The 72,089-nt window shown below is 41.5% G+C and overlaps 2 protein-coding genes and 1 long non-coding RNA gene across 9 annotated transcripts; 1 reads left to right on the top strand and 2 right to left on the bottom strand.

The window, feature by feature from the left end:
- Positions 1-32,471: 32,471 nt before the first annotated feature.
- On the bottom strand, positions 32,472-39,343 carry LOC310915514 (lipopolysaccharide-induced tumor necrosis factor-alpha factor homolog). Of its 4 annotated transcripts, none has more exons than XM_083872451.1 (4): positions 39,260-39,343; positions 35,936-36,112; positions 35,389-35,545; positions 32,472-35,091 (listed from the first exon to the last, which is right to left on the bottom strand). In XM_083872451.1, exons 2-4 carry the CDS (start codon positions 36,105-36,107, stop codon positions 34,983-34,985), a joined length of 438 nt encoding a protein of 145 aa, XP_083728577.1. In that variant the 5' UTR covers positions 36,108-36,112; positions 39,260-39,343; the 3' UTR covers positions 32,472-34,982. The 4 variants fall into 4 exon arrangements, with proteins under 4 accessions (XP_083728577.1, XP_083728575.1, XP_083728576.1 ...); XM_083872449.1 differs by having other exon boundaries at positions 39,176-39,291; XM_083872450.1 differs by having other exon boundaries at positions 39,195-39,270.
- LOC310915516 lies at positions 36,432-64,320 on the top strand. The gene is made up of 3 exons (XR_014591175.1): positions 36,432-37,536; positions 40,201-40,404; positions 63,931-64,320. It is a non-coding gene; the product is annotated as an uncharacterized lncRNA (long non-coding RNA).
- Positions 56,138-60,816, bottom strand: LOC310915515 (lipopolysaccharide-induced tumor necrosis factor-alpha factor homolog). Of its 4 annotated transcripts, none has more exons than XM_083872455.1 (4): positions 60,722-60,816; positions 58,583-58,759; positions 58,036-58,192; positions 56,138-57,739 (listed from the first exon to the last, which is right to left on the bottom strand). In XM_083872455.1, the coding sequence occupies exons 2-4, from the start codon at positions 58,752-58,754 to the stop codon at positions 57,631-57,633; spliced, it is 438 nt and encodes a 145-aa protein (XP_083728581.1). In that variant the 5' UTR covers positions 58,755-58,759; positions 60,722-60,816; the 3' UTR covers positions 56,138-57,630. The 4 variants fall into 4 exon arrangements, with proteins under 4 accessions (XP_083728581.1, XP_083728579.1, XP_083728580.1 ...); XM_083872453.1 differs by having other exon boundaries at positions 60,638-60,753; XM_083872454.1 differs by having other exon boundaries at positions 60,657-60,732.
- Positions 64,321-72,089: the final 7,769 nt, after the last annotated feature.

The following is a 72,089-nucleotide window of genomic DNA, read 5'->3' as shown; positions in this document are numbered from 1 at the left end:
AGTCAGAGCAAGGCTCTGGCTTTGCAGCAGCACAACTGGTGCAGCCAACTTCTCAGGTGCTGGGAGTCTGAAATCAGACCAGAACTGGCTTGGATGCAGTCACTGGCAATCCATGTGAAAGCTAAGGATGAAAACTTCACCAAAAGATCATGTCCCAAAAAACAAACTGCCCTTCTGCATTCATTAAAGGTTAGTTCTGTTTGAAAGTACTGTGCAACCTTGTGACATTTCAGTCAAAAATGAGAGCCTTAGACATAAATTACTGGTTTATTTCACTATATTATTTTAATTTTAATGTATTGATATTTTACAAATATTAAGGCTCTCTTTCTGATACTTTCTCTTGTCTTCTCCTAGCTTATTTGTGAGAAAAGAAGTCTTCAAGATTTTTAGAGCAGCAGGTCTTGAGAGACATTAGCTACAAATATGTGTCTCTGCATTGTTTTATACTAATGAAAGTGAAAAACAGCTGGTTTTTTTGGCATGTTTTTGTTAAGTAATTCCTTATATTTTATTCCCTCCACCCTTTCCAACAATAATTCAAAACAGACTTTTATTTTAAATTTTCTTGTATTCTGAAATATATATATTTGTATTAATTTATGCAGGATAGTAATTTTAAAAAGCAGCCTTATGGATTTGAAAGGAATTTTAAAATTCCAAAACCAGGCAACTCTAACAAATAACAGCTCCAGAACTTGCATTTATATGGCAAATACTTACTGTCCTCTAACCTGAAAGAAATGCAGCATCCTTCAACAAATTATTCAGAGATACTGAAAAAGCTATCTTCTTGCCAAGCTGTTTAGTGATGTTTCCTGACAGAATGATAGGACTGCTTTGCTTTATCAGCTTTACCTCCAGCTGGGTCACGTATCTCTGCTCCCCACTCAGCATCTGCAAATCTGCCATTCCCTAGAACAAACAAACAAATCAAAAACCAAATTCCAAGCCGCTCAACAACATAAGTTTTAAGAAACAATAGTATAGACTTGGGTGTTTCAGAAATGAGATGAGAGGAGGAAGAAAAGACATGGTTTTTAATATGTATCTAATAATGAACCTTCCACACTCCACAAAGCCTAAAACTTGCCATTGATAAATAATGGGAAGGAAGGATGGATTTGTTTTTCCAGTTACACAGAGGTCACAGTGGTGCAAAATGCTACTTCCTTCAGCTTCTGCTGGTTTTAGGATTGAAATCACTACCAATGTTGCAATACAAGGCCAGAACTTATAGGATGTTACTGAAAATACTGGCAGTCTCACAGAGATTTAGGTTGGAATTTAGCGCTGAGTCTATCTCCAAACTATGTAACAAGGAGAACTGGTAATTGAGGGATTGGTCACAAAACTGTTTCTCAATATGTGTATTTTCACTGTCTTTCTTTTCTGTGCTCTAATATAAGTTTTCATCCTAGAATGAGAGCTCATGAAACACAAACATACCTTAATGTAATACACATCTCTGTCATCCACTATCAGCTCCAGGTGTCCAACTCGGGAATTTTTAGAAAACTCAATCCTCCCTTGAAGAAAAAGTCAACTCTTTACTTTTGCTTTACTAATCAGTCATGCTTCATAAGACTGTACTTGAAATGATAGTTGTTCTTGTTATAAACAATAGATTTAGAAAGATTAAAAACATTAAAAAAAAAAATCAGCTCAAAGGAAATAAGTTAGGATCCAAATTTGCAAAGGTATTTTGCAAAGTATCTTCAGAATAAACTAGTAATTTTGAAAGGATATTGTGAGGAGAATAATTGAGAAGAGGCAATGAAGCTGTCTGCAATGAAAACAGCTTAGTTCTGGAATTGATTTATGCACTTCCTTTAGGCCTGTGCTAAAACTTGTAAGTTGTGTTGTTATGTGGAGACATTTCAGGAGCTCAGAATGTTGTGCACACAAAGATTTACACGGTTTTGGTAAAGCTTCCTTGCAATCCATTTGGAAATAACCAGGATAAAAATAAAATAAAATAAAATAAAATAAAATAAAATAAAATAAAATAAAATAAAATAAAATAAAATAAAATAAAATAAAATAAAATAAAATAGACTGGAAAATTCTAAATACATTATATGGTCAACACAGAACATCACTTGACCAGCACACCATATGAAAGATGTTGTCTATATTATTACCATTAATTTATCAGTTTATATTTCCTCAATGGGTTTGTAGATTCTGTGTTCTATGTTACAGTGGGTTTAAAATGTTATTTTTTATTATAATGGATGGCAATATCACAGTCAGTACTTCACTGATATAGCAACACATAACTTCATCTCATAACTAACAGAACACAGCAAATTGAAACAGTGAGGCAAGTTCAGCATATGTAAAAGATGTAAGAACAATCCACCATGTTCTTTAGCCCTCATTTCATCAATCCCGGTAACAGCTTTCTTCTCTAACACGACTTTATGAACCAGGTACTGAACCTCTGACTGTGCAAAATACAATCTTAATCAAGATGCAAACCCTATTGGGAACGGGTGCTACCCAAAGCAGTAAACTGAACAGTTATCACATAATAATGTAGCTTCAGCATGAGATTAGTGAGTGAAATATACTGATATTTCTCAGTTATTTCTAATGAAGTTCTCCTAACTGATATTAGCTGATAATCAAGCTCTGAGTTGAAAAACCTACCATCAATCTCAATTTTTTTCTTAGGTTGTATAAATTGGATTCTGAATTTCTTCTGTGGGATACTAAAACTTAGGTCAAAACCAACATCTCTTTTCAAGTCTGATTTTGGAGTCCCAATGAAAAAATGAAAGACGGCTTCATTTGGGATCCATGAATTCTCCTAAAAGAAAGAAAGGATAACCACATTATTCATTGGCACACCATTTACAAAACCATCTCTCACAGTGAGACAACAGATTGTTTGTGTGTGCTGTTTTGTAGATAAAAAGAGTACATACCTCCTATCAGCATCAGTAATTTGTGTTCAACAGATCTTCCCACTATATTGGGAATGGAATGAATAATAACATAGAACTTGGAATTCATACACCACTCTGTGACCAGAACAGCAAACTGAAACTAAAGCAGAGTCCAGCATCCCAGTGGTACCTGAGCTATGTAGTTATAGGCAGCTTCCACCACATACTGCTGCAGGCCTCTGTCTTGCTTAGTTAATGTCACAGCCACTCTCAAAGGTCCAGGGAAGGGGAAAACCAAACCACTGGCTGGGTCAGGATAGGACATTTCAGAACAAAACTGCCAGCCAATAATCTCAGACACTGGTGGAAGACAACAGTTGAATGTTCAGTTAGAACAGCAAACAAAGCAAACATGAAAATGAACATTGCACTGTAGATCATATTGTTTTAGAAATAATATGTGAAAAAAGAAACTATACTGAATAAAATGACCTGTAACAGATATTTCAGAATGCCTTTCTAAGACGAACATAATAGCTGGACTCACCTTCCTCCCTAGTGCAAGATCTGGTTTCTGTGTGGTCTTGGAAGACATCTATATCTTCTGTCCCATCCACCATTCTGAAGTAGAGTTTAGAGCTACAACCAAGATTTTGAACAATAACTTAAAACCAATTATGCTAAAGTTACAGCAATATTTAAACAAAATTCTCAGTTATATTCAAGAAAGTTAACAGTTATTGTTTTTGAAGATGCCCTTGCTTAATCTTACCTAAAATTAATTATCTCCATAGATTCTTCTGGAGTGTTCAAGAAAAGTTTGAGCTCTTTCCCTTTCTTCACCTGGATTCCCCCATCAAGACTAGTAGATGTCCTCACTCCTGTTAACCACTTCAGGCCAGCCTGTCCCAGAGTCCCCATAATTCCCATTTGGGCAGAAAGCTGGACAAACGCACTGTTGAAAGATTCATGTACATCTCCTGTGAAATGCAGTTTCTTTTTAAAGCACTTAATTTAAACCTTTTCAATAAATACACAGCATTTGATGCTGTAACACAATATATTCTATAATTAAATCATGAACTACTTTGTTTCAGGAAATAACTGAAAAGATTGCATGTACACCAATACACACATTTTAATAGGAATTATAGTTTTACTTTATCTTCTAAGGAGGGGATTTGAATGCAGAAGAAATATTAAGAAAGGGAAAGCAAACAGAACTGAGTATCACAGGGCAAGTTTTTCTCTGTCTGTACAGCACTTAATGAAGTTTAGTAAGGTATTCAGTATGTACAAAAGCTAAAATAGCCAGGTAAGGAAACACAGGGTTAAATCCTCCCCTGGTTTGTACATCCATAACCTGTAACAGCATGTTTGATCCTGAGAAAAATCCCCTTGTCACAGGTGAAGCATTCAAAAAATCATCTGCATGCAAGAATTCAGGGTTTGATTTAGAGACAGAGAGGAATAGTCAGCTTAAACCAGTACTGGAATAACACAGCAAGAGTTCAAAATTAGACAGGCAGGACAGGAAAGCACTGCTGCCCTTACACCATGGCAACCATTCAGCAACAGAAGGCTGATGACTGCTTCTGTTCTTCAGGAATCTCTTAAATAATTAATAGCCATTCACACAAAACTTTCACATCAGGAATTGCTACTTTACATTAGGGACCTGTGAAAGGGAGACAGTTGCAGTTAATACCTTGGCTTGATATATCCGTTTAGAAAGAAATTGGACTGTTGTTTGAAATCTGCATTCCCTTTGATTTTTATGTTGATTGCTGCTGAGGCATTGACTGCCAGTTGAACAGGAAAACCTGAAATTGCTGGAAATTGCAGTTCTTCAGTGGCCAAACTCATCCTTTTATTAAACTGGACCTCCTGCCCCTGTAGTGAACAAAACACAAACACAACCCAGCATTTTATTTTGCATAATAGAGTTAGCATTCAAAATTTTTTCCAGATATAACTTTCGACTTCATCTATTACAACTGTCTATTGTAAAAGTGTTTCTACCTGAACTGATCTAGGACATAAAGAAGAAAGCAGCCCAAAGCCTGCCTATGGCCATGGCATGAGTCAGACACCAGTCCTACTCTAGTTAAAGAAAGAATTTGCATTTCAGTATGGATGGATTTGAATGAGAGAAGCAAGAGGTAAGAATGATTAGACAGCAGAACAAGACTTCGCCTAATGTACTGAATGCTGTTTAAGCCAAATATACACTGGTGTCTTTTAGGGTTCAATTTTAGAGAAACAACAAGTAATATTTTGTATCTTTTACATATCTGTCAGAAAGCAGTTTCTCAAGATATTAATTTCAAATAGAAAAAGGTTCCTTTTACCTTCAGAAGTTTGACAGCCAACTCAGCCAGATTTAAGGAATAATGTTTCATTTGTTTTCTTAAATCTTCACAATCTAAAAAGCTAAGTTCATTTCCAAAGATTTTCATGCTTAGCTCACATTTCAGTGCTTCCTTTCTTACTGTTCTCTCAGTGAACTGTCATGATAAAAAAAAGAAATCAAAGGGAATGGTGTTATAATTTTCTTTCAAACTCACAATAAACAATTCCTCAATGCAGGCTATCCTATTAATAAAGAAACATAAGGCTCCCTTTTACAAGTACTTTGGAGACCATTTAAGACCCTGGATTAGTAGCTGTTCTTTCCAGCTACACTTCAGCTCCACAGCACACAAGCTGGCTGTCACTATGAACACTGGTCATATCCAGTCAAGATGACAGGCAAAGGAGAAGTATTGCAATACATACCCACAAACAGATGAAGCTTTGAAAAATACCATCTCAAAACAACATTAGGGATGCCTTGATTGCTAAATAAACTGCTAGGAAGTAAAAATTTTAAATTTTCTGTCCTTAAAATACTATGACACCACAGCAACATGAGCTGACTCTCTAAGAAATCCTAAGATGAGTCCAAGAAGAGAGCTGATCTAAGACAAACTAAATGAATCACACTCCCTGAATTTTCCAGCTAATACATCAACAATTGAAGTAATTCTCAGAGCTTTCCTGTTGTGTACATAACATAGCTCTCTCCAGAAATGAGTAAATTCACAAAGCATCAATGTAACATCTGCCATCAAACTGGGAAGTCAGATTGCAAACAACAGGACTCAGGAACTCAACATCAAGCAGCTGTTTACAGTGGCACAGCAGTCAATAGACAAAAGGACATCAGCATAAAGGGACCAGAGCCCAAAATAATGAGAGGAAGCAGAAAACAAAGGCAACGTAATCCCAAGGCTGTGTCATTGTTTTGAGACAATAAAACAATCTGAAAAAAACCCTAAAGATCTGGCTCTTTGCTGCTCTGTATTTTCTGTAGCAGTTAAATTCCCTGCAAGTGAGCAGAACGAGTCACAGGTGCTTTATGCAAAGGAGCCACAGTAATCCAGAGCACTTGTCCAATGTGAGATGGAGCCCTGTGTTTCACTGGGAAATATTAATTTTTCCAAGATCTACAGATTCAGTTACCTTTTTGACTAATTCATTCATCTTACTGTATTTTCTACTGAGACAATTTTGGTTTGTTTTTCTCAGCTTTGCCTTGCCAGACTTGCTCACAAGATGATCAGTGGGGCTATATTGCTTCAAAGTTGGGTTCATCTGCTTGACTTTCTCTGCTGTTTCCACTGGGGTTTCTGACTTGTGGTTTCCTTCATTAGCATTTCCAAAAAAATAGTCACTTAAAGTAGAAGATTTCGGCCCAAACCCCTTCTCGATGAGAGCTTCAGCATTCTCCAATCGTACACCAACCTAGTGAAAAGCACGCAGCAGTCAAAAGCCTAACAGTGACACATACAGGCCATGGCCAGTTCTAAAGTAGAAAATCAAATATACAATCAGATGTAACAAAAGATTTGCCAAGCAAGATCACAGTAGTCTACCAAGTTTAGCATTCTACTTCCTTCAGTATTCAATACTGGATATTTCACTACTAAATCTTCCCATAAAAAGTAGATACGTAAAACTCAGTCCAAAATAAAAATCCTTTTTCATTCAAGTACTGCAGTTCATTTACACCATGATGAGCCAGAAGGGGATACTATTATTTTGGCATGTTAAAAACAGTATTTTGGCTAAAAAACACTAACACACCCTTTTCATGCTCTGAAATAAGATTCTGTTTGGAAGTTTGCTTAAAACAGAATTACTGACACACATAAAGCCAGGGTATGTGGCACTGAAAAACAAATTTGTTCCCTTGCAAGCTTAAACTTGAGTTCTGAAGGCTACATTAAATACTTTCTTTCTTTCATGTGCACGTTGTTACCTGGCACAGCAGGTGAAGATGATGAGGTCACAGGCAGGTCATTGAAGTGTCCCAAGCACAGGATGCTCAATGACACTAGAACAGTGACTTCAGCTAAACACAAATGAGTCTATCTCTGTATTAAAGGAATGGTGCACTCAAGCCAATCCATTTTCCACTGTACATCAAGAAAAGGAATCTTACTATCCTAAACAGGAGCTAGAGCTATGTCTCAGGAATCACTGATTTTAATGTTTCATTTGAATCAACAAGAGCTGAGTATAAGTCACTTTCCTAGTGCATGGCACTAGCAGAGTGACAGTGCTTTTATTTTGATTAAGCCCATAACACAAAGGACTCACCAGTCTGAGGAAACTGTGCTACAGCAGTGAAAAGCACATTTTACTAAAGGAACTGCAACAGGAAAACAGAAAATGCTTTATACTTCAATATACCAAGCGTCACTTGAAAAGGGGGATAAAAACCTCCCCCAATTAAAAAATCCATAAACTTGCCTCCAGGAGATTTATAGCCTGTCCCATAAAGTGAACAGTCAAATTTGTCATGACTGATCGTGGTAGAAAAGACGTAGGAGAAAAGACCACTGATGCTTCCATATTTGCACCTGCACCAGCTGCAATGGAAAATAGATGTCTGTCAGCTGGAGATCAGCTTTCTCATATATTTTTCAAAATTCATTATTCTTTGGAAAACTGTTACTCCACCCAATAAGAAGATGGTGAATGAAACCTTGTCAATAAGTGAAACTATTTAACTTTTTAATACAGCAAAGACATTACTGTAAGTAACTTCCATTTACTGGATTTCCATATTTACTGGGTATTACTGGGTTTTGTTTCACTAACATCAAAAGGAAAGTATTTATAATACATAAGATACATAAATGTACTGGAGGAAATGGACAGAAAATCAAAATGTAACTCTGAAAAACATCATCTAGCATTTTCACTGAAAACAAATGAACAGATAATAAGCCAGGAAGGAACTAATTTGACTCTTTCCTTATACCAAGGACAGCACATGAATCAGGTGAAGAAAAAACATCCCAGTCCTCTGTTGCTGCAAAGGAAGTTAACTAAGGAAGGAATTAAAAGCTGATGTTCACAAAAATAATCTTAAATTTTCATTGGTTCTTAGCCTCCTCTCTCAGAAGAGGCAAAGGTGCCCAGTATCTGGTTTGCTGGAAATACATTCCATTGGCTCCAGTTAAGGTCAAAGCAGAATCAAGCTTTGCATATTTGGGTAGTATTTGATCATAAAAATCAAAGTTCTCTGGACTTTACAATATGTAAAGGGTCAGAAAAGCCATGCGGGATGTTAATAATCCATATACTACAAAGTATTAAGTTCTAAAACTCCACATACCTGAGTGAAAGGTGACATCAGAGTATGAGGAGTATTTCCATGTCTCCCAGTCAAAATCTTTGCTAAGGATTTCATCAGGAATAGAATCTCGAAGGTGCTCCTTCAAGGGATCATCTGTCTCCAGGAGCTGAGAGAGATGGCTCCAAACAAAGGAGCCCACTAAAATTCAACAAAGAAAAGCATGTGGAAATCAGAGAAAAATTACAAGAGTCTTAAAAACAGATACAGGAAATTTTTTTTATTATTTTTAAATTATTTTATTTTCATGAGTACTGCATTAAATTGTTTGAAAGATACAACATTTTAGATAGACTTGTAGAGCTCCTTCATAAATATGACAAATTAAATGTTCTTAATGGAGTCACTGGGAGGAGTCACTGAGGGTACATCTTGACAGGATTTTGGACGTGGATGTAATTTCTCTCTGTCTGAACTCTGAACAGAGAGGAATGAGTGCTCTCCAAACCACAAGCCACATCAGCAGGTGAACACAACACTGAGCCTGAACTCACAATCACTGCAGGACATAACATCCTGGGAAAATGGATACCAAGGCAGAGCTGGCCAGGATCCAGACACAGTGCACACAGAGCCTGCTTTCATTTCCCTGCAAACAATCATACAGATACCCTTCTCATGTTTGCTTCTTTTGACAGATGTAAATGCAAGGGATCAGTCTAGAGGTATCCTTCACTGAACGTGGTGAAATGATGAAACCATTTTAGAATATTGCAACATTTCTTCTGCCACTTGTTTCTTTCTCAACAAAATGTAATTTGCCATCATCCATTTGTATTTCTAATGCACTGAACATCAAAGCTCTTCCATATATCCTTCTCAGGAGCCTTCAGTGAATGAAGTGCTGCCAGGAGAAGGGATTAATTCTATGAAAAGTCAGTCCTTACTGACTATTACTAAACTAATAGTATCACAATTTCAATATAAAATGTCACAATCATACAAACAATCATTCAGAAACAATCTACAAAGCATTAAGATTAAATAAAAATTGACATAGATTGGTACCATTACACCTGCAAAGTAAATGCCACATTGAAGTATCAATTAGGAACATGTAAGACTTCAGAAGATGCTTGGCTGACCTTGGCTGGATGTTTCTTTCAGCAAAGTCTTTTGTACTTGTTTAAATAACTCTTCATGTGGACACTTCATTGCTATATAATAAGCAGCAATTCTTATTTCCACATCTTCGCTGGTTGCTTGATACAACTGAACTAATATATCATTCTAAGAGAAAAACACAAAAAGATAAAGACAATTACAATTCATTCCCCTGGAGCACCTCCTGTGCACTTTCAGTCCTGGTGGGGTTTTTGTTCTCAAAGAGCTATTGCAATATTTATAGCTACTGACTTATACCTGACAAAGTCACTTTATGTAACATGGATGCAAACGTATGTACATGTTATCTATACTACCTTATCCATAAATTTCCTGAGCAAACTGTCATTATGGCCTTAAATCTGTACAAGATTCTGCAACACAGAGCCTCCCTTGTCAGCACAACTGTTAAGGATGGTTTTATTCCACCACAGGGGAGACCTGTCTGTTGTATGTCTCATGTGCCACAGCCAATACACAGACAACAATGGTTGTACACAGGTTCTGTTCAAAGGCTATTAAGGTCATTACTTTTGGTCTCAATCAAAGAGCAGTCCAGCAACAAATTTATTCTGTTCAATATTTCCCCAGGATCAACCAAGACAGTTTTTTTTGTGAAGTGCCAGGAATTAAGAAACTGGTGACTGATACTACTAATATTTTTATTAGCATTTAACAGCCCCAGTCCACTCAGTTCAGTAGTTCATTTGCTAGACAACAATGGGGTATATGACTCTCAGCTTTGCCCAGGCCAACACTCCTGGCTTTGCATTCTTCTAAGCATCAAGGTATTAGAGGTAAACAAGTTTTGACCTTTCTTCCATTAAACCACTTAAGAAAGTGTTCTAACTATGGCAGTGTATTGCAAATCATGACAGGCTTCTCACATTAATACTTTATGCCTCAGAGAGTGAAACAGACTGTGGGAAAAATCAAGTCCTGTGGGTTTTCAGCCATAACCCCCCACAGACATAAGGCACCCCCAACTGAAGTGCCTAACAAAGAAGTCCCAAACACTGCCTCAGTCACTGGATGTGTTACCCCAACTGCAGCAAAGCTTATTACAGGTTGCTCATCTGGGTGGTTCTACCCTCTCCTCCAACAGCAGAAGGGCTCTGCTGGAACATGTCTACACCTGTTCCTCATCTGTTCCAGTGTTTTGTAACCATTCCACCAAGTCCCAAACGCGTGGCATGGCAGGAAGGCAGTGCATCACTCACCCCGACAGGGCAGGGAATGCGGCGGAAGGCCTGGATGGCGGCGAGGCGGATTTCCATGGGACGGCCCCTCAGGGCAGCACAGGAGGCCAGGCCAGGAGCCAGTGGAGCTGCTGCCAGCCCCGCATTCCCGATGGCTTTCAACACCAGCTGCAGCTGTGGATGCAAAGGTAGCGCTGAAAGCTCTCCAAGTGCTGGCAGCTGTGCATTGAATTTCATGGCAGTAACATTTTCTGTGCAGAACTCTGTTTGAAATGATTACTAGTGATTTGGGGAGTTTACTGCAGCCCCTACTGTACCACCTATACCTTGGCTTTACTGGGAGGACAAGACACATATGGACCACTGTTCTATTCTAATGCCACGTGGCACTTGTAAGTAGAACCTGCCTTAGACCTGGGGGAATACAAAAATATTTTTAAAAGCCTGCATTGCAACAGAAGATAAAAAATCACAAATTTTATGTACTGGAAAAGTTTTTCAAGTACTTCGATATTTTGTCCCTTTTGATCACAGATATTCTGACATTTTAGCAATTCAACAGAGAGTTCTGGATACAATAACTAAAGTAAAATAATAATTTGTCAACAGATAGGTGTTCCTCATACTGCTCAATGGTATGAAGTTTGCCTCATCAGGAAACCCAAGGCTTTTCCCCACACAACACCACCTATACTGATAGTTTCTATCTGTTGGATTACAAAATTTTATCAGTGCATTCTAGCAAGGAATATTCATTTTCAAAGCTTGTATTCATGGCTGTCTGAAAATCCAATTAATACCATTTTTATCAAACAAGTTCTAGATCATAAAGGGAACAGAAAAGTAAAGCACTATATCATGTGCCTCTGTATAACCAATACCTTGCTGAGATCTTCTGAATCTTGAACAGTACAGTTTCCTCCCAGAAATTTCCCAAGAGTCCTCATCACACTCTGCACAGCAGGTACAGTATCACAGGAGCTGTGAACTGAACAAAACCTGTGTACAAGAGCAGTTACTCCCAAGAAGCAGCTCTGGCTTGCTCTAGGTGACTTCAGCAAAGGCTGTAAACAACCACAAAAAGAATGAGGTGCTCTGGAAAAGTCATGAGAATGACTATTGTAACATAACACAGATTATAAATGTATCAAAATATTTACATACTAAAACTCAATCTTAACAAGATTACCTGGACAGAGCTTTGTATAAAACTCTGAAAAAGACTGTTACTGTAAAACACAAAAATTATGAGCCGCCTAGATCTATTACAAATTAAAAAATTAAAAACAACATCCACTCACAGCAAGAGATTCAATCATGCCCGAAGTGGGATTAGGAATGAATGCAAATGACCAGAAGAAATATTCTACTTTGTCTTCCTCAACTTCTCCAGAAGCTATGAGGTCTTTCATTAGGACAACACATGCCTCTGTGGCACAAGATGGGAGAGCATCTATTAATGGTTGCCTGTAACACAAGAAAAAAGTACAGGAAATCTAAAATGACCAAAATACTCAAGAATCATATAACAAGCACATTGAGACTAGGCTTCTTTCAAAGTAAATAAAAAATTGCTAGTGGCCTAGCAACTGCCAGAGTCCACAGAAATCAGTATTATCTTTTGGTTTAGTGGCCTTATAGAATTATGTTCCAGCCAGGATGTGGAAGTGCATTGGTGTTTCAAGAACAGCATTTAACCAGATTTTCAAGAAAATATTCAGTTGGTTTCTCTGAGAATTAAGCCATATCACATCTCAGGTTTGACTGCTAAAGACTGAGGTACCTTAAAGCACTGATTTTTTATTAAGGTGCTTTTTTCTTTCATTTCACCTGTAACACCAGTAACAAATTAAAATATTAAAACTGAATTACAAGCTTTTACCTCCTATGCTTTTTTAGACCTCATCTAAGGGGAAAGTTTACACCAGCATGAGAGACAATGTGCATTCCAGCTCCTAAGAGTCCCTCTGTAAATATTCTGTACCTGCCTCCTACACCGATGGAAAGACACTCGTGCATTTACTAGAAAACAGTTAAACTAGATGGAGTAAAAGCATCAGAGGGTAGTCTGCATGAGATTCTTTTTCACTCCTAAATTTAATAACCATGTCCTGAGTAAAATTAGTTTAAAAGTAATATAAAAGAGGCAGAGTAGTTCAATTACTGCCTAATACGGAAAAATATTAGCATGACTATTTATCAAAGGATGAGAACAAACTTAACCCAAAACAAAATTTGCCCCTTTTGCATCAAGAAAAGATATTGTTGCAAACATAAATCCTGGCATGAGATTAGTTTCAAATAGGCTGATGACATTTTGTACTGAAACCAAGTAAAAGGATTGCTTCATTATTTTTAATTTTGTGAAGGGAGAAAAAATTACTGATTTTAGTAATACTGGATCATATTTCTGATAGTCTCAAACTGTTGGATCAGAACTATTCCTGACTGCAGAAGAGTAGGGCCTTGATCTTTAAAGCCACAGTTCTACAATTGGTATAAACCATTCTGAGATCCAGCTGCTACTGAAAGATGCAGCCACACCACATCCACATTTCCCAACCTCACGTCTGTCTCCTTTGCCCCACAACTAAGGGCATTGAAGGTACAGATTCAAATAAGTTTTTCATAACAAATGGCAACATAAGCTTAAAACTGCAGAACTGATTTCCATCCAAGCCATGACTCAGGTTTCCCATTCACATTGCTTTGGAAACAGGAACTCTGACTGTGGGAATGTATAAGTCTATTTTGTACATAACATTCATTCAGTGAAGAGAGAATATCATCCCCTTACAGAAACAAGATCTGCAGTACAAATTATTCCTTTAAAATGCTACAAATTTAAATCCAACATTTGGGCACAGATTCAAAACATTTTAAATATTTGCAAAACTTTTCTTTCCTGTATATTTTTGAATGCCATTACTAAAGGAGACTTACCAATTGTCTCTGCACTTAAATGCTGATCTCAACCACAGTGCTCTTAAGGCCTCAAGGGAAAGATGTCGAAGCTCAAACACAAGAGTCATGAAGAGATCTGCAGTCTGTAAATGCACAACCACAACTGTAATATTCCTGCTGTGCAGAAACCAGCTTCAGAGAACAGAGCACAAGAGGTTATGCTGGCACTGCCACTGATTTACAATGAAACCTGAGAGTGAACGCTCCTTTCTTCCCTGTGTTCATTCCTTCCTCATTTGCTTTTATCTCCAAACATATATGGAGAAGGGCTTTTGCTTTGGATGTCAACTGTTCTCAGTGACCACCAAGCACACCACTGGCATACAAATGAATAATAAATCAAAATGCAACAGTGTCATTACAATCTAGAAGAAAAAGTCATAATCTTCTCTGATTTTGTATAGCAAGATCCTGATTTATGACCAGGACTGCTGACATAGCTTTGATACTAATGAAACAGTGGTCAAGCTAACTGTATATTAATCTTAGGTTTATATGAAAGATCATTTAACTGAGCTTTGGGCAACACTTAGAAGTTTCCCTTGAGAACCCTTGGGCTGTGAGAAATTATTCCATCCTACTGGGAAAAAACTGCCCTTACCTCTCTCTGCAGGCAGCACAGGACTAGCTGGAAACAGAGAGGCAGAAGAGCTGTTCTCTCTCACTAAGAGGAATTGCTACCTCATACAGCAGCTATTTTACCTGGCATTTTAAAGGTTAAATAGCACATGGATGTATTCCTCTGAGACCTGATCCAAAGTTCAAGAAAGAAGATAGATCTCATTACTTGAAAAATTAGCAGAATGTTCAATACAGTATCTTCTATGCTCATGTTAACTGAACTTTATCATCTGTAAGTTTTAAACATGGTCCATGTCAGATTCACTACAATGCTTTATTCACCTCAGATGTGAAAGACTTAGACAAAGGACTAAATTTCTGGTTCCAAAGAAAACATTTTTCTTCATGTAGAAACCATACAAAGTCTAATTCTACTAAGTCACATTTCCAAAGCTTTGGGGACAGACCTACTTTGACTTCCTGACCTTCCTTCCAGAAGCTACTCCCAAAAACAATGAAAACATTGAATAATCCAGTACCAGCATTCAATTGTAATTTAAGACTGCCAACCATTTTCACTAACAAGAAGCTGTCATTCAGTAAGAAGTCTGAGTAATTTCTTACTGGGTTTTTTGATAGGCTGAGGGAGTAATTTGTCAGATCCAATACAGATACAGTTTATGTTTTTGGGATTTATATTCTTCTTAGAAATAATATATAATTTTATCAAATTAAATTCGTTCTCATACATGAAGTCTCACCTATGTATTAATTCTGTTAACATTTATAATTCCATATCTAAAATTTAGATAGATCCACATGCATTCCCTTCTATTCCATTCCATCCCATCATTACCACTAAGGTCTATTTTAAAAAGAAATTACAAGCCTGGACACTGTGGAGCTAGTGAAACAGATTACATTTCATGGTCAATAAAATATTCAGAGAACTGTGTTTTACGTAATTTTTTAGGAGCATTTCTAAAGCATGAGACTTATGTACATTTCTCCACAGGAAAATCCACTTGGGGGACTGGGGACCCTCACAGATCCCATCACAAGGAGCTGTGTGAGCAGGTGCTGCTGAGCCCAGGTGGCCCATCAGCTGGAGCTGCAGCACAGGTCAAGATAAAACTGCCAGATTGATGTACTTTCAGGTGATACAATTTTGGACTGTAAACTGACTTCATTCTGCTTCACACCTGCTGACTAGACAAGCTTTATCTAATAACTCCATACAAAATTTTGCACAGAAGCAGATATTTTTACTTTCTAATAATAAAGCTTTAGAATGAACTGTCTGACTAGGGGGGCTGTTTTCATTTTTTAAGGTTGGCTGCACTGAAATTGAGCTGTCATTACAAATTCCTTTATTTGTAGTATCATAATAACAAATGATGTTCAAATCTGACTCCCATTCCCACCTCTGAAAGAAACATAAAGCCTGGCTTTTATTCTAGATAGAAGCTTGTTTTTCCTTCTACCTGCAGATTTGTCATATTAAAAAAAAAAAAAAAAAAGAAACTAGGTAAGAGCAAGCAATTAGAATGCCTTACAAGAAAAAGATAAACAAACAAACAAAAAAAATCATGCCCTGAAAATAAACTTTTTTGGGTCAGACTGGGGTCCAGGATCAAGGCAAAGCAAATCTGACATACTCTTGCCCACCTTGGTCAGTGCATACACAGCCACATTCACCAGAGCTACTGATCAAACACCAAACCCCAGCCAGTCCCTGGAAATGCAGCATCAGCAGAAGTGGTGTGACAGGCTTCTCTCCAGCCTCTCTCAAGAGAGGGTCCCTTCTCCCCATCCCTTTTTCCACTCTTTGTCAGTAGGCAGCTTGTTCACTTAATGGTCCATTAGCTAATCTACATCCACATTGAAATTCAATCTTGTCTCATAATAGCATTAAAAAATTAAACAACAACTTTGCTTCCTTGGAAATGACACCATCTCCACCTCCATTTTCTCATCCCTTCACTGTTTCCCCCAGAGCTGGAGATTTTCCCTTCCATTTATTCTTGGTTTTGTGTCCTAAAAGAAATGCATAATCTCACCTCATTCAGAGTCAAACAATAAAGGGACAAACAAGCTCTACATGCATAACAGTGCAGCTGTCTCCCAAGCAACGCTGTGGGCATTCCCATAACTTCTTTCTTGGCCCAAAGGACATTTTATTGGTTGAAATGAGGGATGATAAAGATTCTCTTTGAAATGTCTTGTCACATAGAAAGAGCACCCTGAAACAGTGAAAATGGTTGACAACCAATCAAACCCTGTGCTGGGACAGGCACATGATGAATAATTCACCTCTCTTTTTGGCAGTGGCACAGACAGTAGCCACTTGTGCTAATCTTAGTGATTTAAAAAACAAATTTCCCACACATGAAGCCAATAGGCCTCTTTGGAGGCAGAAGTGACATCCCACTGTTACTGGGAAAAATCATCTACCATTCTTTCAAAGACACTGAATTAAGAGTGTTCTATAGAAGGTAGGATTTAGAGGAAATTTCTCAGGTCTGCTGCAGTAATTTTTTCCCTCAACATTTTCCAGGCAGTCTCTAGTCTGTGCCTAAGTGCCATTTCATACTGCTATAACACTGACAACCACATGGAATTGAGTATTATCCATCCCCAAGAAGCTGCTTTTATTCTCTATTAGTACCAACCATTATTATATGGCTCCCTTAGCCCTCCATAGCCCCAGTCTCCATAGCATGCAGCTAAAAGAGATGGCAGACCTGCTTATAACTCAGAGTCAGAAGTCTATCCCAAATATTGCAACACCCACAAAGGCCACTGCTGCTTTCTCCTCAACCCTGTGCCCAGGCTTTTGTCAGGCTGTGGCACCAGGTCAGACTACGATCACCATTTAACAGGTTGGGAGTAGGATCTGGGGCTGGAATTTATCACAGCTGACTGAAGTGTGCCCCACCCTGTGCCTTCCCCTGAAGTGTCACACATAAAACATGAACACCTACCTGTGCTCATGAATCACAGGCAGTACTAAGAGGGAGGTGAACACACCCAGGATATCACTGCAGAGCTGCAATCCAGCACTGCACTTTTCTCCAGTCCCCATAAAGCCTCTCCTCCATCCCTCAGTATCTGTATCCAGCCCAGGGGAAAGACAGGCAGAGCTTCTGTTCTTTGACAAAGGAAGGTGAGTGCCTTCCATGCTGCATCTGAAGCTTTCTGTTAATATCACTGGTACCTATGTGCATTTACAGGAGAGATCTCAGCCCCTCTGCACAGGAAATAACCTTGCTCCAAAGTATAAACAATCTAACAAGACAAGAAGCTCAGAGGACTGAGAATGAGCTGACTAAACTCATCAGTGGCAAATTCATGAAGGCACCAATGCCTTGTTTAGTGCCTTTCCCATTAGACCATACTTGTTTTCTAGTAATATCCTGACAAAAAATGACTTAAAGACTGTTTTCTTCTGTTTTCACATTTACATTTTTTTCCTTTATTTTTCCCTGTAGGAACTTCACTACCAGCAAGAACTACTCTATTTGAAGGATAATGGGATATGAAGTGTCCTCTATTTGCCCTTAGCTGATCTCAGGTGGACAGTGATTAAGCACCATCATCTGTTGATCCTTCTGTATTGTACATAACAGGTGTTCTTTATAACCAAACAGGTGTTCTTGATAATCTCTGAATTTCAGAGATAGGGATCTTCATTTCAAACACAGTGACAACTACTGACTCATTCAGCTGCTGCTAGTATCAACAAAAAATAGAAGACCTAAGTGAGCTAAGGAGACAGGCAGACCCTCATCTAGAATGATGGTCATCATAAAAAATATTTAAGCCACTGCCTGTTGCATGTGACCAGAAGATTCCACCCTATCTTAGCAGCATTCACCAATGAAAATGGTCCAGGGGGCAGAGATCCCCTCTGGAGCCAAGCAGCATTTCCAGAACACACAATGGTTGTTGGCAGAACTCATCAGAAGCACGAGGAACCTACCAGCCAACACCCAGAGGCAAAGGCTTCATGTGCAAACTGTTTTGAGGGCATGAGGCAATATAAGGATGGCAGAACTCCAATAAACATGGAGACAACAGCACTACCAGGGGTAGTATTAAACACTAAAGCTGTAAAAGATGTGTTTCACAAGAAGGTATCAAAACTGCCAGGGACAACCCAAACCAGATACTTTTTATGTTTCTGTTTTCTTTCACAGAGAAACAAAAATTTGGGACACTTTCTTTCAGATTAATTTAGAATATAGTTCAAAATTGCTTTTGCTGAATATTCAGGGGTCAACAGGATACTTTAACTCCTCAGCATGATTTACTGTTTATGTAAGAAAATGACATTTCAAAGCATTTTCTCTTTCTCTGATTCCACATTTTAAAATGTCCAAAACAATGGAAGGCTTCAGTATTTCAAAATTGCTGCTCTCCTGGTCACCTCTTATTTGTGTAGGACAATTCTCAGCCCATAAAGAGCCTCCCAAGGAAGCAGAGGCTGTGTGTACAGCTTACCTCATAACTTGCACTGTGTGCCAAGCAAAGCTTCCACACCAGTTCAGCCACTTCTGCCCCAGTGACCTCCCTCTTAGTCACCTCCCTTTCATAGAGAATGTTGGTCACATACAGATCCTCAGGGTCCCCTGGAAAAAGGAACATAAAGGAAAAAATCACATCTCTGGTGATTGGTGGCCATTTGCTATCATTAACCCTGTATGCAAGGGGAAAGTTTATTTCTCCCTGTAAAAGTCTCTCTAGGCTCAGTACAACTAAGGGATGAATATGAATGTCTGCAGACAGCTTGAATTTAGGAACAAAACAGAATAAAGACAAGTGTGACCCAAAAGAAAGAGTCAGAGAAACAAGATACACATGAAAAAAAGTCCTATTTTCCATCCATACACCTCTTAGTATGGCCCTGCTACTTTACATTCATCACCTTTTCAAATGTCATCTAATCACTAGTCCCACACTTCAATCACCTAGATGCCAAGGAAAATAGCTTGGCTCTGAACCTCTTCCTGAGAAAGAATCCTATCATCTTATGTTGGTATAATTATAAACAAAGTGACCTGGAAATCTGGGGGTTCCTGTAAAAAAAGAACCAAACAACTATTTAGAAACAGACAAAAACACACGTTCCCCTAAACTCTAAATGTTTAACTTTGAAATCATTCCTCAGGCCAGCCACCTGTTGACTTCAGTAAAATCATTTTTCTAAGGAGAAACACACAGAGCAAAGGAGCAAAAAATAAAACAGTTCTCAGACATGGCATGTCCTTAGTTCCATTAGGACTTGCAATTATTTAGGCTCCATTTATATCAAAACTAGGAATTGCCCACAGACCTGGGAAGGCTGATGCTCTGGATACAAGGGCACTAAGTATATAAAGTAGATAAAGAGGAGCTGGCCATTACAGGCTGTCACTCTTGGAAACCAACCCAGTTTTGGAGATCCACACAGTTTTGTTATGGCAGGCCCAAGCCCTCAAAGAAGGGACAGCTCAGCCCAGCCTGTAAAAACACCCACTTTAAAGCAGTTTAATACATTAAAAGTGAAAATCATGGGTGCAAAGAGTTCTCACAGACAAGACAAAGCCACAATATTTTTCTAGGAGATAAATTTACTTTAGAAGAAACATAGTTACCTTTGCTGTAGAGTGTCTCTGTTTCCACTTGCAGGAGTTTGAGTGCAGACTGTGTGCGTGTCTCTGCCCCGCTGCCCTGCTGAGGAAACAGCCTCACGCGGTCGGACTCGGTACATTTGGCCTCCTCCAGGACCCCGTCCTTAATGGTCTGCACACATTCCAGCTGGGAGGACAGGATCTGCTGCTCAGACTGAGAACAACAGATACTTCAGGAAGATTCTTGATGACCCATGTCAGCCTACCCAATCCTGCCTCTCCCAACTTCACAAAGGATTCCAGTTCTGGCATAGTGGAAAGTCTCTTGTCTACACCTCTGACAGTGCCCAGCCTGTGGAGGTTAATGCACTCCTTATTTTAGCCAAGCTTTTAATCACTGAAAAACAACTGCTATTAACTATCAGCATCAAATGGTGTAAATTCATTTCAGTTCACAAAGCTTCAAAGTTAATCAGATATTTTTGGTCAGCAAAGTAGAAAAAAGCAAAAGGCTGGTAAATCATGAATAGCTACTACAATACAAGAAACAGGTAATATTCACCTAATAAAATAGCACAAGATTCAAACATTGAGTATATTTTCTGTCAACAGTGAAAAGCTGCAAGTCTGGCATTCAGAAAAGTTTCTATCTTTCTGAAGTTTTCTATAAATAATAACTTTCTTTTTCTAATGTATTTTTTCTAACTCACATCTCTCTATTCCTCTCTTCCATGGTCTATTTTCAGTTTACCTCTATAACATATTTTAATGAGGGTTTAATCCAGGTACCTAACAACCTCCTGCATTTATACTACAACATTTATCAACTACAATGCAAACTTGCATTAAAACAAATTCTGTGAATAACAGACATTACAGGAAGAATAATATTCACCATTTCTTTACTAAGAACTCAAGTTTGGGCAGACTCTTTTCAAATAAGTCAAAAGCAAAAGTCAGTGTCATACCCCAAAACTTACTGACACATGAGGAAGAACAACAGACTGCACAGAAGTCAAGCCAGAGGAGTGATGGGAGCAGAGGTTTAAGTCCTTTGTCTTTACAAGAACGGGACCCTTTCGCTGGTACCTGGTTGGGCATATCCCCAGGACATCCACCTAGTAACAAACAGACACTGTTGAATCACACATGCATACATAAAATGCAAGGAGATAGTGTAGGTTATTGCAATTAGTTTCAATAATTACTTTTTTTATAATAAGAATAGAGATCTAAATTCTTCCTTGCAGAACACCGGCTTTGCCACAAAAGCCATGAAAAGGTAAATAATTTTAAAGACATTGGTCAGGTTTATAGTAGCCAGGCTCTGTTGGTTTGTTTAATTTCACTGTATTATTCTGAATCAGATCATTTACAGACATATGCTTTTTCATTTAAGATTTTGTGGGCATGCAGGGAAGCATTAATTCAGAAGAGCATTACACTAGGCAGGATAACTTCAATTACACATGGCTGTGCCAAGCCCTGCTGCAGAACATCTCTTTAAGCACTGACATGCAGCAGTAGCCTGAGAATGAGGCAGTGGTCATCATGCTGAAGGTCAGTCTAAAGAAAGCTCTTCACAAGAGAACTGCAGCCCCTGAGGTGTGTCAGCTGCACCCATGCACACACTCAGGTGATAGCAAGGTATTTGGGCTATTGTTTCAGTGTTACACAGCAGAAATTGAGCTTAAGTATTGAAATAATTGCAAAGAGCTCTGAGAACATTGATCTTAAAACCTCCTGAAATTAATGAAAAAAAGTAACAAAAATTAATCATGAATTATGGATATTGTATTTTCTCCATAGAACAGGTAAAGCCCTGGCACTAGAACTCGGGTAACCCAGTAGTGGATTCCAAGGCTCAACAAGAATGTGAATTATAGATAATGTTAGAACATTCATTACAAGAAACAATAAGATGAACAAACAATGTCTGCTGAACCAAGTGGCAAAACCCTTTATTTATTTACAAGTGGAGTAAACTTAACATGTACAAGAGCTATGAGTCACCTCAGAGCACGACTGACAGTCTCACCTCCTCAACAACAGCACCAGCAGGGAATTCTTGCACTGTCTGCAGGACACTGAGGATGCCTCGCTTGATGTTCAGTGCCCAGGTCTGTTCACTCCTCACAGGACAGAGCTTCAGAACTTTCCCATCATGGAAAGAAAAATGAAGAGGATGCTGTTCTAGTATCTCCCTGTGATAAAAGAGTTTATAATTTCTTACTTCAAAGAGTGCAGGTCAATTTATGACATTAGACTGAGATTTTCCTCAACAGAGCTGTTCTTCCACAATGGATCTGTCTCACCCTGTATCTCCATTCTTTACAGCAAGCCTCTATTCTTCATAAATTCAGCCTAACCCAGGGAGCCCTTGAAAAAGCCCTGTGAAACCCCAAAAACAAATCTGCTCAAGATAATCACAGCATTCTGAACATAATTGCAACACTTAATAAAAGCAGTCCTGGCAAATTATTTACAAGTAAATTTATTTAATGGCAATGATTCTTATTTAAGAGAGAAATTCCATTTTACGACTCAGGGTGCCTTTAGCTTTGATAGGCATGTCTGAACTGCAAAGTAGCTGCACCATGCCTCTTCAGCTGATACACACAAAAACAATTGCTTCCCAATTAACCCATATCTTCCTGCTCTGCTAGGTGTGCATACTTGGGCTCTATCCCAAACTTATTCACCAATCTCTGCTGGTAGTACACTTCCTAATGGCTTTTGTCTCAGATTGAGAGTACAGTGTTTCCTACCTTTCCAAGGGATCATTTTTTAACACTGATTTTCACTCCTAGTGGGAAAACAAACCATCCAAAGGAAGAATTCTATAGTAGCCCAGTGGTCAGCTCTGATACAGGGAGTTAGACAGCTCATCTGCACATTAACTGAGGTGCTAACAATTCATCTAATCAATCAGGCCACAAAGTAAGAGATAAAACTTTAATACACCAACATCTGGATAAAGTCTTTCCAGAAGAGACTGGGCATATAGGATAAGGGTTTCTGAACTCCTAGGCAACTGAGCCTGGTTTTGCTACTATCTGTGGAAATTACATGCATGTTCAGAGGACAAGCTAGACTACTGTATATTCACAATAGGCTGAGGGAAATGCTAATAAGGCTCACTTGTCTGAATAATTATTTTGAATAGCCAAGCTTCACTGAATGCTTTCTTTGCTACCTCTCTTTTTTGGCTTCTCTGCAAAGAATACACAACTGCTCTTACTGCTACGAAAATCTTGCAAATAACTTCACAGAAGATGTGCCTGTACACTCATTTGAGCTCTGATACCACTGCCCAGAGAGAGAACACAAAGTTCTTCCTGATGAATATAAAAAGCAACACATTTACTCCAAGGTTGCTCTTTTTGACCCCTTGAATAGAGTCAATTACCTCAGCTCTCAGTGTTGTTTAGAGGCTGAGAATCCAAGTGGCAGGACAAAGAGGAAGATTACAAACTGAGCTCAATCAGACAACAAAACTGGCTTGCCTTTTTTTTTTTTTTTTTTTTTTTTTTTTTTTTTTTTTTTTGACACAAGAAGCATCAGCTCTCTGGGAAAATGCCAGACTTCCACAGCTTGAGGAGATCTTTGTGTATGGCCATCTACACAGGAGACTATACCTTGGCAAGTCAGTGAGAAACACACTGACATATGTTATGAATGAGCTACTAAACCCAAAAACAGAAAAGGAAGAAAATCTCACTGGACAAATAAATGAAATATAAATACCCTGGAAGAAAAAAAACACAATGTTTTGCCTTATGAGAATCTTCTAAACCAAGAACTTCTGAAATGTACTGCAAAACTCAAGAGTCTGTAGAAGTAACATGTGCAGCTCTGAGAGCTCTGATCCACACATGCTGCTAGAGGCCTGATGATTTGTACTCAGAATAATTTGAACTGTCTACTGTCCAAATGATTTTACGTACAAAAGGATGAAAGTTATGTTGAAGAAAAATCTGTCTCTCATTCTCTTGTTTTTGCTTATGGTGCTCGTATGTCAAACCTCATTAAAAAAAACCCCAAAACAACACACAACAACAAAAAAACCCCACAAATACCACCAACCATCCTCCAACTAAACAGAGTATGAAGCAGAATAAACAATGTCCTGTCATGCTGCTGCTAAGCCATATAGTTTCAAAAAACCAAAAAAAACCCAGACCAGATTAGAAGGTTTTCTACCTTAGACTGTCCATTTCCTTCAGCGACTCCTCTCTGGATCCAAAACTTTTCTTAATCTCTACATCTTGCACCTAGGAGCAGAGATTATAGGCAAAATATTCCATTATCAAAAGGAACTTGGGGATTTATCACATCAGGATATCCACACAGAACATCACAGACTATGAACCAAGGCTCAGTGTTGTAGCAGAGCAGCACTAGCCCCATCTTCAGGTGGCATATCTGAGGCAGTTTCCAGAAAGTTCTTCTATGAACTATGAAGAAGTTTCACTCACTATTAAACACATTTTATACAGCACAGTTATATCCCTTTCACTGTCAAACCACTAAGCAGTTAATTTTTATCCATGTGCCAGGACAGGGACTGGCTGTTAATTATAAGAAAAATAAATGTTTGAAATATAGTAATAATCCCAAAGAAAAATAAGATTCCACATCAGCTCATCCCAATCACTCAAACAATTATGACAATACTTACTTTCAAAACCATCTGGCAAATCCCCAATACTTCAATGATCACTGTGCTCTCCAGAGAGATGCCACTGCTTTTGTAATTATTTCCCTGCAGGAATGTGTTGGTGACTGCTGAATACCTGTAGCTGTATCGAGCTCTTTTGGGGAAGTATGATACATTGTGTCCTAGAAAATAAACAAACAAAAAAGGGGTGTGGTTTTTTTAGCCTATTAGTCTTCCCCTTCTGTTTTTTTTCTTCTCTTTTAATCTTTCAGTCACCAAAATCAGCTAAGCAAAGGGATGGATATTCAGATTGTTCCCTTCCCACTTGGACTTTCAATTGAAAGAATTGGGTTTCTGAAAGCACCCTGCATGCCGGCCATAGCTCCTGTAGGGAGGGGGAAAAGATTTCCCCTCTCCCAAGCACAGAACCCCACAATTTCCTTCAAGGCAAGAAGTGAATTTCCAAGGGCAGAGAAGGAGTGTAATGCATTTACAGACAATGCTCTTTTGACATCTTTCAGAGAACAGCAAAGCAGGACCTTCACCACAGCAAGATGAAATAGATCTGCTCTTGATGCCCATGGCTGGGCTTAGTCCCACACTGGTTCAGTCCTTTGCTCAGCTCTAATGCTAAGGAGTGTTTCAGAGCTCACAGAATGCAAACCTCAGGCAGGTTTGCTGGGCCCAGCAAACCTTAATGGAATTTCTCTGCTACTTCCAGGAATGCTGATCACTCAGACATACGGATCATTCTTCTCAGAACACAACATCCCTATGGAAGTTTTCAGATTCTTCTTTCCTTATCATATAAAAGCCTGAATACAATCTTGTTTTACTCACCTGCACATTCTGCAAAACAGGAAGCTCCATAACTTAACCTCTCTGAGGATCCTGCAATGACAGGTAACAGAATAGAACACTATAAATTTATGCACAGCTCAGCACAGATCTGCTGCTTCTGAGTTTCAGTGGAATTACTGAAATCAAAGCACGGTCCTCAAAACAAATAAATAAATCCATGAGAGTTTTTCTATCAAGAATACAGACTGGCACAATCTCACTAATTCTGTTGCTTTTCCCAGAATGCTGAAGGAAGATGCATCCTCTCCAGGGAGGGTGATCTCCCACCTGCCCAGTACCACCCAAACTTCTACACAACACTAAAAATGCAAAGCTGCTACAAGAATTACTACAAACCTACAAGCTGTAACATAGTTCTCTGAAGTTTAGCCAGTGAAAACATTTCTTAGCAGAAATATTCTGCATTGAGAGACATGAATCTTAGCAGAGGAAAAGTTTCTTCTACTTACTACCTGAAGCTTCAGCCACAACAGCACAGAGTAAAACGATGCCAAGCAACTCTGTGGCCATCGAAATCACCTCCTCAGACCAGAAGTTAACCAAAACACATCAGCTCTGCACTCAAAGGCACCTCTGAACAAGGCACTGAAAGAAAATTTCCTTCACAAAGCAGGAGCTCACTATTTCAACTCCCCTCTTCCAGCCAGAGGAGGGGCTCCGGCAGGGCAGCCTGCAGAGGGGAGGGGGAGGTTGTAGTAAGGGGGAGAGACAGACACACACATAGCCACTGATCCCATCCCCAACAGCATTTCAGCCTTTTTGCAAAAAAAAGAGAAAGAGAAGTTAATCTAATTAGAAATTAGAAGTTAAATTAATTAGAAATCCCAGAAAACTGCAAGGAAAAGAAATTAGGTATATGGCATCTGTGAAAAACAAGGTTCACTTTTTGGTAAATTTTAAGAAATATGTTTAATAAAGTAATTAAGACAATTAGGAGATAAAAAAAAAGCCAAGTACAGCCAGCCGGGTGACTTGGCATTCAGCCAAGTCCACACTTTGCTTTCTCAGAGACACTTGTTAAATACCCTTCCCGTTATATCAATATATGAATATTCATAAAATTCCATAAACTAGTTTCCATATTCCAGGAACTGTTTTGCATGGCTCCTCTTTGGGTCCGCCTTTTTAGAGTATGAATGTTTCATGGCTGTGTCTTTTTTATCACCTCCAGCTTGGGCCTTGGTCTGTGCTTTCTTCAGGTGGTAGATGTTGATAGTTGGTGTATCAATAGCAGGATCCTCTTTACATGTTTGCTGGATGTTATCCCAACCAAACAGACAGTTTAAGCATATTACATCAGTTATTACCACTGTACCTAATTTTCTAAAAGCAGAAATAAAAACTTATATTCTATATCCTTACCACAACATTATTAACCATATAGCACACATCTTGCGAAAAGCCAAGTTTATATAAAATATATATAACAGCATCATAACAGAGTAAATGCTCAGAACAATCCCCTGCGGTGAGTTTAAACTAAATAAACAAATGTAAAAGTTACCCTAGCAATCATTCCTTGATGATTAATCAACCAAAAAGCACACAGAGTTAAAGCCAAAGCTTTGGGGCTAAAGGGAAGATGTTTCCATTGGGAGCAAGCAAGTTCATGGGAGGCAGCTCATCACACCAAACAGCCCCAAACCTCAAATGGGTGAAACTGTGTGTGAATAACACACAAAACCACTGAACCACCAGCCCATCCTGCTGGTACCAATCAGGTTTGCACAACTCATCAGACACAGGCCTTCCAGGCAGACTCCTCTTCCAGGCCCAGGGCTCTTCCCACACTCCCCATGCCCTCCTGCCCACGTTCAGTCTCCACAGACACGGTAATAGAGCCAATGGTCACTCCCAGCACGGAGCCACGGCCACAGCCCAGCTGTGCTGTGTGCCAGCACCTCCCGAGGGCAGCCATGTGGGCAGGGAAACCTCTGTCTCCTCCTGCTGCAAACCCTCCGGGCTGGGCTCAGGGGCTGTTTTACTTCAAACAGTCACAAGTAGAAATAGGTATAACAATCCCAGTCACTGGTACTACTCTCCCCCTCCAGGTTTGGGCTGCTACAGCCTCTTTCCTGCACTTACTTCCTCCATCACAGAACATTTGCTCATGAAATTCTTACAAATGTTAAAGGGAAAGCAACTTCTCAAGTGTGCTTTGCAAACATCAATGACTAAAGAAGATAAGAGAGAGCAATTCCAATCTAAAGAGTTAATAAAATATTCCATGATGTAATCTGGGCCCCTCTATCAAAATCCCTGACTATCAAATGCCAAACTCAGATTCAGTCTAGGTTTGAAACTGAATTTAAAAAAAAAAACCTCAAAACCTACATATTTCATTCAGCAGCTCCAATTTCCTAGAACCAACCCAAAGCAGCAATTGAGAAAGCATTCTTCTGCCTTCACAGTGATTTTCAAGAATATTGTAATTCTGAAACTGCTTCAGAGACTTCTTTGTGGAAAATTACTTTCTGAGTTTGCCATTTTTACTCTGCTTAAGCTACTCAGTCTGGTACTCATTCTAACTTTTGATTTAAGAGTACAGCTCATCTGGGCATAGCATGTACTCCAGCAGTCATTTAGCTCTTGGTCTACTATCAGCAATATGGATAGAAGCAGAAAAGTTAATAGCTGTCCAGGAACATAAAAACATGATGAGTTCACCAGAAAATTGCTGTATTGTGACAATTATTTTCTTGAATCATTACTATTTCTCAGTTTACACTCCAGTCTGACTTTTAACTGTTTATATAATAAGATTTTTCAATGTATTTCACATAGCTATTTTAAAAAATAACCTTTAAAGCATAAAATATGCATCAGTCAGTAGGAACACCAGCACTGAAACCAGAGAGAATTTCTGCTTTATCATGATACTGGTTCAAGTGCACAGTGAAACTTTCTAAAATAATCTAATTTGCATCTTAATCTCAAATTTTAGCTTTGTAACTTCCCATTTCTTAGGGAAGAAACTATACTAATCAAAAAAGAAGAAAAATATCTTATGGTAGGACTATGAGCACACTCAAGAATTTATAAATCTGAGCTTGCTTGAATCTTGGCAATTTCATAGGCCCAAGAACAAAGAAATTCACTAACAAAACTCTAGGGCTTTTTTTTTTTTTTTTTTAATAAAAATATTTCAAACAGCTGTTTTCAGCAGAGCACAGATTTGGGGCAGTTTTTATTGAAACGTCTAAATATGGAATTAAATGCACATTGAAGTCAAACCTTTAAGATAAAATATCACATAAGTGTCCTGTGCACTTGTGACATCCCTCATGTAGTGGTTGGCAAGAGCAGGATGGAGGCCAAAACTCAACATCTTTTAAACGTTTTTTCCTACCTCACAGCGGTTGAGCTTTTGTAAAAAAATCAAAACACCACCCCCAAAACAGGCAGAAAAAAGAACCTCCTGAAAATTCCAGCACATCGCTGTCCTAAATAATCTTTTAAAATGGAAGAAAATCTGGCCCATGTGCTGCAAACACGCTGGTTTAATGACACACAAGAGACCCAGAGTCTGGCTGTAAGCCTCAGAAAAATATCCATCCATTTTAATGAATACTATGCTCAAGTTTGGAAAATGAATTTAATAAAAAGTACCATCTGCCACACAACAGGCCAAGCCTGTCCGTGGACATCTGAGAACTGTTCACCGTTATTGCCAAGAAAGCCTGAGCTGTTACAAACTGGCAAAGCCTGCTTTATTTACATAGACCCCACAAACAATACTAAATTAATATTATCATAACACTGACGTTTCGCCCTACCAGCCGAAGGCAGGAGGGACGTGCCTTTGGCCAGGGTCTCACACCATTTGTGTGTTCGCCGCCCCTTCCCCTCCCCGCCCTCCCGAGCCCTGTCAGGGAGTTCCGCCTGGTTACGGGCCCGAACCGAGCCCGGGGAGCCCCCACGGCACCGGGCACCGCCTGGAGCCTCCCCTACAGCGCCGGGCACCGCCTGGAGCCTCCCCTACAGCCCCGGGCCCCGCCTGGAGCCTCCCCTACAGCCCCGGGCCCCGCCTGGAGCCTCCCCTACAGCACCGGGCCCCGCCTGGAGCCTCCCCTACAGCCCCGGGCCCCGCCTGGAGCCTCCCCTACAGCACCGGACACCGCCTGGAGCCTCCCCTACAGCGCCGGGCCCGCAGCAGGGGGACCCTCACAGCACCGGGCACGTCTCGTAGCGTCCCTCCCGGCACTGGGGCACGTTCCGGAACGCCCCTCACAGCACCGGACACGTCCCAAGTGCCCCTCACGCCACCGGGCACCTCCCGAATGCCCCTCACGCCACCGGGCACGTCCCGAGCGCCCCTCACAGCCCTGGGCATCTCCCGAGCGCCCCTCACGGCACCGGGCACAGGCCGGGGCAGCGCTCCCGGGACAGCGCCCCGACCTCCCCTCACCTCTGGGGAAAACGCCGGAAAAGTGCTGCGAGGCACCGACGCTTTCCAGGGCGTTTTCCCAGCCGAAATTAAAGGATGGAGGGGCCACCTGTCCGCCCCAGGGCTGTGGCAGAGGCCGGACAGTGCCCAGACTCGGCCGAGGAGCCCGCACAGCCGGGGCGAGGCGGCAGGGCCAGAGGGGCAGCGGTGGCTGCGGGGACACGGGGCGATGGGGCCGCGCCTCCAGCCCGGGGTCCAGTCCTGGGCCTCTCGCAATAAGGACATTGAGCTGCTGCGGCGTGACCAGAGAGGAGCAGTGCAGCTCCTCGTCAGGACTGATGAGCAACAGCTGAAGGAGCTGGGGGACCTCAGCCTGCAGAAAAGGAGTCTCAGGAGGGACCTTCCCTCAGCTGCCCCAAAGAGGGGTCAGGCATTGGAAAAGGCTGTGCGGGGAAGTGCTGGAACCATCATCCCTGGAAACATTCAGAAAATACGTCCGTGCTTAGGGGAAAATATGTGGTGTTTAGGCTGAAAGGTGGAGCTGGCAGGTTGATGGTTGGACTCAGTGATCTCAGAGGTGTTTTCCAACTTCAGCAATTTTGTGATTCTGTTATCCTAGAGTAATAAAACAAACTTCAGCACTACTTCATGAACAATAAAAGCATTTTATGAGGCATGTGCCTGAGGTAGCTTCTGTACTAGTTACCAAGACACAGAGCACTCACACTATCACCAGGAGAAGGTACTTCAAAGCCTGTGGAGAGCAAGAAATGGAAATTACTTTGGGGTTGTCTTTTTTTTCTTCCTCCCCAATGCTTTTGCTGTCACATTCAGACGCACTGTGGCTTAAATTCCTAGAGCAGTGTCTGTTATACACCCTGTTAATGCCTCTGGAGCTCACTGAAGCTGCTTTTTGGGGGTATTTTTTTGTTATGAAGACAAAGCTGTAGTGTGAAGCAAAACGGCCAAACACAAAAGGACTTTCAAAAAGCCATCTACTCACTCTTGGTTTATTCTCAACTTGGACACAGCCACTTTCAGCACCTCCAGACCATACAACTACCTGTTCATAGACACTAAATTTTCAAATTCTTTAAAAAAAAAAAAAAAAAAAAAAAGACCCAATAAAAATCAATTGTAATGGTTATAAGAAGAGCTTCCTTTGAAATCAGTAGGTTTTACACGCACCTTTTAGTGTCCTGGTTTGAAAAAATACTAAGATGCTCACCAGCAAATTTACTTTTATACTGGATTCACGCCCAGCATATCATACTTAAGAGCATTCATCTCACAAAAATACATTAAAAGTTATCCTCAAAAACAAAAAAAAAATTTGTATCACATTGCAGATCTTATGAAGCAAATAGGAACACAAAGGTTAAATTGATATGAAATGCAATCACCTGAACTACAAAAACTTTACACCTTTGTCACAGGATTTGCACTTCTTTTTACCCCGAGGAAGACATTATCGTATACTCCATTACTGACCTCCTGCTGCTCAGTTATGAATAATAATTAACTTGTTTGAGTAGACAAATAATTTCTTCAAAAAAAACCTATTGTGGCTCAACTGCCAGAAGTCCTTTCACAATCACTACAACTGAAAATAGCACCTTCTTGAAACCACTCTAAACTTGCTTAACAACTCCCTCTTGTAGGGCTATCAGCTGCCTTTTACTTGTTTTAACAACTTTTTTTTTTATCCTCTTTGCATGACAAAACCAGTTTTATTTCCTTCTGGCTCAAGCCTCATCAGAATTTGAACAACGTGCAAGTTCTGTCTATTAAAAATAGAAGCCTAATGAATATAACACTGTCAAAGTGTAACAGAAAGCAAAGTCATCCTGGAAAACTCATGAAAGTGGGTGTAGGGAAGGCTTTACCTGCATCTGTAATGTGAGGCTGGAGGCTTTCAGATAGCCTGTGCTTCTTCCTTAGGTGAAAACAACTTGAGTCCATAAAGTCAGCATTGCTCCTTCTGTATCTTACCTTACCAAGGAAAAATTACTCATGTAACACTCACTTTCTACCAAAATAACCCTAAAGTTGCTTAATAAAAATAATAAATATCAATGCATTTAAAAAAATTTGTTTGAGGTGCTAACCTTGCCTTCCTGTGCTTTTTGCACCTCAAAAAACCAAACAAAAATTTAGACATTGAAAGAAAGTAGGGTATTCTCTCATGATTAATAGGCATTCTTTCCTATTGATTACAGTGATATTTGATATATATTCCTGGTACGTGAACATGGAGCAATATTTTTATATGTTTGTTTAGTTGCATTGCAAATGAAAGTTTTACTCAACAGTTTTAATTGAAAAAATATTTCTAGTACCTGGGTTGTAGGAAAACAACACATTTTCAGCGTGGCTCTGTGTGGGACTGTTGGTCTGCAAGGCAGACAATGCCACTTATCAGAGACTTGGCCCAGGTGAGACTCAGAAAAATTTCTCCCTGTAATTATTTTTCTTAACATTTCAGCCATCCACGTGTTTGGAAACATTCCATACATTATAATTTTCCAATTACAAGCACTAGATAGGAAAGACAAAGTTTTTATTTTAAATAGAGTCAAATTTAAAAACAAACAGTAATTTCAACATAATCAAACACAAAGTGCTTTCACACAAAGCAAGTTATATCCTGCATTTGTTTGTCCAAGGCAGGTTTAACAAAGCAGGTTACTTTGGCAGAGTCTGTAGATCATTCCATACAAAAGAGAACAAACATAGGCTTTGTATTTAAGGAAACACAACTATAGAAGGGGCAGCAGAAAGCTTTGCAGAATGCTGAATTAGAAGGAAGAGCTGCCAGCATTGTGTGTCCTATTCTCAATCCATACAAGGAACTTAAAGAGAATCAACAGACTGTGCACATAAATCAAAACAAACATTTTTATTTAGTGTTTTGCATTCTGGTGCCACCACCTCAGATTTTCCAACCATCACTTTGGAGAGAAAAGGGGAGCTAAGGGAATAACAACTGGAAGACTTACCAAATGAGTATATGGCAGGATTATCCAGACCAGACTGACAGAGTACTAAAAGAATTAAAAATCCTCCCCACCATGCAAGCAAATCCCAAGTTTGGAAACACTGTGAGCTTCATGGCTTCTTTCTGTCTTGCTCTGACAATAAACTGACAAGAAGCACATTTTCTATGACACCCAGTGGGGGAATTCTGCTCCCCAGTAAGGCACAGGACTTGCTCATGTCACCAGTACAGAAAATTCAGAGCACTATGGTGGTGCACCAGCAGAGAAAAGCACTTGTTGGTACCATGTCATCAAGGTGGAAAGCAACAAAACTATCAGCTTTTTATCTCCATCATCTTGCCAGTTAGTAGCTGGTGATGTACATTCTTATGGCACGAGACCAGAAACCTCTTCCAAATACACAAAGAAGCTCTTAAATCACTTGCAGACTGACTCACAAGCAGCAGCAGTTTACAAAACCTAATTAAGACAAGAGATTGTACATGATCTACAAAATTACTGAACTTCAAACAGAAACTAACTTATACCAAATATTTACAGAAGGCACATTTGGCAAGAACAGTAAATGCAGTAATTTTTTTATTTGTATTTATTCTAGCTTTTTTCTTTTACAGATATTAATACATTCTTACTAACACAGTCTTGTTTAAATGCCTGTCTGCCTTTTCTGGACAGTTATCATTTAGGTTGGACATTAGGAAGAAGATTTTTACAGAAAGGGTGATCAGACATTGGAATGGGCTGCCCAGGGAGATGGTGGAGTCACTTGTACTGAAGGTATTTTAGAAAAGATTGAGTGTGGTATTCAGCACCACAGTCTGGTTGATAAGGTGGCATTAGGACAACAGGTTGGACATGATGATCTTAAAGGCCTTTTCCAACTAATTTGATTTTTGTGATTCAGATTCTGTGATGTACATTAAAATGTTGTTTGATCAAGTTGCTTATGACACAGAAATTACTTTAACCTTCAGAGCCTGATTCCTTAATTTTTTGTGATTATCATCTTAAATAGCGTATCCAGCTTAAGTTTCTAAAAGCAGAAACCCATCTTTCATTTAATTTAGAAAAATCAGAGAAACTCCTTAACAAACATTTTACCTTCTTAATAAAGAAACAATAATTAACAAGCAGATCAACAACTAAAAGCCTGGGTATTTATTTATGTATTTCAGGTGGAATTCAAGACTTAAGATAAGGCTGAGGTTTGTTTACGATCCATCAGCTGACTTACGTAATTGTACAAGGAAGTTTTCCAATGTTCTGGCCAAGGCTCTCTGGGCATTTCCACCAGGGTGAAGAAAATACTTCACAGACTTTTTATCAGCAGTAGGAAAGCCTCCAGCCTAACAAAAAACACTGAACAAACATCTTCTATATAAATATCTTTACTTCAGATTAGAGACATGAATCGACTTGAAATTGGCAAGAAAATTCAGATACTAGATTCAATCACTATTTTTGCACAACAGCTTGAGTTGTCCATTTGAAAAAGCTATATCTGAGAAGGAAGATGCCTTTAGGTTTGATTCTCTTCCAACTACAAAAGTTTTAAAATTAATGCTAGTCCTCATGAAAAGATGACAACAAACGATTTCTTTTTTTCAAAGAGCAGCACGTGTCTCTGAAGCAACTCCCTGCAAGTTTGTAAACAGTGCTGCTGCTAAAGCATGAGCCTAAACAGTTCTCCATACGTGTCCTCCCTCTTGTCCCGTGCTGAGACTTTACGGTCTTCATGCAAGCACAATGTGCAACATGCCTGAGACAAGATTAACTGAAGAACATCACCAACCTGTTCTGTATAAAGCAAAAAGGGAAATATTCCATTGCTCTCCACTGGTGCTGGACTGAGTGGCCCATACAGATTAGATGTGCTTTTGACAGACCTAAGTGAGACTCCTCTCAAGCAAATGCATATTCAAACCAACTAGCAATAAACATTACTTTTTATTGGTTTCCAGTCACAGGATGCATAGAAAAAACAGGAGGTCTCCATGAAGCTTCAAACAGGGCAGTAGAGGTGTTAACAACTTCATCACTCAATGTTTAAACCGCCTATAGACGTTTGTAAGAACCAAGAAGAGCACTGCATTTTGGACAGGTGTGATCCACATCCTTTAGGGCATCAATGCAGAAGGGAATTAAGCAGCAGCCTGCTATACACCTGCAAAGGCAAAAAAAGGAGAAAAACACTGTTTTACCACTTTTTATACACACAAGAAGGTAAAATGTATTTTGTCCAAAGACAATCAGTAAAACTGGTGCCATAAGCTTTAGAAAGAAAACACATGGCTATGGAGTCTATTACTGTAACACTCCAGAATTGCTTTAAGGTCCTGTAGGACACAGATGCAGATGTAAGCTAATTGAACCACAAAGGCTCAGGTTCCACAGAGAAAGCAAAGTTACACGTTAGAGCTAAAAAAAGTCAAGGTAAAAGTGCAAATCCAAATTGACCTACCCCACCAGGCAGAGGCCACCACATGACAGCCAGGTCAAAGCTCCTGAGTCGTAGGAGAGACGTGTCACTATCATCTGGTTACAGGAAGGGCAGCACATCTGAATTGGGCGGTCATAAAACACTACTGGCTGCTGCACATACACCGTCTGAACAGTAACTGAGCAGAGAAATGGCTATTTACTCCATCAGGAACAGGAAAAAAAGAGTAGTAGTCAACTTCCTCTAAACCAGGTATAACTGAAATACTTAGGGCTCAGAGCAATGAAATACACTATGACAGAAAGAAATTACCATGGCATTTCCTAATGCAGAAATACACTGTCTTAAAAATAAAGCTGCACTAAAAACTGAAGAAAGCCAAATGATGTTATTGATATTGGTGCACACTGAGGGATTCACAAGAATTGATTCTTCGACCTTATTCTCTTCAATATTTTTTGGCAGGTGGTGAACACCTGTGAACCACGATGGTTCATCTTCTGACAGCACCTATCACACAACCACTTAACACCTTACCATGAGGTACAGAAGAGTTTTGGAGGCTTACTGGGGTTATTTGTTGGTGGAGGCTGTCCCATGTGTGGGGGAGGGTTCATTCCCTTCCCATCTGGCTTCTGTCCAGGGACAGGATAGGGGTGAGGATAGTTCACATTGAGTCCCATGGTTTCCTCATAAGAAGGTGGTGCAGATGGGACAGGGTTGCCACTTGGAGTAGCCATTATATCTAAAACAGAAAAGAGAGAAAATCATAACAAAAGACATTATTTATTAAGGGCAATTGACACATAATTAGGCTCAACTCAACAGCAAGAAGATAACTAGATTTAAAGGGGTTTTTACCTCCATAAAACTAACTGGCTGGTATTTGTTTCTGATAGTATTAAATGTTAATCTTGATTTCACTGCTGTTCTTGCTGCCTAGTTCCCACTTCCTTTTCACTGAGAATTTTTTACACTTTGTCCCAGCACCAATTCTCCCTTTATAAAATAAAAATACTAAAGCAGGGAGGTAGAGCATCTCTATTAGTAAACTATCTAGCAGTCTCTTAATTCTCCAAGAATACTATTTTTAATCCCTCTTGTTCACCTGAAAAACGGAACAGTATGACAGGCCACATGATGGTTGCCAACCAACATGAGCTTGGTTTGTGGGAAGCTGAAATATTTAAAAAATACTATTTACCTCTGCTGCAATTTGAAATAAGAAGTATTTATACTGAAGGAAAAAGAAAGCAAAACAATTAACAATTAAGCATTGAGTCCTACCCAACTCAAAACTTTTACAACTATCACATACATGTAAGGTTGACATTTTTGCTTGTTAGCAACATTTTAATGAGTTTGTAGTGCAACTTGTCCTCCACCAGTTGTTATTTTGTTGCAGAGGATAGGAATGCTGACCACTGCCAAGAAAGGACTGTGGTTTCAATGCAGACTTCCTCTTCTCCTCCCAACTTCCCATAGCCTGCCCACCACTTTCTTCACGGAACAAGGTCTCAATGGCATCAATGCTGACCAAGCATCTCCCTTTTCCCCTTCCTCCTATGGACCATCAGACAGCTCTCCAAGAGCCACACTCCATTCTGTTGTCCTACATATGATCCCCCTGTGCACATGCAAGTTTTTTCACTCAGAACTATCTGGGAAAGGCAACCTGTATTTGGAATATTAATTCTATGATGCTGTGAAAGTTATATAGGAGCTCCAATTGCCCACAGCTGGTGTAAGACCCAGCACACAAGTTTCCAACAATGACATAAGCCTTTCCACTCTCCTGGAGCATGGAAATGCCCCTGGAATACTGCTGGTTATCCTCCTCACACAACACAGCTTTCATTGGGATTTCAGTGAAGTCTATAAACACTTCCATAAAGAACTTGTCACAAGTTCGTTCACTCTTCCAGGTTACACAGGACTAATTGGCTGCACTGGAGGCATGGGGACAACACCAGCAAACACCAATGTTTATATATTTCAGGAGTCTCTCAGTCTTCCCAGCAGATTTAGCAGAAATGTGGAAAGGTGTATTACAAAGGGAATTGTGCACTCAATCGAGTGTGGCTTTTAGGGCAGCCCCGTGACCAGGACAAACACAGGAGCTGGTCCAGAAGAACAGACGTGGCTACAGGTGCTGGAGCAGTAACTGGGGTAAGCCTGGGACAAACACTGTTCCTTCCCACCTTTCTCACACTCACACTGCAGCTTTGGCAGAGTGAATGGGGAACAAGACAGCAGTCAAAGATGTTGAAACTCAGTAAATTTTTGTAGTAACAAGTATCTCATAGCTATACTTAAAAAAAAAAAATTGATCTTCTGTTTTCTTTAGAAAAGAGAAGTTTTCTCCTTGTGACTAAACTACAGAGCTGAATCATGATCTACTGCCCCCACTCAGTGTGCTGGTTTTGGCTGGACAAGAACCCAGGAGAGGACACTGCCAGAACAGCTGACCCTAGCTGACCAAAGGGATATTCCAGACCATAAAGCATCATGCTTAGCAATAAAACCAGGAAGAAGGTTGTTGGGAAAGAAATACTGGCTGGACATCACTTGGTTGGTGGTGAGCAGCAGTTCTCATTTGCTTCACTTGCTGGACTGTTCTCTTCACTAGAAATCCCAAGTTGTCCTCCAACACCACGGGTGGGTTAGAGGGCTCCCTGCACATCAGAGTCTAAGTCAGCAACACCGAGAATGAAATACAGGCTGAAGGCTTATTTTTTTCAACACTCCAGCAGCATATACAGGTTTATCAGAGCACTCGGATTTTTGCAGTGCAAAGCCCTAACAGCACCTTTTTGGACCACCAACTTCATCTGAACTCTGGACAGTAACTTCCTAGTTTACCAACCTACTGTGAAATATTATCTCAAAGTTGTTTAAATTTCTCAGGCATGCGTGAGAAAATAAAATCCAGTGATCACAACAAAAGAGACTTTGACATATTAATTATTTCAGGAATAACCAAATGGCTTTGAGGTCACACTGAATGCTTTACTGGCAAAGTAGAAATAGTACAAATAGAAAGTAGAAATAGTAGAAATAAACACTGACAGTCTGTTCTGCTGGCAGGAGAGATTTCAGAAGTTAGTGTGTTACTTTTCCCAAGTAATCAATAGTCCAGGAATCCTGTGAGCGGCGTCCTGTAACCAACCCCCTCCCTGGGGCAGGGCCGGTCCCAGGGGAGCGGCTGCCGCGCGGTTCCCGAAGCATTCCCTATGGGAAGGGCCACCTTTCGCCTGCCACACTCGGGAAACCGAAACTGCGGCCTCGCTCGGTCCCGCCCGCACGGCCGAGGGCAGGAGCCGCCGCCCAGGGTCGCTCCCGGACGGGACCGGGACTCGGGACCCCGCCGGCCGGGAAGCCGCAGCCTGCCCGCGGTGCTCCGGGGGCTCCTGCGGGCGGGACCGGCCCCTGGCCCCCGCCCCGCGGCTTCCCCCCGCCCCGCAGCCGGGCCGGAGCGCTGGAGCCCCGGGAGCGGCCCGGGGAGGGAACGCTCGGGCCCCGGAGCAAACCCCCCCGCCGCCCGCTCTGCCCGGCCCTGCCCTGCCCTGCCCGCGGGGCACAGCCCTCACCGTGCCCGGTCGTGCCCGCCTGCCCTCCTCGTCCCTCTGCTCCTCTCCGCTGGCCCGGGTGCAGCCACCGCCAGCAGGGCTGGTCCGGTCCCGTCCCGTCCCCACCCGCGTTTCCTCCTCCCCTTCCCCCGAGCCGCGAGCAGGCGCCGCGGGGGTTGCTCGGGCAGCCCTGCCCCTGCCCCTGCCCCTGCCCCGGCCGGGCCCTGCCCCGGACCCGCCTCGGCCGCTCCCCCGGACCCGCCGTGTCCCGGCGGAACGGGAACCGGGAAAAGCCTGTGGAAGTGCAGGCACTCCTGACGCACTTGGCGGTCACGGCTACCGGGAGCTCCGCGGCTTTGGCCAAGAGTTCACTCTCATGAAACCAGCAATCTTTAACTTTCCCGTCAGCGGCGCAGCCGTGTTCTGTAACACTGCAGGGAAATCACTTCTCTAATTCTGCAATACCCCCTGCCTTACCAGAGCAGGTGTTTCAGACAACATAAGAGAACACATGAAATGATCAACAAAACTTTCAAGATTCAGTGGTTTTAGGTAGTGCCTTTACAAGCAATTGAATTGGATTCAGCCTTTGGAAAACACAGGAGTACATCACTTTTTCCTCTATCCAGCTCCAAGATAACACAAAAGTAAATTATGGCCAGATCCCTAAATGGGCTTCAAAAGGGATTGCTTCATATGCTGATTTATGTGAATCTACCTTAGACTGAAGGGATTTAATAAACCCTGCAGGTTAGCAGCAGGGACACTTCATAAGGCCTTTTGCCTGAAAGCATCTAAAATCTGTGCAAGTCCTATTTTGTATTTAAATATTTTCCTGGACCTTGTCCTAAAAAACACACATAAAGCTTCAATTCAAGCCCATCCTGGAGGAAGGAGTCAGGTATTATAGGATAGGTCTCACCCAAAGTGATGATAAACCCAACATGAAGCTCTGCAGTCACAGTAATTTACTGAATCACCTGCAAGTATGGGTGCTTGAGGATGTCATTAGATGCTGAGAGTATTGAGGGTACGAATACTCCAGTCCCCCAGTTTGGGGGGAACAGGAGAGGAGTGTGGAGTGTGATTCGTCAGCACTGAGATGAGAACTAGATTCAGAGGTGAATAAATTTACACCATTATCAAGAAAACACATTATATAGTATTTTTCTCAGGAGCAGAACATGAGTCATTTGGGCTTTGGTGCCCTGGATTAACTAAAATTGAATAATTGTTCTCTTACTAACTAAATCCCCTTTCCCAGGTGGCTGTGAGCAGCTTAGGAGCCCCAGAGGAGACTAGCCATGACTGAACACACCTCCCAGGGTGAAATAAGGAATGACCTTCAACTGAAAGCCTTCTTACTCCAGCTGCCATGCTCTCTCACTGTTGTGTTTTGCATCTAGTCCAGGCTGGCTTGTGCTCCTCCCTGGGGATCCAAGTATTTCTCCTTTTTGCCCTATTACTGGTACGTGACTGTATTTCCTCTCATTATCCATCCTCCTTCTCACCATTTGCTAATTCTGTCTTTCCAGTCCATTTGCTGGATGGCACTGGGCAAAAGAAGCATCACCTTTAGCCAGTCTGTGGCTGACCCAGTCACCACAGCACCTGTGGAAATTACACAGAAGTCACAATTAATGGAACGTTGTGTAGTGGTCAGTGGAACAAATCGGCCAATCCAGTCAATGGGCTCTGTGGCCACCTTAAGTAACCAACTGCAACATTTTTCTGAGGAATATATATATCCTTGCTAATAAATACTTGTACCATCTTGAGCCAAGCCTTCACCTTAGGCAGAGTTACCCTCCTGTCCATCAGGCACCATAAAAATAATGCCCTTAATACTACAATGCTTCTTAATACTACATTGGTGTTAAGGAGATTTATTCCTGATCCTCAGTGAAAAATTCACTATTTTCTTGTGCAAAATGGGCAGGTTTGCTACAGAGAATTGATGGGGCTGGTTGAGTGAGGACATGAGTTGAGGCACTGGCTTACATTACACCTGACTTGAGTGAGGCTCAAGCACTGCATGGTGTGTGGGGTAAAGTGTAGGGCTCCCAGCCCAGTGTCTCAATGAAGCAGAGAGTGTTCTCACACAGCAGTATGGAGACAGGGCCTCAGATCCTTATCCACACACAGCAGGCTTTATTTGAAGTAGAAATCTGGTCCTGTGAGGAGATGTGTGGCCAGCAGGCCGAGGAAGAGGACTCTGCCTCTCTGCTCCACTCTCAGGAAACTCCACCTGCAGGGCTGCATCCAGGTCTGTGGCCCACAACATAACAAGGGCATGGAGCTGCTGAAGCAGGTCCAGAGGTGGCCATGAAGATGTGCCAAGGGCTGCAGCCCCTCTGCTATGAGACAGGCTGGGAGAGCTGGAGTTATTCAGCCTGAAGATGAGAAGGCTCCAGACTGACCTTACTGTTCCTTTCAGAACTTGAAGGGAGCCTATAAGAAAATTGGAGACAAACTTTAGCAGAGCTTGTTGCAGAAGGAAAATATATGATGGTTTTGAAGTGAAGGAGGGGTCAGCTGAGATTAGATATAAAAAAGGAGGCTTTTACAATGTGGGTGGTAAACCATTGTCACAGTTTGCCCCGAGAGGTGGTGGAAGCCCCTGGAAACATTCAAGGCTGGGTTGGACAGGGCTCTGAGCAACCTGGTCTGCTGAAAAGTGTCTCTGCTCATTGCAGGGGCCTTGGACATGATATTTAAATGATATTTAAAGGTCCCTTCCAACCCACACTGTTCTATGATTCTGTGATGATGATGTGCAGTTGTGAAATGTTGATGGGAGTAAAGATCATCAAGCAAAGGTCAGATGGCCTTTACTGCTCCCTCAGTAGAGTGGAGGAGGAAGCAATACTGAAGTATCATGGTTTTGTTCTGCTTTTGATTCAACCATTAATCCTAACTCCTGACCAAAGGTAGCCAAAACCCTCATGATCCCTCATTTGCATATGAAACATGCACCAAACATGCAACTGAGAAAGTGCCTTCCTCCTCACTATCTAAGATGGAAGGAACAGGTAACCAATTATATTTGACTACAGTCTCACCTCCCTTTATCTGAAAATATAAAATTGATATTTGGAATCCTCCATGCAGAGGATAAGAATGTGACCCCATTTCATACACAAGTGGATGGTTTTGCTCCTCTATCCTCCCCAAAGGAGAGATACCTCTTGTGTCTCTGTGTCAGACCATACCTGTGTGAAACTAAGCTTAATAATCTGTGAAGTTAATTGCAATGAGAAAGTGAATTTTTAATTTAGCTTGAAGCTAAATCAAACCTACTTCGCCCCAGAAAACGCACTCAGCTTCCCTGAAGCTGCTGCCTGCATTTTGACACCCACAGAAGTTCCTTCCCTTCCTTCACCAGACCAGGTGACTGGGTGGGGACCGGCCAGCGCCAGCTCAAGGCGTGCATGAGGAAACGGGGCTAGAAACTGACACAGCTTTTTATCTCCCTCCCCTTCCCTGTGCACCTGAAGATTACAAACATAACTCTTTTTTAGGAAATCAAAGCAAATAAGCAATAAGCAAAAAGGGGCCCTGGCAGTTTCAGAAGCCCGACATGCAAATGCAGCAGGATGTAACCACGAGAGCTCTGCTCCGTCCCCAGTCCCGTGGCACGGTGTGATCAGCAGCCCCACCTGCTCTATTCACTGCCCAGCTTCTCTCTGCCTGACTGAGTCATCACCAGGGCTGCTGACAGTGCCCTGGAAATGTACACACAATACAGTGGATGTTTTGTCATCACACTGATTACACACATGCTATTGCAGAACACCAGCAGATGTCAGTTTAGTCCCAAAAATAATTGCGTGCTGGATTTACTAGCCTTTGCTTTTGCAGCAATAGACTTCTGTAAAAGAAGCTAAATGAAGTTCAAAAGCTGATGTACATTTAAAAGCCCGTTAGCCATATTTTACATACCATAATATGTTCTCAATAACATGTGTAAAACAAGTAAAATTTAATCTCACCTTGTATTTCTCCTGTCTGGAAATTGCAGGACTTGGCCACATATAAATAAATCTTTTTTATGTGTGTATGTCATTTTGCATATACTGATTTGTTGAAGCTAGATAAGAATTTCTATGACTTTTGATCATTTCAGCAATACTAGATATTGATGGAGTTGTTCCAGAATGCAGTTTCAGACCAATAAGCAATATACAAATAATCAATGTACAAAGACAGATTTTAAGAGAAGCAAGGTAGGTACATTAAGCCAAATAATCTGAAAGAATATTTTTTCCTTTGCTGCTCCAATAGCTGATTCAAGTTGCTAAGCAAACAAATCAAAAACTCCAATACAATTTCAGCAGTTAGTACAATGATGCAAGTGTTGATGTTCACATGAGAAGCCTCAAAGATGACGAGATCCCACACTTAAGTGTGAGATGCATGTTTACACTGCTGACATATCAAAGCACTGGTGATACTGGTGCAGGATAAATTAATTTCAACTTCCACATGGTCATCTCCAACCCTTCTGGGCAGGGGAGCAATAGCTAAAGGCATCACTTGAGCTTAGGGGTTTTGTTGAGCTCAGAATTTAAGGGTTTCTTCAGCTTCCAGACCCACTCTTCAGCACTTTCCGACTGCACTATGCAGACAATAGAGTTTATCCTCTAGGCTGCTTCTGAATGAGTGCACATAAAACCTTCTGCAATAATTAAAGCTAAGTACACCATAATATACTTCCTCTCCTGTATTATTACTGCAGAACTCCAGATCACAAAACACTTCAGAGCCAACTTCTCCCTCATTAACAGCTTGCAGAGGCAGGCCTAGGTAACACTGCTGTATTGTTTCTGCCTGGGTGAGCTCTGTTCAGTATAACCAACCCTACCCTGTGCTGTTGTCAAACAGCCTGACATTAGGGGTGCCAAATTCATGGGAAAGTGTGGTGCAGTTTGTTTGTGTGAACAAGAGCAGAGCCTGGGGTCAAAGCTGCCAGGAGGTGGGTTGCCTTGAATGCTGGTTTCCACACTTGGCTTAAAAAAGCTGTGATAGAGGCTTTACAGTGTTCATTTAGGAGTTAATAACTTCAACTTAGACTATCCCCAAATAAATTGTGTGATAGAGGGAGCAGGAAAAAAAAAAAAAAAAAAAAAAAAAAAAAAAAAAAAAAAAAAGAGAGAGAGAGAGAGAGAGAATAGAATAGACCACATATACACTCTCCCTTTCAGAAATTACTTAGTGAAGATAAATACCCTTCACAACAGCCACTCAGATACATCTGCCCAGTGCTCTCTGGTGAGCCAGGCTTGAAGCTGAGCTTTCCTGACCCATTTATTTCATCTGCAAAAGTTGGTAGTATGTGGGGTAATATGCTTATGAAAGACTGGAAGATTAATGGATTTACCTTGTTGAACAGGAGCGGTATGCCAAGTCTAAAACTGCAAATGACCCCCCAGGAATGCAATGGATTGCCAGAATTGTGAAATTAATCCAAACCTAAATATTAGTACTTTGCTGTCCTTCTAGTATTGTTTCCTTCTTAATTACCAACAAATAGCTCAGTGTTATTTGATCATCATAACAACTAATAACAGCTGCCAGACTGCAACACACTGTACAGCAAAATATTTAAGTATGTAAATCATATTATCTCTCCTAGAGAGTGAGACTGAAGTGTGGTGTCAAAAGAGGTAATGATAGATTTCTTTATCTCAGAACACTTGGCACTTCATGTAAAGAATTACATGGAGAATAACTACTCACTGCCAGTAATGGTTCTCCTAGTATGAACAACCAAAAAAAAAAATGGTTATGATAGAAAAGCTTCACCTTTAAAAACAGCAGGTCTGTCCTGATTAAGTCATCCATTATTTGATGGATTATCTATTAATGCCATGACAAAACAGAGAGGAAAAATTATGATTCTCCAACCATTTACCCTTCAAATTCATCTTCCTACTCCCTTGACAGGGCACAGGAAGGATGTGATTTTAAAAATAAAATGGCCTGATTATTTTTCCTGTAGACAGAACTGAAACATGATTTCCACTGCTCTGATGTCATTGCTGAATGAAGTGGTGCAAAAATCCCTTCCTCCAGAATATTGTCTGGTCTGCTGTTTGGCCAAGCTGTGGTATAACCTTGGCATAAATCAGCCTTGCCAGCTCTTGTATTTGACCACTCAAATCACTGTTCTAAATCTTCAAGTGAAGCTTCCTGCTATTTTGCTTGAGGCAGCAGCCAGACACTTTTTCATGAAGGGCTTTGATCCAACTCTGTGGATCTAAAGTGAATAAGGAATGATCAGTATTCTCTTGTGCAAAATTCTGATAGAATATTCACGCAGCTGTCATCTGGACACCAGAATTATTGTGATCTAGTTGGGATATAGGCAAGAAATACAGAAACATGTATAAAAATTGAGACCATATTACTAAAGTTATCCAATAATGCTTTTCTTCAGGCCTCAAATATCCACTTTTCTTAACATCTGTTTCTAGCATCCCTCATACATTATGTGCAAATGCTAATAAGCATTTATTTTCTTATGCTCCTGTCACTTTATGACTTATTGATATTGAATTGTGTATTGGTTTATAATTTCTAAGGTTCTTTACTTAGGTTACATGATTTAAGGATAGCTTTGACATCACGTTTAGCATTTCAGTTCCACACCTCTGGCAGGACTGCCTTCACTGAAGTCACTTCAGTGACTCTCTCAAGTCCACCATGGAAGGGGTCAGTTCCTGTTTCAGAAACTCAGACATTGTATGTCATATCTTGTCACTTGAAACTGGTGGTCTGTAGGAAGCAGCAAGACAGGAAGCTTATCATCTGGGCACCAATGTCGTAGCTACAGAGCTAAAATAGCAACTGCAGTGTGAACATTAACAGCCGTTTACCAGACAAATGACTAATCATGGTGCAATGCAATCTCATCAGCCATTGCTTCACAGTAAGAAAAAAACTTCTCCAAATTTTTGTGCAGCCTTGAGTGGCTTGTTACACTGGATGCCAAAGGTTTAGGACACTCCTCGCTTGAAATAAAACCTTTGTCTTTTCAGACTGATCCTTTATGACAAAGCAATCAGTAAACAATTGATTACATTTACAAAGACTAGTAATAAAGATAAGTGAACTAGGCTGTGAGAGCTGGCTGATCTGCTGGGCTCAGAGATTCTGCAAGTCTTGATTGTATGCACAGCTCCTCCTGAATTTGCCCAGCAGCAAAATCATGTGTTCTGTGACACAATCACAACAGAATCTACAGGAACTAAAAATAAACTGCTTCTCTGCAAATTCATGGCTCTGGTTAGTCCAGCTCATAAATAACTGTCCAGCACTGGTAAGCAAACACAGTTCCTTATGATTATCACACTGTGCACGACCTCATTAATTGTCATTAGAGCCAGCTATTTTAGAACCTTCAAACACTTGCAACACTTGGGTTTAGTCCCAGATGATTGTTTAGTAAGTCATCAGTTCTCTGAGCAGCTTACTAACCCTCATTTGTGTATCTGAGCCAGCTGCTTTGCCACTTCCTTGATAGCTTTCAGCACTCCCGAGTTCCCTCACAAATCTATTCTAAGGAGCTGCCAGCCCTGTGGCACTAATTCTGTTACACCTGGGGGGTGGGAGAGCTCGGTGAAGGCCACCTTTCCAGTATTTCTGCAGGAGCAGTCAAGAACATCTGCCCTAAAGCCAGGAAAGGCTCTGCCCACCTTTAGGGCAGACACAACTACCAGCACAATGAACCCTAATGTTTGTTTAATCAGATGAGAGTGCCACAGTGACAATTCGTCCACTAACTTTTATTAATGAAATCAAATTTAAATTACAGCCTTTTTTATTTTAAACAAAAAATTGAGTCCAAGTTAGATTTTTAGTCAGACCAAGAGTTGAAGCTGTTTCTTGTTAGAACTGTACTTTCAATGTAACAGCAAAAACATCACATTGTAACCATTTTTAGAAAGTTTTACATATTTGTTTTGGGGAACATTTACCATAAATTTTAGCAAAACAGGCAGTAGGTTGTCTCCAAAGGACTTTTACAAAAGGGAAATTATCTCATTCAGCAAGCATATTTTCACAAATACTGGGGGGATTAGAGGTTCCCCTTAAAATGAATCTGTATTGCATTTGAAAAGGATTTTTCTCTCACTAAAGAATAACAAACAAAAGAGTTGTCATTTGCCTTCTACTAAGAAAGAATCAAGCTAGTATAGATCAATAAAGAATATAGATATCTTACTTTCAAATATAAGTATTTGTACAAGTTGTTTATGTCCATAATAAGAAGAGTTTTTTTGCTTTCAGATTTGAAGCAAGGGATTTTCTAAAACTATTTTCTCCTTATTGTTGGCAGGTAGCAATTGACAGATTTCTCAGAATTACTTCTGACGGGTTCCTAGATGAACATTTTTGATAATTGATTTAAACTTAATTAAATAGAAAACTGCAGAGAATTTTACTTTTGATAGTTTTACAGCTGATAACAAGTGGAGCCGAGGAAATAAAGCATCCTCAAAAGTAAGAGAACCAAACAAACTCAAGTAACTTCAACTAAAAAATAAGTCCCCAAGAAGAAAAATTGTTTGCATTGAGCTACAAGCAATTAAGCAATTTTATCACACACACAAAATATTATGGTCTTCAAATATTTGTCTTAAGGATTCAGACATAGTGTGACTTGTCCACAAGATGGCAGGCACTGTATCCAGAAGGGATTGACAGAAATGTGCTTTGTAACATCTGTGGGGCAAAAAACCTTCATGGTAATTATCCTTCCTAATTTCTTTATCCTTCTAGGCAAATACAGGAGAAAACCTGTCTGTAATTATTTTCTCGGTTTGCTTATATAATCCAAGAATCTGCTTTCCTCAGAGATAAGCAGACCTCAGTTCAGATGGAAAACAGAAAATGTCTGTTATTCAGGGAAACTAGTTTTTCTCTTTGAGATTTCACATGGCTGGAACCAAGTTAAGTCAAACACAAGAGGCAAAGGCATTGCAGGGAGAAATATTACAACCTTACCAAACATCTGTTTCTTACCAGCCGACTGCCTAGGAGAAGCAGGCAAGAGTGGAAAGGGCTGAAGTGTAAAGGACTGACTAAACCTGAAAAACTCAGAGTGAAGGCAACAGTGCTTCATAGGAAGATAAAATGAACAACAGTCTAGAATTTATCCTTACATACCTGATAACTGGAAGGCATCAAATTCTCAGAGCCCTCACAGGTCTGTTCAGATTAAAAATAAAATCCCTCAATGTTCATTTTCCCCTGCTTCAGACTGACCTTGTCATTACAAACTGGAATTAGCCTAAACTAAGACAATTGGGCAGGCTTTCCTACCCATCTGCTTTTGAGCACTGTGAAGGAAACTGCCCCTTGGTGGCTCTCCAAAAAACTGAAAGGTGTTTGGTCTGTGTCTTATAGGCAAACTTCCAAGGGAGTGAAAAATTCCTGTTACAATGGGCAACTATATTAGAAGTCTCAGAGGCCAACAGGGGTTTGAGGTGTCACTCAGGAGATATTTTCAGCAATGTACATGTGAAGTGACTAAAATCCATGGAATTAGAAGTGCAGCAAATACAACAGGTGCAATAACACTGCTCCCACAAAACAAGGTCCCTTTCTAATGCTGACATCACATTTCTGTTTGCTCTAGATCATTCCATAGAAAAGAGCAGAGAATCTCCCATGTGCTGCAGGGCAAGGGTTGTTCGGTGTCAGTGCTGCTTCCTCCAGCTGCCACAGCTGAAGTTTTGAGCAGAAATCACCTGGGTGATCCACTGTTGGGAGTGAAAGGAGAGAGTTCCAACTAATGCTAACAAGGGCATCTCTCAGCTCAGCTCAGAGACACTCAGAAGTTACAGTGGACCAGTGAACAGGCAGTGCTCTTGATAAAAATGAAATTTAAAATGTTTATCCTATAATGTAACAGTGAAAAGCCACCTCAGTGGCACCTTTCCTCCCAGACCACCTTAAAAGAACCTGTTCCCGTCAAAGACGCCCAGCACCGCGCCCCCCCACCCCAGGTCGGAGACGGAGCGAGAGGAACCAGCGGAGCCGCCGGCTCTGCCACCGACGGAGGGAAAAGAAAGAGCTGTCCGCCCCCCCCCCCCCCCCCCCGGTTCGGCACGGAGAAACCCCGTCCGCCCCCCCGGTTCGCCGCGGAAAAGCCCCTCCCCAGCCCCGTCCGCGGCTGGGAGCCGGCGGGGGAAAACCCAAAGCCTGCGAAGCCTCCCACCCCGGCCGCCCAGCCCGCGGGGCGGCCCGCCCGCGGTCAGCCGCCGCGGCCAGATGGCGCGTCCCCGAGCCGGCCGGACCGCTGCCCCGTTTCAAAAGAAAGAAACCCACGCCTGCCACGTTCCACCTCCCACCTCACAAGAAACCGGCCCAAACCCCCGCAACGTTGCCGCCGCTGTGAAGCAGCGTGAGACCCCCGAGACGCCATTGCTGCAGCAAGACTACCACGCGGCCGCAAGAGCTTCAAGCGCCCGCCCCGGCTGATCCCGCATGCAAATGAGGGACTCCGAGTGCATCTCGGGATGAAGTTTGGCACCAAAAAACCCTTATAAAATACAAACCAAGTAAAATTGAGACGGATAAGAACTAATGCTGGGCCGTGTGGACCCTGAGAAATCAAAAGAGCTGATTTCTCCGGTTTTGCTTACTGGCTGTAAGTTGGAGAGACCAAACCAGAGATGAGACCACAGGAGAAAACAAAGAACTGTCAGGACTCTGGGGTTGCTCCCCAGCGAGGGTCAGTCCTCCAGCTCTGTTGAATTGCCTGCAGCAGAGCTGATAAAGCCCTCCTCCTCCACGGTGACCACGGGCAGCCAAAAACCCCTCGGGCAAATATTGAAAGAGCTGATCAATAAAGGCGTTTAAGGAGATTAATATTTTCTCCGCCCATTTTTATTCATAACAACTGGGGACTCGTCCGGGATTGGCCACGCCCAGAAGAGGACTGAGACGGGAAGGTGCCGCCCACCTTGGACCTCCTGGACAGCTGGCCTCCTGGACCAAAGAGGACAACGCACGCCAGCCTCGAAGGACAACCAGCGAGGACAACGCACGCCAGCCTCGAGGGACACACAGCAGCCACAAGGGGGCGCCGTTGAGGAGCACCGGGTAAGTATAAAACTCGGTGGCGGGAGCAGGAGACGTGCGAGTGTGTGTGTGTGTGAGACGGGGGCCGTTAGCACGGACCCCCGCCGCGAGTGAGGACTCCTCAGTACTGCATTTCCACCTCTTCGCGAGAGAAGTGGTCAGGACAAGGAGGAAGCGAAAGGAAACAGAGTGAGAGAGGCGTCTCCAGGGGTGTAGGGGACCCCCCTCCGGACGTGTGGAGGCTAGATAGAGTGTGAGTGGCACGTCATAGAGTAAGTGGTACTGTGGGTTTCCCCTAAACCTGTAGGGGCAAACCACCCAGGTCACCTCAAGTGTGCGGGGAGGCCAGGGACAAGTGTGTGAGGCACACACCTCACCGACGCAGGAGAAAGGGTGGCTAGGGGCTGCTCCCAGGGACCTGCAGGGGTGTGGGGAGAGCAAGAGGTACTGGCCGAGGTTACCAGGGGCTGCTCCCAGGGGAGGGGTGGCCAGGCTGAGGTAACTGACGGGGTACAGGACGGTCACACTGGACGGGGGTGCTAAAAGGGAGCACGCTACCGGATGTGAAGAGTGCATTGGTCGGGGGTCAGATTAGATACGCTACCGGGCTTGAGTGTGTCGTGTTGGGCGGGGGTGGCCAGGAGCGCCATGCTACCGGACACGGAGAGGTAAAGCTGGTCGGGGGTATCTAAGGCCGGTGCTACCGGGTGCAGTGAGTGAAAGTTAGGGGAGTTCCAACGTGCGAGGAACTTAACGATAGGGCGAGTGAGTGAGTCGCATACTGTGTGTGTGTGTCCTGGCAGAAGTAGCGTCTGGAACTCTGGGCCCAGGTTGACCGGCTGCTTACGGGGATACGCCGGACGCGCAGGAATGAAAGAGGGTACCGGCTGGGGTGGTGACGAAAGCACCAGGAGTGCTGAGGCCATTGACAGGTACCGGGGGCTGGCTGTGGCAGTGGTCGGGGCCCTAAGGGCGGGTCATACGAACTGCTTCCAGAGCTCACGAGTGAGTGTGAGTGAGTGAGTGTGAGTGAAAGAGCTTTCAAAAAAATTTTGAATAAATTTTACCAAGTAAGAATGGGTACTTGGATAAGTAGGCCTAGAGAGGCTGAAGTACAAAAAGAAAAAATACCACACATCCCTCCAGAGAGCCTACTAGGAAAGATGTTAGAACAGTGGGACAGGGAGGAAAGTACTAAATATCTAGATAGGATCAAAATGATCCATTATTGTATAGAAGTATGGCCTACTCTGGGTTTACCTGGAGAATGGCCATGGCACGGAACAACAGACCCTTGGATGTGTGCTCAGTTAAATCAACATCTAAGAGCCCAAGGTGATAAAAAAGCAGAACAAGTGCAGTATGCTGCTTGTTGGGAAAAACAAAGCAGAAATAGAGAAAACATAAAGATTTGTAAGATACAGGGGAAAAAAGAAAAAAGTGATAAAGAAGAGAATGGCCCCATCTGGGATCCACTTAGTTACTTACCTCCCCCTCCCGCATATCCAGATATGCCCCAAGTTCCCCCTGGAAACCCCTTCCGACTTCCCCAAACTGTAACCCCTGTTTCCCCCCTACCTTCAGCCCCAAGCCACCCTCAAATCCCTCAAACTAATTCCCCTATTCCTCCCTCTACCAATACCTTTGCCCCCTCCCTAACCAGCCCTCCGGTGAGTCTCCCCCCATCCAGTACTAACCCCTTCTATACAACAGAAGTACCCCCAGTTTCCCCCAACAGTAGCTATGTCTTTTCTCCCTTACCATCCATGGTTCCAGCCCCACCTGCAAACTGGGAACCAAATTTGCCCACCCCAAGCATAGAGCGTCCCCCTGAAAATAATCCAGAGGGACATTCTTATAACACAAGATCAAAAGCTAAGCTTTTTCCCTTGAGAGAGGTTCCAATGGGCGGAGTTGCTGGAGGGGTGGGATTTGTAAATGCCCCTCTGACAGCCTCAGAGGTCAGGAACTTCAAAAAGGAACTAAGAAACTTAGTAGAAGATCCAGTGGGGGTGGCTGAACAGGTAGATCAGTTCCTAGGTCCCAATACCTTCACATGGGGGGAAATAAATTCTATATTCAGAATTTTATTTAGCCCCGAGGAGATAAGGATGATTCGAACAGCAGGGATACAGATTTGGGAAAGGGAGAATAGAATAGGGCCCCCAGGTGAACATAAACTGCCAGTAAGTGATCCAAAGTGGAATCCAAATAGGGAAGAAGACAGGAGGAATATGGATGATTATCGAAATTTGATAATCAAAGGAATTAAAGAATCAGTCCCCAGAAGCAATAACTCAAAACTTGCATTTGATAGTATGCAAGGAAAAGATGAGACCCCAGCCACTTGGCTGAGCAGAATAAAACAAAATTTCCAAAGATATTCTAATATTGACCCAGAAAGCCCTGAAGGCCAGGTGTTACTTAAAACACAGTTTGTTACAAAGTCCTGGCCAGATATTAGAAGAAAATTAGAAAAGATGGAAGACTGGCAAGATAGAGGAATAAATGACTTGTTAAGGGAAGCCTTAAAAGTCTATTTAAGAAGGGAAGAAGAAAAAACCATCACGAAGGGAAAAATCATGGTAGCTGTGGCTAGAGAAAGTGTATCTAACCAGAGTTCACCCCACCGAGAGGATAGGAAGCCAGTCAGAGAGCAAAGAAATAATCTACTACCTTGGGTGACCCCTAAAAGACAAGGGGAAACTCGGAAGTGTTTTTATTGTGAAAGAATAGGGCACCTCAAAAAAGATTGCCCAAAAGTATCATTTGATGAGGCAATCAAGAGAGAGAAAGATATATTAGAAAGTATATTAAATGAAAAAGATGATGAAACTTAAAAAGTCATAAAATGTATGACTTGCAAAATTGTAAAAACCAAATTAATAGAGGAAACACAGCTAAATTGGCTCAGCTGTTTGTTTGCCTCTAGCTCTTCTGTAAATTAAAACCTGGCCCCAATTTAACATAAGAGCTTCCCCATAAGAAATGTTTAGACTCCCATTCTTGTTAACCCCCTAACCCAGGAGGTTACCAAGAAAGAAAAACCAAAATCCAAAAATCCCCAAACTCCTCCCCTTAATTCAAGTATCACTCCATTAACCCCAAAATATAAGTCCTTTCCAGGTGCTGCTAAAGACCAGAGTGAAAGGACCAGCAACACCACCTCCAAACATCCTGTCCAGCACAAACCTTTCAAAACATCATCCCCCATAGACTGTTGTTTCATATTCAAACTCTTCAAAAATAACTTTCAAAAAAAAAAAAAACACCCAGACTACATATTGCATACAAGAAGTTTTTTTTACTGTTTGTATTAGTGGTTGTGATATTGTTGTTAAAAGTTTGTTGTTGTTATTATTGTAATGTTGTGACTGAAAGCGCATATCAATCACAAAAGCTGTGGGATTGTTTGTTGTTTTGAATTAGTATAAATTATTGGGAAAATTACTACAAAAATTTAAAAATCTCTCATAGAGCATAACCCAAAAAGGCTACCTAAAAGTTAACAGCCAAGTGTGAAAGTGCAAGAGAAAAACTCTAGAAACTGAACCCAGAGAGCTCCTAGAACCAAGAGGCAAGCCCAGGTGAGACAAAAAATGAGACAAGTTCATACTGGACTCTTGGAAAGACTCATGATAGTCTAAATGATGAGTAAACCCATAAGAGGAGCTGGTTCAGAGAGGCATTCCCTCATCAATGATGAGAAGAACTCAAAGTCCTCAATAAGAGTTTATATCAACCCAAACCACACTTGCTTTGCTGATCCGCAACTCTCAACCTGTCAGGATGAGAAAAAACAATTGGTCATAAAAAGTACTGCCACCTTTGAGCAAAGCTTAACTGGAGAGTGCTCTATAAGAGAATGGTTTTGGCTAGGCAAACCTTTTAGCAAGAATTTAGTTATTAGTTTGATTAAAAAAAAAAATAATAAGCTACAAAAAGTCCCTAGTAGTCAGAAATATAGCCCAAATTCAGATTCCTTTTAACACCAAAAGCACCTCAAAGAAAGCCCCCAAAAATTAAACAAAACCAAGCTGTGATTGATATGAGCAAAGTCCAAACTTAAACAAGTAAGGTTAAACCCCAGAAATAATCAAAAATTATTACCATAAATAAGTTGATGCAGGTTAAAAAACCTGATCAAAAGAAAAGAGGAGGGAATTGATAAAAATGAAATTTAAAATGTTTATCCTATAATGTAACAGTGAAAAGCCACATCCGTGGCACCTTTCCTCCCAGACCACCTTAAAAACAAAAGGAACCCGTTCCCTTCAAAGACGCCCGCACCGCGGCCCCCCACCCCAGGTCGGAGACGGGGCGAGAGAGCCGCAGCGGAGCCGCCCGCCTCAACGGGGCTCCAGCCGCAAAGCAGTCAGCCGTCTGGTACAGGGAAATCCCGACCCCCGCAGCCGCCGCCGCCGGAGCAGAAAAGAGAGAAACCGCCCGCCCCCCCCGGTTCGGCGCGGAGAAAAGCCCCGTCCGCCCGCAGCCGCGGAGCAGCCCCTCCCCAGCCCCAGCCGTTCCCCGTGCCGGAGCCGAAAAGAGCCCCGGCCGCCCCGTCCGCCCGCAGCTGCCCCGTTTCAAAAGAAAGAAACCCACGCCTGCCACGTTCCACCTCCCACCGCACAAGCCCCGGCCCAAACCCCCGCAAACAGTGCCGCCGCTGTGAAGCAGCGTGAGACCGAAACGCCATGGCTGCGGCAAAACTGCCACGCGGCCGCAAAGAGCCTCTAACCGCCCGCCCCGGCTGATCCCGCATGCAAATTAAGGACTCCAAGAGCGTCTCGAGATGAAATTTAACATCAAAAAACCCTTATCAAATAAAAACCAAGTAAAATTAAAACGGATAAGAACTAATGCTCAGCCGTGTGGACCCTGGGGAATCAGAAGAGCTAATTTCTCCGGTTTTGCTTACTAGCCGTAAGTTAAAAAGACCAAACCAGAGATGAGACCACAGGAGAAAACAAAGAACTGTCAGGACTCTGGGGTTGCTCCCAGCGAGGGTCAGTCCTCCAACTCTGTTGAATTGCCTGCAGCAGAGCTGATAAGGCCCTCCTCCTCCACGGCGACCACAGGCAGCCAAAAACCCCTCGGGCAAATATTGAAAGAGCTGATCAATAAAGGCGTTTATGGAGATTAATATTTTCTCCGCCCATTTTTATTCATAACACTTTCACACAAAGCAAGTTATATCCTGCATTTGTTTGTCCAAGGCAGGTTTAACAAAGCAGGTTACTTTGGCAGAGTCTGTAGATCATTCCATACAAAAGAGAACAAACATAGGCTTTGTATTTAAGGAAACACAACTATAGAAGGGGCAGCAGAAAGCTTTGCAGAATGCTGAATTAGAAGGAAGAGCTGCCAGCATTGTGTGTCCTATTCTCGATCCATACAAGGAACTTAAAGAGAATCAACAGACTGTGCACATAAATCAAAACAAACATTTTTATTTGGTGTTTTGCATTCTGGTGCCACCACCTCAGATTTTCCAACCATCACTTTGGAGAGAAAAGGGGAGCTAAGGGAATAACAACTGGAAGACTTACCAAATGAGTATATGGCAGGATTATCCAGACCAGACTGACAGAGTACTAAAAGAATTAAAAATCCTTCCCACCATGCAAGCAAATCCCAAGTTTGGAAACACTGTGAGCTTCATGGCTTCGTTCTGTCTTGCTCTGACAATAAACTGACAAGAAGCACATTTTCTGTGACACCCAGTGGGGGAATTCTGCTCCCCAGTAAGGCACAGGACTTGCTCATGTCACCAGTACAGAAAATTCAGAGCACTATGGTGGTGCACCAGCAGAGAAAAGCACTTGTTGGTACCATATCATCAAGGTGGAAAGCTACAAAACTATCAGCTTTTTATCTCCATCATCTTGCCAGTTAGTAGCTGGTGATGTACATTCTTATGGCACGAGACCAGAAACCTCTTCCAAATACACAAAGAAGCTCTTAAATCACTTGCAGACTGACTCACAAGCAGCAGCAGTTTACAAAACCTAATTAAGACAAGAGATTGTACATGATCTACAAAATTACTGAACTTCAAACAGAAACTAACTTATACCAAATATTTACAGAAGGCACATTTGGCAAGAACAGTAAATGCAGTAATTTTTTATTTGTATTTATTCTAGCTTTTTTCTTTTACAGATATTAATACATTCTTACTAACACAGTCTTGTTTAAATGCCTGTCTGCCTTTTCTGGACAGTTATCATTTAGGTTGGACATTAGGAAGAAGATTTTTACAGAAAGGGTGATCAGACATTGGAATGGGCTGCCCAGGGAGATGGTGGAGTCACTTTTACTGAAGGTATTTTAGAAAAGATTGAGTGTGGTATTCAGCACCACAGTCTGGTTGATAAGGTGGCATTAGGACAACAGGTTGGACATGATGATCTTAAAGGCCTTTTCCAAGTAATTTGATTTTTGTGATTCAGATTCTGTGATGTACATTAAAATGTTGTTTGATCAAGTTGCTTATGACACAGAAATTACTTTAACCTTCAGAGCCTGATTCCTTCATTTTTTGTGATTATCATCTTAAATAGCGTATCCAGCTTAAGTTTCTAAAAGCAGAAACCCATCTTTCATTTAATTTAGAAAAATCAGAGAAACTCCTTAACAAACATTTTACCTTCTTAATAAAGAAACAATAATTAACAAGCAGATCAACAACTAAAAGCCTGGGTATTTATTTATGTATTTCAGGTGGAATTCAAGACTTAAGATAAGGCTGAGGTTTGTTTACGATCCATCAGCTGACTTACGTAATTGTACAAGGAAGTTTTCCAATGTTCTGGCCAAGGCTCTCTGGGCATTTCCACCAGGGTGAAGAAAATACTTCATAGACTTTTTATCAGCAGTAGGAAAGCCTCCAGCCTAACAAAAAACACTGAACAAACATCTTCTATATAAATATCTTTACTTCAGATTAGAGACATGAATCGACTTGAAATTGGCAAGAAAATTCAGATACTAGATTCAATCACTATTTTTGCACAACAGCTTGAGTTGTCCATTTGAAAAAGCTATATCTGAGAAGGAAGATGCCTTTAGGTTTGATTCTCTTCCAACTACAAAAGTTTTAAAATTAATGCTAGTCCTCATGAAAAGATGACAACAAACGATTTCTTTTTTTCAAAGAGCAGCACGTGTCTCTGAAGCAACTCCCTGCAAGTTTGTTAACAGTGCTGCTGCTAAAGCATGAGCCTAAACAGTTCTCCATACGTGTCCTCCCTCTTGTCCCGTGCTGAGACTTTACGGTCTTCATGCAAGCACAATGTGCAACATGCCTGAGACAAGATTAACTGAAGAACATCACCAACCTGTTCTGTATAAAGCAAAAAGGGAAATATTCCATTGCTCTCCACTGGTGCTGGACTGAGTGGCCCATACAGATAAGGTATGCTTTTGACAGACCTAAGTGAGACTCCTCTCAAGCAAATGCATATTCAAACCAACTAGCAATAAACATTACTTTTTATTGGTTTCCAGTCACAGGATGCACAGAAAAAACAGGAAGTCTCCATGAAGCTTCAAATAGGGCAGTAGAGGTGTTAACAACTTCATCACTCAATGTTTAAACCGCCTATAGACGTTTGAAAGAACCAAGAAGAGCATTGCATTTTGGACAGGTGTGATCCACATCCTTTAGGGCATCAATGCAGAAGGGGATTAAGCAGCAGCCTGCTATACACCTGCAAAGGCAAAAAAAGGAGAAAAACACTGTTTTACCACTTTTTATACACACAAGAAGGTAAAATGTATTTTGTCCAAAGACAATCAGTAAAACTGGTGCCATAAGCTTTAGAAAGAAAACACACGGCTATGGAGTCTATTATTGTAATGCTCCAGAACTGCTTTAAGGTCCTGTAGGACACAGATGCAGATGTAAGCTAATTGAACCACAAAGGCTCAGGTTCCACAGAGAAAGCAAAGTTACATGTTAGAGCTAAAAAAGTCAAGGTAAAAGTGCAAATCCAAATTGACCTACCCCATCAGGCAGAGGCCACCACATGACAGCCAGGTCAAAACCCCTGAGTCGTGGTAGAGACGTGTCACTATCATCTGGTTACAGGAAGGGCAGCACATATGAATTGGGCGGTCATAAAACACTACTGGCTGCTGCACATACACCGTCTGCATAGTAACTGAGCAGAGAAATGGCTGTTTACTCCATCAGGAACAGGAAAAAAAGAGTAGTAGTCAACTTCCTCTAAACCAGGTATAACTGAAATATTTAGAGCTCAGAGCAATGAAATACACTATGACAGAAAGAAATTACCATGGCATTTCCTAATGCAGAAATACATTGTCTTAAAAATAAAGCTGCACTAAAAACTGAAGAAAGCCAAATGATGTTATTGATATTGGTGCGCACTGAGGGATTCACAAGAATTGATTCTTCAACCTTATTCTCTTCAATATTTTTTGGCAGGTGGTGAACACCTGTGAACCACGATGTTTCATCTTCTGACAGCACCTATCACACAACCACTTAACACCCTACCATGAGGTACAGAAGAGTTTTGGAGGCTTACTGGGGTTATTTGTTGGTGGAGGCTGTACCATGTGTGGGGGAGGGTTCATTCCCTTCCCATCTGGCTTCTGTCCAGGGACAGGATAGGGGTGAGGATAGTTCACATTGAGTCCCATGGTTTCCTCATAAGAAGGTGGTGCAGATGGGACAGGGTTGCCACTTGGAGTAGCCATTATATCTAAAACAGAAAAGAGAGAAAATCATAACAAAAGACATTATTTATTAAGGGCAATTGACAAATAATTAGGCTCAACTCAACAGCAAGAAGATAACTAGATTAAAAGGGGCTTTTACCTCCATAAAACTAATTGGCTGGTATTTGTTTCTGATAGTATTAAATGTTAATCTTGATTTCACTGTTGTTGTTGCTGCCTAGTTCCCACTTCCTTTTCACTGGGAATTTTTTACACTTTGTCCCAGCACCAATACTCCCTTTATAAAATAAAAATACTAAAGCAGGGAGGTAGAGCATCTCTATTAGTAAACTATCTAGCAGTCTCTTAATTCTCCAAGAATATTATTTTTAATCCCTCTTGTTCACCTGAAAAACGGAACAGTATGACAGGCCACATGATGGTTGCCAACCAACATGAGCTTGGTTTGTGGTGAAGCTGAAATATTTAAAAAATACTATTTACCTCTGCTGCAATTTGAAATAAGAAGTATTTATACTGAAGGAAAAAGAAAGCAAAACAATTAACAATTAAGCATTGAGTCCTACCTAACTCAAAGCTTTTATAACTATCAAATATGTCTAAGGTTGACATTTTTGCTTGTTAGCAACATTTTAATGAGTTTGTAGTGCAACTTGTCCTCCACCAGTTGTTATTTTGTTGCAGAGGATAGGAATGCTGACCACCACTGCCAAAAAAGGACTGTGGTTTCAATGCAGACTTCCTCTTCTCCTCCCAACTTCCCATAGTCTGCCTGCCACTTTCTTCACAGAACAAGGTCTCAATGGCATCAATGCTGACCAAGCATCTCCCTTTTCCCCTTCCTCCTATGGACCATCAGACAGCTCTCCAAGAGCCACACTCCATTCTGTTGTCCTACATATGATCCCCCTGTGCACATGCAAGTTTTTTCACTCAGAACTATCTGGGAAAGGCAACCTGTATTTGGAATATTAATTCTATGATGCTGTGAAAGTTATATAGGAGCTCCAATTGCCCACAGCTGGTGTAAGACCCAGCACACAAGTTTCCAACAATGACATAAGCCTTTCCACTCTCCTGGAGCATGGAAATGCCCCTGGAATACTGCTGGTTATCCTCCTCACACAACACAGCTTTCATTGGGATTTCAGTGAAGTCTATAAACACTTCCATAAAGAACTTGTCACAAGTTCGTTCACTCTTCCAGGTTACACAGGACTAATTGGCTGCACTGGAGGCATGGGGACAACACCAGCAAACATCAATGTTTATATATTTCAGGAGTCTCTCAGTCTTCCCAGCAGATTTAGCAGAAATGTGGAAAGGTGTATTACAAAGGGAATTGCACACTCAATAAAGTGTGGCTTTTAGGGCAGCCCCGTGACCAGGACAAACACAGGAGCTGGTCCAGAAGAACAGACGTGGCTACAGGTGCTGGAGCAGTAACTGGGGTAAGCCTGGGACAAACACTGTCCCTTCCCACCTTTCTCACACTCACACTGCAGCTTTGGCAGAGTGAATGGGGAACAAGACAGCAGTCAAAGATGTTGAAACTCAGTAAATTTTTGTAGTAACAAGTATCTCATAACTATACTTAAAAAAAATCAGTGCTCGGGCCCGGGAGCAAAACCCCCCCGCCGCCCGCTCTGCCCTGCCCGGCCCGGCCCTGCCCTGCCCGCGGGGCACAGCCCTTACCGTGCCCGGTCGTGCCCGCCTGCCCTCCTCGTCCCTCTGCTCCTCTCCTCTGGCCCGGGTGCAGCCACCGCCAGCAGGGCTGGTCCGGTCCCGTCCCGCCCCCACCCGCGTTTCCTCCTCCCCTTTCCCCGAGCCGCGAGCAGGCGCCGCGGGGGTTGCTCGGGCGGGCCTGCCCCTGCCCCGGCCGGGCCCTGCCCCGGACCCGCCTCGGCCGCTCCCCCGGACCCGCCGTGTCCCGGCGGAACGGGAACCGGGAAAAGCCTGTGGAAGTGCAGGCACTCCTGACGCACTTGGCGGTCACGGCTACCGGGAGCTCCGCGGCTTTGGCCAAGAGTTCACTCTCATGAAACCAGCAATCTTTAACTTTCCCGTCAGCGGCGCAGCCGTGTTCTGTAACACTGCAGGGAAATCACTTCTCTAATTCTGCAATACCCCCTGCCTTACCAGAGCAGGTGTTTCAGACAACATAAGAGAACACATGAAATGATCAACAAAACTTTCAAGATTCAGTGGTTTTAGGTAGTGCCTTTACAAGCAATTGAATTGGATTCAGCCTTTGGAAAACACAGGAGTACATCACTTTTTCCTCTATCCAGCTCCAAGATAACACAAAAGTAAATTATGGCCAGATCCCTAAATGGGCTTCAAAAGGGATTGCTTTACACACTGGTTTGTGTGAATCTACCTTAGACTGAAGGATTTAATAAACCCTGCAGGTTAGCAGCAGGGACAGTTCGTAAGACCTTTTGCCTGAAAGCATCTAAAATCTGTTCAAGTCCTATTTTGTATTTAAATACTTTCTTGGACCTTGTCCTAAAAAACACACATAAAGCTTCAATTCAAGCCCATCCTGGAGGACGGAGTCAGGTGTTATAGGACAGGTCTCACCCAAAGTGATGATAAACCCAACATGAAGCTCTGCAGTCACAGTAATTTACTGAATCACCTGCAAGTATGGGTGCTTGGGGATGTCATCAGATGTTGAGAGTATTGAGGGTACGAATACTCCAGTCCCCCAGTTTGGGGGGAACAGGGAGAGGAGTGTGGAGTGTGATTCATCAGCACTGAGATGAGAAGTAGACTTAGAGGTGAATAAATTTACACCATTATCAAGAAAACACATTATATATTATTTTTCTCAGGAGCAGAACATGAGTCATTTGGGCTTTGGTGCCCTGGATTAACTAAAATTGAATAATTGTTCTCTTACTAACTAAATCCCCTTTCCTAGGTGGCTGTGAGCAGCTTAGGAGCCCCAGAGGAGACTAGCCATGACTGAACACACCTCCCAGGGTGAAATAAGGAATGACCTTCAACTGAAAGCCTTCTTACTCCAGCTGCCATGCTCTCTCACTGTTGTGTTTTGCATCTAGTCCAGGCTGGCTTGTGCTCCTCCCTGGAGATCCAAGTATTTCTCCTTTTTGCCCTGTTACTGGTACGTGACTGTATTTCCTCTCATTATCCACCCTCCTTCTCACCATTTGCTAATTCTGTCTTTCCAGTCCATTTGCTGGATGGCACTGGGCAAAAGAAGCATCACCTTTAGCCAGTCTGTGGCTGACCCAGTCACCACAGCACCTGTGGAAATTACACAGAAGTCACAATTAATGGAACGTTGTGTAGTGGTCAGTGGAACAAATCGGCCAATCCAGTCAACGGGCTCTGTGGCCACCTTAAGTAACAATCTGCAACATTTTTCTGAGGAATATATATATCCTTGCTAATAAATACTTGTACCATCTTGAGCCAAGCCTTCACCTTAGGCAGAGTTACCCTCCTGTCCATCAGGCACCATAAAAAGTAATGCCCTTAATACTACAATGCTTCTTAATACTACATTGGTGTTAAGGAGATTTATTCCTGATCCTCAGTGAAAAATTCACTATTTTCTTGTGCAAAATGGGCAGGTTTGCTACAGAGAATTGATGAGGCTGGTTGAGTGAGGACATGAGTTGAAGCACTGGCTTACATTACACCTGACTTGAGTGAGGCTCAAGCACTGCATGGTGTGTGGGGTAAAGTGTAGGGCTCCCAGCCCAGTGCCTCAGTGAAGCAGAGAGTGTTCTCACACAGCAGTATGGAGACAGGGCCTCAGATCCTTATCCACACACAGCAGGCTTTATTTGAAGTAGAAATCTGGTCCTGTGAGGAGATGTGTGGCCAGCAGGCTGAGGAAGGGGACTCTGCCTCTCTGCTCCACTCTCAGGAAACTCCACCTGCAGGGCTGCATCCAGGTCTGTGGCCCACAACATAACAAGGACATGGAGCTGCTGAAGCAGGTCCAGAGGTGGCCATGAAGATGTGCCAAGGGCTGTAGCCCCTCTGCTATGAGACAGGCTGGGAGAGCTGGAGTTATTCAGCCTGAAGATGAGAAGGCTCCAGACTGTCCTTACTGTTCCTTTCAGAACTTGAAGGGAGCCTATAAGAAAATTGGAGACAAACTTTAGCAGAGCTTGTTGCAGAAGGAAAATATATGATGGTTTTGAAGTGAAGGAGGGGTCAGCTGAGATTAGATATAAAAAAGGAGGCTTTTACAATGTGGGTGGTAAACCATTGTCACAGTTTGCCCAGAGAGGTGGTGGAAGCCCCTGGAAACATTCAAGGCTGGGTTGGACAGGGCTCTGAGCAACCTGGTCTGCTGAAAAGTGTCTCTGCTCATTGCAGGGGCCTTGGACATGATATTTAAATGATATTTAAAGGTCCCTTCCAACCCACACTGTTCTACGATTCTGTGATGATGATGTGCAGTTGTGAAATGTTGATGGGAGTAAAGATCATCAAGCAAAGGTCAGATGGCCTTTACTGCTCCCTCAGTAGAATGGAGGAGGAAGCAATACTGAAGTATCATGGTTTTGTTCTGCTTTTGATTCAACCATTAATCCTAACTCCTGACCAAAGGTAGCCAAAACCCTCATGATCCCTCATTTGCATATGAAACATGCACCAAACATGCAACTGAGAAAGTGCCTTCCTCCTCACTATCTAAGATGGAAGGAACAGGTAACCAATTATATTTGACTACAGTCTCACCTCCATTTATCTGAAAATATAAAATTGATATTTGGAATCCTCGATGCAGAGGATAAGAATATGACCCCATTTCATACACAAGTGGATGGTTTTGCTCCTCTCTCCTCCCCAAAGGAGAGATATCTCTTTAGTAAGTTTTGTGTCTCTGTGTCAGACCATACCTGGGTGAAACTAAGCTTAATAATCTGTGAAGTTAATTGCAATGAGAAAGTGAATTTTTAATTTAGCTTGAAGCTAAATCAAACCTACTTCAGTTAGGCCCCTCTGTCAGCTTCCCCGAAGCTGCTGCCTGCACTTTGACACCCGCAGAAGTTCCTTCCCTTCCTTCACCAGACCAGGTGACTGGGTGGGGACCGGCCAGCGCCAGCTCAAGGCGTGCATGAGGAAACGGGGCTAGAAACTAACACAGCTTTTTATCTCCCTCCTCTTCCCTGTGTACCTGAAGATTACAAACATAACTCTTTTTTAGGAAATCAAAGCAAATAAGCAAAAAGGGGCCCTGGCAGTTTCAGAAGCCCGACATGCAAATGCAGCAGGATGTAACCACGAGAGCTCTGCTCCGTCCCCAGTCCCGTGGCACGGTGTGATCAGCAGCCCCACCTGCTCTATTCACTGCCCAGCTTCTCTCTGCCTGACTGAGTCATCACCAGGGCTGCTGACAGTGCCCTGGAAATGTACACACAATACAGTGGATGTTTTGTCATCACACTGATTACACACATGCTATTGCAGAACACCAGCAGATGTCAGTTTAGTCCCAAAAATAATTGCGTGCTGGATTTACTAGCCTTTGCTTTTGCAGCAATAGACTTCTGTAAAAGAAGCTAAATGAAGTTCAAAAGCTGATGTACATTTAAAAGCCCGTTAGCCATATTTTACATACTATAATATGTTCTCAATAACATGTGTAAAACAAGTAAAATTTAATCTCACCTTGTATTTCTCCTGTCTGGAAATTGCAGGACTTGGCCACATATAAATAAATCTTTTTTATGTGTGTATGTCATTTTGCATATACTGATTTGTTGAAGCTAGATAAGAATTTCTATGACTTTTGATCATTTCAGCAATACTAGATATTGATGGAGTTGTTCCAGAATGCAGTTTCAGATCAATAATCAATGTACAAAGACAGATTTAAAGAGAAGCAAGGTAAATACATTAAGCCAAATAATCTGAAAGAATGTTTTTTCCTTTGCTGCTGCAATAGCTGATTCAAGCTGCTAAGCAAACAAAACAAAAACTCCAACACAATTTCAGCAGTTAGTACAATGATACAAGTGTTGATGTTCACATGAGAAGCCTCAAAGATGACGAGAAGATCCCACACTTAAGTGTGAGATGCATGTTTACACTGCTGACATATCAAAGCACTGGTGATACTGGTGCAGGATAAATTAATTTCAACTTCCACATGGTCATCTCCAACCCTTCTGGGCAGAGGAGCAATAGCTAAAGGCATCACTTGAGCTTAGGGGTTTTGTTGAGCTCAGAATTTAAGGGTTTCTTCAGCTTCCAGACCCACTCTTCAGCACTTTCCAATTGCACTATGCAGACAATAGAGTTTATCCTCTAGGCTGCTTCTGAATGAGTGCACATAAAACCTTCTGCAATAATTAAAGCTAAGTACACCATAATATACTTCCTCTCCTGTATTATTACTGCAGAACTCCAGATCACAAAACACTTCAGAGCCAACTTCTCCCTCATTAACAGCTTGCAGAGGCAGGCCTAGGTAACACTGCTGTATTGTTTCTGCCTGGGTGAACTCTGTTCAGTGTAACCAACCCTACCCTGTGCTGTTGTCAAACAGCCTGACATTAGGGGTGCCAAATTCATGGGAAAGTGTGGTCCAGTTTGTTTGTGTGAACAAGAGCAGAGCCTGGGGTCAAACCTGCCAGGAGGTGGGTTGCCTTGAATGCTGGTTTCCACACTTGGCTTAAAAAAGCTGTGATAGAGGCTTTACAGTGTTCATTTAGGAGTTGATAACTTCAACTTAGACTATCCCCAAATAAATTGTGTGATAGAGGGAGCAGGGAAAAAGTTGAAGTTAATAACTTCAACTTAGACTATCCCCAAATAAATTGTGTGATAGAGGGAGCAGGGAAAAAATAATTAAAAAAAAAAAAAAAAAGAGAGAGAGAGAGAGAAAGAATAGAATAGACCACATATACACTCTCCCTTTCAGAAACTACTTAGTGAAGATAAATACCCTTCACAACAGCCACTCAGATACATCTGCCCAGTGCTCTCTGGTGAGCCAGGCTTGAAGCTGAGCTTTCCTGACCCATTTATTTCATCTGCAAAAGTTGGTAGTATGTGGGGTAATATGCTTATGAAAGACTGGAAGATTAATGGATTTACCTTGTTGAACAGGAGCGGTATGTCAAGTCTAAAACTGCAAATGACCCCCCAGGAATGCAATGGATTGCCAGAATTGTGAAATTAATCCAAACCTAAATATTAGTACTTTGCTGTCCTTCTAGTATTGTTTCCTTCTTAATTACCAACAAATAGCTCAGTGTTATTTGATCATCATAACAACTAATAACAGCTGCCAGACTGCAACACACTGTACAGCAAAATATTTAAGTATGTAAATCATATTATCTCTCCTAGAGAGTGAGACTGAAGTGTGGTGTCAAAAGAGGTAATGATAGATTTCTTTATCTCAGAACACTTGGCACTTCATGTAAAGAATTACATGGAGAATAACTACTCACTGCCAGTAATGGTTCTCCTAGTATGAACAACCAAAAATAAATGGTTATGATAGAAAAGCTTCACCTTTAAAAACAGCAGGTCTGTTCTGATTAAGTCATCCATTATTTGATGGATTATCTATTAATGCCATGACAAAACAGAGAGGAAAAATTATGATTCTCCAACCATTTACCCTTCAAATTCATCTTCCTACTCCCTTGACAGGGCACAGGAAGGATGTGATTTTAAAAATAAAATGGCCTGATTATTTTTCCTGTAGACAGAACTGAAACATGATTTCCACTGCTCTGATGTCATTGCTGAATGAAGTGGTGCAAAAATCCCTTCCTCCAGAATAATGCCTGGCCTGCTGTTTGGCCAAGCTGTGGTATAACCTTGGCATAAATCAGCCTTGCCAGCTCTTGTATCTGACCACTCAAATCACTGTTCTAAATCTTCAAGTGAAGCTTCCTGCTATTTTGCTTGAGGCAGCAGCCAGACACTTTTTCATTAAGGGCTTTGATCCAACTCTGTGGATCTAAAGTGAATAAGGAATGATCAGTATTCTCTTGTGCAAAATTCTGATAGAATATTCACGCAGCTGTCATCTGGACACCAGAATTATTGTGATCTAGTTGGGATATAGGCAAGAAATACAGAAACATGTATAAAAATTGAGACCATATTACTAAAGTTATCCAATAATGCTTTTCTTCAGGCCTCCAATATCCACTTTTCTTAACATCTGTTTCTAGCATCCCTCATACATTATGTGCAAATGCTAATAATCATTTATTTTCTTATGCTGCTGTTACTTTATGACTTATTGATATTGAATTGTGTATTGGTTTATAATTTCTAGGGTTCTTTACTTAGGTTACATGATTTAAGGATAGCTTTGACATCACGTTTAGCATTTCAGTTCCACACCTCTGGCAGGACTGCCTTCACTGAAGTCACTTCAGTGACTCTCTCAAGTCCACCATGGAAGGGGTCAGTTCCTGTTTCAGAAACTCAGACATTGTATGTCATATCTTGTCACTTGAAACTGGTGGTCTGTAGGAAGCAGCAAGACAGGAAGCTTATCATCTGGGCACAAATGTCGTAGCTACAGAGCTAAAATAGCAACGGTAGTGTGAACAGAGCCGTTTACCAGACAAATGATTAATCATGGTGCAATGCAATCTCATCAGCCATTGCTTCACAGTAAGAAAAAAACTTCTCCAAATTTTTGTGCAGCCTTGAGTGGCTTGTTACACTGGATGCCAAAGGTTTAGGACACTCCTCGCTTGAAATAAAACCTTTGTCTTTTCAGACTGATCCTTTATGACAAAGCAATCAGTAAACAATTGATTACATTTACAAAGACTAGTAATAAAGATAAGTGAACTAGGCTGTGAGAGCTGGCTGATCTGCTGGGCTCAGAGATTCTGCAAGTCTTGATTGTATGCACAGCTCCTCCTGAATTTGCCCAGCAGCAAAATCATGTGTTCTGTGACACAATCACAACAGAATCTACAGGAACTAAAAATAAACTGCTTCTCTGCAAATTCATGGCTCGGTTTAGTCCAGCTCATAAATAACTGTCCAGCACTGGTAAGCAAACACAGTTCCTTATGATTATCACACTGTGCACGACCTCATTAATTGTCATTAGAGCCAGCTATTTTAGAACCTTCAAACACTTGCAACACTTGGGTTTAGTCCCAGATGATTGTTTAGTAAGTCATCAGTTCTCTGAGCAGCTTACTAACCCTCATTTGTGTATCTGAGCCAGCTGCTTTGCCACTTCCTTGATAGCTTTCAGCACTCCCGAGTTCCCTCACAAATCTATTCTAAGGAGCTGCCAGCCCTGTGGCACTAATTCTGTTACACCTGGGGGGTGGGAGAGCTCGGTGAAGGCCACCTTTCCAGTATTTCTGCAGGAGCAATCAAGAACATCTGCCCTAAAGCCAGGAAAGGCTCTGCCCACCTTTAGGGCAGACACAACTACCAGCACAATGAACCCTAATGTTTGTTTAATCAGATGAGAGTGCCACAGTGACAATTCGTCCACTAACTTTTATTAATGAAATCAAATTTAAATTACAGCCTTTTTTATTTTAAACAAAAAATTGAGTCCAAGTTAGATTTTTAGTCAGACCAAGAGTTGAAGCTGTTTCTTGTTAGAACTGTACTTTCAATGTAACAGCAAAAACATCACATTGTAACCATTTTTAGAAAGTTTTACATATTTGTTTTGGGGAACATTTACCATAAATTTTAGCAAAACAGGCAGTAGGTTGTCTCTACAGGACTTTTACAAAAGGGAAATTATCTCATTCAGCAAGCATATTTTCACAAATACTGGGGGGATTAGAGGTTCCCCTTAAAATGAATCCGTATTGCATTTGAAAAGGATTTTTCTCTCATTAAAGAATAACAAAAGAGTTGTCATTTGCCTTCTACTAAGAAAGAATCAAGCTAGTATAGATCAATAAAGAATATAGATATCTTACTTTCAAATATAAGTATTTGTACAAGTTGTTTATGTCTATAATAAGAAGAGTGTTTTTGTTTTCAGATTTGAAGCAAGGGAATTTCTAAAACTATTTTCTCCTTATTGTTGGCAGGTAGCAATTGACAGATTTCTCAGAATTACTTCTGACGGGTTCCTAGATGAACTTTTTTGGTAATTGATTTAAACTTAATTAAATAGAAAACTGCAGAGAATTTTACATTTGATAGTTTTACAGCTGATAACAAGTGGAGCAGAGGAAATAAAGCATCCTCAAAAGTAAGAGAACCAAACAAACTCAAGTAACTTCAACTAAAAAATAAGTCCCCAAGAAGAAAAATTGTTTGCATTGAGCTACAAGCAATTAAGCAATTTTATCACACACACAAAATATTATGGTCTTCAAATATTTGTCTTAAGGATTCAGACATAGTGTGACTTGTCCACAAGATGGCAGGCACTGTATCCAGAAGGGATTGACAGAAATGTGCTTTGTAACATCTGTGGGGCAAAAAACCTTCATGGTAATTATCCTTCATAATTTCTTTATCCTTCTAGGCAAATACAGGAGAAAACCTGTCTGTAATTATTTTCTCGGTTTGCTTATATAATCCAAGAATCTGCTTTCCTCAGAGATAAGCAGACCTCAGTTCAGATGGAAAACAGAAAATGTCTGTTATTCAGGGAAACTAGTTTTTCTCTTTGAGATTTCACGTGGCTGGAACCAAGTTAAGTTAAACACAAGAGGCAAAGGCATTGCAGGGAGAAATATTACAACCTTACCAAACATCTGTTTCATACCAGCCGACTGCCTAGGAGAAGCAGGCAAGAGTGGAAAGGGCTGAAGTGTAAAGGACTGACTAAACCTGAAAAACTCAGAGTGAAGGCAACAGTGCTTCATAGGAAGATAAAATGAATAACAGTCTAGAATTTATCCTTACATACCTGATAACTGGAAGGCATCAAATTCTCAGAGCCCTCACAGGTCTGTTCAGATTAAAAATAAAATCCCTCAATGTTCATTTTCCCCCGCTTCAGACTGACCTTGTCATTGCAAACTGGAATTAGCCTAAACTAAGACAATTGGGCAGGCTTTCCTACCCATCTGCTTTTGAGCACTGTGAAGGAAACTGCCCCTTGGTGGCTCTCCAGAAAACTGAAAGGTGTTTGGTCTGTGTCTTATAGGCAAACTTCCAAGGGAGTGAAAAATTCCTGTTACAATGGGCAACTATATTAGAAGTCTCAGAGGCCAACAGGGGTTTGAGGTGTCACTCAGGAGATATTTTCAGCAATGTATATGTGAAGTGACTAAAATCCATGGAATTAGAAGTGCAGCAAATACAACAGGTGCAATAACACTGCTCCCACAAAACAAGGTCCCTTTCTAATGCTGACATCACATTTCTGTTTGCTCTAGATCATTCCATAGAAAAGAGCAGAGACTCTCCCATGTGCTGCAGGGCAAGGGTTGTTCGGTGTCAGTGCTGCTTCCTCCAGCTGCCACAGCTGAAGTTTTGAGCAGAAATCACCTGGGTGATCCACTGTTGGGAGTGAAAGGAGAGGGTTCCAACTAATGCCAACAAGGGCATCTCTCAGCTCAGCTCAGAGACACTCAGAAGTTACAGTGGACCAGTGAACAGGCAGTGCTCTGAGCTGTGAACTGGCTGGTCGTGAGTGTGAGGTGGAAATGACACTTAGAAGAAATTTATTTTAAGGTTAACAGCTCTGCAGAACTTGTGAAAGTGCTCAGAAGTGCAGTAAGAGAACCAGATATGCACTAGAGGCATTTTCTTTTTAACATTTAAACTAAAGAGACTGTGGAAACTTGGGGCTAAATTTCATTTTACACAAGGTAAAGCAGACTCTCTTTGTGAGAGTGAAGAAATACAATTGCATACAACTGTAACTCCTCCAACTCTTACTGTGGATTCCTGTGCTTTATCCCAGCCAGGAAGTGCTCCTAAGCATGCACCAGGTCTGCTTCCAGGCTTGGGGAAAACACCTGAACCCCCCCTAAGTCCTTGAGAATAAGAAGGCTGGGTGAGGGGACAGCTCATGGGTTAAATGTTGCTAGTCTGAGTAGCCAAGTTTTGTTTCCTACTTCCTTTACCGAATTGTTCTGTAACAAATTCCAATCGCACTGCACAGAGCTGCCACTGACAAAATGAGATTAATTGCTGTTACTCAGCCCACAAAGGTGACCTCCAGCAAATTACATGGGAAAGCCACGTCCACAGTTGCAAGATGAGGTGAATCAATAAGAACAGAACACAGAATTTCTTCTCTTGCAGATGATTATTATGGGATTGTGTTTTGAGCAAATTTAATGGACAGTCCATTTTTTTATTAGTGATTGATGATAAAAGAGAGGGAAAAATTAGTCAATTTAAAAATCACCCAGGTGCAAAGGTGGGAGTTATACAAATTGTTCATTAAAAATAATATAACCCAAAAAACTCACCCTGCCCCCAGTCCTCCCAAACACCTTATATCACACACACACATGTAAAAAATATAATCTGCATTAATTATTCCAGCTCTAAAGTGAGAGCTACATGTCTGTGTAATGTCCCCTCTTCATTTCAAGCCCAGAGAGATTTACACATTGTGTAATAGAAATCCCCATTAGAAAAAAATCTTTTACTCAGGCACACAATATTCTCTGTGGTATTCCATCTTATTTGAAATTATACTGCACCATGAAGTTACTGGAGACTGCTGGTAGCAGTATCAGTGTGCTGCCTATCCTGAGAACCTGAAAAATTAGATGAAAAGCTGGTCTAGAAAACTATGTATTCTATTTTATCTTCTATAAATCAGTAGGTGTGGACCCTAACTGTATATGATAGTATTAATACATTTCCTATTTATTTATTTCTTTCTGAGTTGGAATATGTATAATTTGTTCCAGAATGCCCAAACCACTCAATGTCCAGCCATTGCTGATTAATTCAGACACTGGGTTTGGATACCCAGAGGAAAGACACAAATGTCAGCTGCAAGAGTGGCCTAAAAGAGCAATGTTAAATCAGCATGAAATCAGCATCTCATTTGCCCATGCAGAGGAATGTGACATACCTTTTAATTAAATGTCAGCCTGTCGATATTTTTTAGATTAGTTATGAATGTGAAATATACCCATTATATTAAATATTCCATTATATAAATATTCCAAGAAAATGGAATTAAAATGGGCAAATTGGTTAAGCTCCTGCTGACACATTTCATTTTTATTCTCAGTGCCCTACAATGAGCATTCTAAGAAATGAAAGCTTATGTCTTTATAATTAATCAATTTTCAGGTTCTGAATGCACGGTATAGAGCAAAATATTGCATTTATTCCAGTTCAAGCCTTATGTGGAGGCTAGAACTTGTTTATTTGAGGCTAGAATTCAATGTCAGACATTGAAGCTGCAATATCATCCTT

Source organism: Zosterops lateralis (assembly GCF_965231275.1).
Source record: "Zosterops lateralis genome assembly, chromosome: 15".
Lineage (NCBI taxonomy): Eukaryota > Metazoa > Chordata > Aves > Passeriformes > Zosteropidae > Zosterops > Zosterops lateralis.
This window is presented reverse-complemented; position numbering and strand designations above follow the sequence as displayed.

What these genes read in the sequence shown, in the direction of transcription:
- LOC310915515 (XM_083872455.1), bottom strand. Translation starts at nt 58,754, where the DNA reads ATGGCTACTCCAAGTGGCAACCCTGTCCCATCTGCACCACCTTCTTAT. An exon ending in TCCACCAACAAATAACCCCA is followed by an intron (nt 58,193 to 58,582) that starts GTAAGCCTCCAA and finishes TTCTCTGCTCAG; the next exon opens with TTACTATGCAGACGGTGTAT. An exon ending in GGTGGCCTCTGCCTGATGGG is followed by an intron (nt 57,740 to 58,035) that starts GTAGGTCAATTT and finishes TTGCCTTTGCAG; the next exon opens with GTGTATAGCAGGCTGCTGCT.
- LOC310915514 (XM_083872451.1), bottom strand. Translation starts at nt 36,107, where the DNA reads ATGGCTACTCCAAGTGGCAACCCTGTCCCATCTGCACCACCTTCTTAT. An exon ending in TCCACCAACAAATAACCCCA is followed by an intron (nt 35,546 to 35,935) that starts GTAAGCCTCCAA and finishes TTCTCTGCTCAG; the next exon opens with TTACTGTTCAGACGGTGTAT. An exon ending in GGTGGCCTCTGCCTGGTGGG is followed by an intron (nt 35,092 to 35,388) that starts GTAGGTCAATTT and finishes TTGCCTTTGCAG; the next exon opens with GTGTATAGCAGGCTGCTGCT.